Here is a 72,089-nt window from a genome sequence, read left to right on the forward strand (position 1 = left end):
TGAAAATAGCATGGTATGTACCGTACCTCTTCACACTCCACCTTAGCCCGTAGCACTTGACCTAGCCTTGACTACCATGCAGTCTTATGCAAAGGTTTAAAAGTAATCTAGTTTCAATGTACAGACTAGTTATTGTATTATATTATACTGTTAAGACTGATGCTACTGTGGTTTCTTGGTTTAGGCTACCTATGATCCTAGATTACTGAGTTGTTTACCTTGCTTGCTGTAAATCGCTCTGGATTAAGAGTGTGTGCAAAATGCCTAAATTGTCATTTGTAAATTGTATTTAAACTGCAATTTCAAACGGATGTTTTTTCTTTGTTTTAGTTTGTTTCACCAGTGCCAGACTTATTTCTGTCTGTGTTTGCCCAGTGCCGGAGATTTTTCGATTTTTCTTACCTTTTCAATTAGTCACAGAATATTTAACTCCAGTATGATCGATCCCCTGACGGTTGCTAATCACTGAGGGCTTCACTGTGTGGTTTCAAATATGTCAACGAGGTCATCGCGACCTCGTTGACATTAATTGTCTGCCTTTGAAATTAACATGTCTGGGCCAAAAATACATAGTAAAGAAAAAATCACACCCTGTGTGAAGTGGGCGGTGTCTTGCTAGCTAATCACAATACTGAATGGAGTCAACCAATCATGTACAAAAGATAAATACATTTATTGAAACACTCTTTATGATGGACGAAACCATAACTTTAAAAATAGAAAAATGTAAAGTTATGGTTTCTTATATAGGGCTATGCACATGTGTCATGTGACACTGGCCAATCACAGTCCTGAATAGATTGTGATTGGCCAATCACAGCGCAGGATAATTGTACAAATTTCCAAACCTCACTTATAGGGGCGGTTTCACTGCCCAAGATAATTGTACACATTTCCAAACCTCACTTATAGGGGCGGTTTCACCGCCCAAAAAGTACACAGGAGCCGAGATACAGCCTTTTAAAGTAATAAGTTAACCAAGAAGTGAATGGAGCAGCAAATCTTCGGATCATGATATCTTGGGTTCTGAAAGTTTTTCCCCAAACGTAATTTATTTGTTCAAAAACACGTCAAACTCGTCATTGGCACCATATGAGTTAAGCCCTCTATATACTTAGTTAAATGGCGTCCCCCAGGGCACTATAATAGTGGCCCTCTGTTTTGGCTTGACACTAAGTGTGTCTCTAGAAACTCACATTGAGACGCGGCACGTTATGAGCTCGTAGAGCTGCTATTTTTGGTAAAAGTTTCGGCCTCCCGCGGCAGAACAACAGGTCTTTCCCGTTCCGTTTTTTTCACTTGTACTGGATTCTCACATGTACTGTAACATAAACATTGATCCTCAGTCTTGATGGTGTTTCTTCAGGTGAGGCAGTTTTGGGAGCACACGTTTCAGTGCAAATTTGCACCCCTTCCATCAGAGTGGGTGGATGCTGGTGGACGGGTGTGTACTGGACAAGAGGACCTAAGAACAGTAGAAACTTCCATTTTGGACGTGACTGACCTCAGAATCGTGTATAATGTGTACAAGGCTGTGTATGCCCTGGCCCATGCCCTCCATGACATGTTGCAATGTGTGCCAGGAAGAGGGCCTTTCATTGGGCACAGCTGTGCCAGGTTGCAGACAATACAGCCATGGCAGGTGTGATATTAGTTCACAGTTTACCTGTTGATGTTTGTAGTTACATTCAAATTTAGAATAACAATGAATAAGTAAATATGACATTGGTATCAAAAAAAAGTCTGAAAAAGTCATCAAGTCACCGTTGATTAGTCACCTTTACAACGAGGTACAGCTTGTAAGGTTCGGGCATTCGTGGAATGAGCAACACAATTAAACGTGTGGGTAGCACCCCCAAAATATTTGCCAAAACACCCCAATATTCTTCTGTTGGTAATCGCTCTCGATTTGAGCGACCTGCCAGCACACACTAGCTGAGAGGTGTGTGCCAGTCACAGGTGTGTGACTGACACCTGAGTATGGGTCTTGCAACTTTGTTGCGTTTGTGTCTGCTCCAAGCAGCAACACTGCTGCCATGGAAAGATGCCACGTTCGTCCCTTCAGGATAAGGCCTGTGCAAAAGAGCAAGTGAAGCTGGTGTTTCGTTGCGGATTATTTGATGTCAGCCCTGGTATATATATATATATATATATATATATATATATATATATATATATATATATATATATATATATATATATATATATATATATATATATATATATATACACACACACACACACACACACACACACACACACACACACACACACACACACAGGGTAGGTATGCATTATACATTTCCACTTTTTGTTGTCCATTCTTGTATGTGGAAAGATCAGACTGTGTATATTGTATGCAGTAGTATCTTGTTCTTCATAATTTCCTCACCATTTCTAGCTTGTGCATTACCTGGAAAAGGTCAACTTCACCACATCATTTGGTGATCATGTAACATTTGATGAGAATGGTGATGCTTTACCAATCTATGATGTCATGAACTGGGCGTGGCTCCCTGACGGAAGCACAAAGGCTCAGAATGTAGGCGTGTTCAAGAAGTCAGCCTCCGCAGGTGAAGAACTCATCCTTGATGAAGACAGAATCTTCTGGAACTTTGAATCCAAAAAGGTCACTTTCACTTTCTACAGAATCAGAATCAGAATCAGTTTTATTGTCACATCACAGGTTTACAAGGTAAAGAAGTGGGTGAAATTCGTTTTTGTACATCGTTCCCATCGCAACGTTAATTTCCATAGAAAGAAGAGGGGGGGGGGAGAAGAAGAGGGGTGGGGGGCAAGTGGGAAGGAGATCAAAGCAAGAGAGCAACAGAAGGCCAGACAAGTTATCTACATATTTACAAAGTACCTGAGATAATAAAAACTAAGGTGCCTGAGCATAGCAGCAATGTATGTATACTGTGCATGTTATACTTATACTGTGCATGATATACATATGGACGTTAAGGTGCTTAGAGAAAAAAAAGCACAATAAAAAAGACAAAAAAGTCAGTGCGTTATACATGGGATTAAGGTGCAAAAGGTCAGTGCGTGTCCACCTAGGGTGGACTGACCCTAGTATAATCCGCAAGTAGCTCCATGAGGGAGTGCAGCAAAAAAGTCATTTGTACCTGGTGTAGTCCACAGGTGTGTCCGAGGGGGAGCTAAGTCCAAGTCATTGTCCCTGGTATAATCCACAGGTGTGTTCAGGAAGAGCCAGAAAGGTTTTGCACCGCCTGCTGTCAGGCTGCTGAGCAAGGCTTATGCCTCATTCAGCATCCTGACAGCAGCCGGATTAAAACTACACCAGTACCTGGTGGTGGAACTCTTGATACTGCGGTAGAGCCCCTTGCCCGGTCGCGGGCTAATGTTGAGATAATGATGTGAATATCATTTATTATCTCCTCTAGGCCGCCAGATCTGAAGGTGTAGTGTTTTCAATGTTTCCAATTGGCCTCATGGTGGCGCTGTAACATGAGGCTTCATTTTGGCCTATAACGTTTTAACTGTACATTTTACAATCAAATTGTATTTCCCACAGATTCCATGGATCATGCCGCACCTCCCCATATAGGCTATACTAGATATTCCAACATTTAGCATTTTCTTCAATAGGCACACACAAATTGGTACACCTTATACCTGGAGTAATTTAATAAACATTGATCATTCAGATGTTTCATATTACATTACCAAATTGCTATGATTGCCATCAACATCTCTTTAGGATGGGCCTATTTTACTCAAAATCTTGAACGCATCACCCGATCTACCCCAAATTTGAATGAGGGGCCTCCAAATGAACACAGCTAATAGAGATTTGCTACAAATATCACTGATTGATCCGGAAAGATGGGAGAGGCCTATTCCTTACACAAAAAAGAATAAATGCCGTTTTTAATTGGATTAGCATTTCTCTATAGAGCAAACCTCTTTTAACCATAGGCTGCGCCACAATTGCACCGAAGAAAGTGGCACCATATGTTGTAGGGAAATTCTATGCCCCACAGCTTCCTCATGCCCTGATGGTCGCAAACCATGACTTAAACAGCCTTGGATAGGCAACCTTGTCTGGTGGAGATAAGTGTGAGGAGCACACTTTTTTCCTAGGTTTAGACTGAAATGCACTGTTGCTTTCCTCTGTAGCCTCCTCGTTCAGTGTGCAGTGAGAGTTGTTCCCCTGGAACCCGTCTGGCCAGAAGAAAAGGGGAACCTGTCTGCTGCTTTGACTGCATTGCTTGTTCTGAGGGAGAGATCAGCAATGAGACAGGTAGGTTTACATTATGTAGCTATAGTAGGTTATCTTTAGGACGATACTGTCCATTTAACCTCGCCCTCCTTGTTAGACTCTACAGAGTGCACCAGTTGTCCAGAGGACTTCTGGTCCAATCCCCAGCATGACCATTGTATCCATAAGAGCGTGGAGTTCCTCTCCTTCTATGAGGCCCTGGGTATCTCCTTGACAACCATCTCATTGCTAGGCACACTTATGTGTGCCATAGTCCTGGGAATTTTCATCTATCATCGAGACACACCCATGGTACGCGCCAACAACTCAGAACTCAGCTTCCAGCTTTTATTGTCACTCAAACTATGTTTCATGTGTTCACTTCTGTTCATTGGCCGTCCCAGGGCCTGGACCTGTCAGCTGAGGCATGCAATATTTGGGATCAGCTTCGTGCTGTGTCTCTCGTGTATCCTGGTAAAGACTATGGTGGTGTTGGTCGTGTTCAAGGCCTCGAAGCCTGGGTCTGGAGACATCCTGAAGTTTTTTGGTGCTATGCAGCAGAGAGGAACAGTTCTGGTTCTTACTTTCATCCAGGCAATGATCTGCACAGCCTGGCTTGTGTCGGCCTCACCAACTCCTCATAAAAACACACAATACCGCAGTGATAAGATAATCTATGAATGTAGTGTGGGATCAACAGTTGGTTTTGCAGTGTTACTAGGTTATATTGGTTTACTGGCACTCCTCAGTTTCCTCCTAGCATTCATGGCAAGGAATCTTCCAGACAACTTCAATGAAGCCAAGTTAATCACTTTCAGCATGTTGATCTTCTGTGCCGTGTGGATAGCCTTCATCCCAGCATATATCAGCTCTCCAGGCAAATATGCAGATGTGGTGGAGGTATTTGCTATTTTAGCATCTAGTTTTGGTCTATTGTTGGCATTGTTTGGCCCAAAGTGTTATACCATCCTGCTGAGACCTGAGAGAAACACTAAGAAGTCCATCATGGGTCGAGGCTCCACCAAGTAGCAGCAGTATACTAACACCTATTCATTAAAAAAAAGGAATAAAACGTTTAATGAAATAAACACATAATCAAACTTACATGTGTGCGTGCCTGCGTGCGCGCGTGTGTATGTATGTGTATGCCACTGTGCCAGTGTAACATCCTGTCTGTATGATGCAGTGTGTAATAGTGTGTAACATGCAGTTTGTAACAGTGTGTAACACGCAGTGTGTAATAGTGTCTAACATGCAGTGTGTAACAGTGTGTAACAAGAAAGCTTATCCTTATCGGGATTTGGAATGGACACAAATGTCATCCAGACTGCATCTTCATCAGATGATAAGACTTGTCTGCTACTTGTACACAACCATACGGAGGGACCTGAATGATTATATTCAGCTCTAAACGTGTCAATAAAAAAAAAATTATAGAAATAAGTTTGAATTTGCATCATTGTCTAAAAGCCCATATATCATATACATAGAACATTGAACATGCATGTTTTTTTCTTTTCATCACAATCTTTGGTTTTGCGTGGAGTGAGAACTTTTGGAGGACAGGAACATTCTTGTTTGGTCGCGGGCAGATAGATCGCACACTGGTGGCGCTCACAGTCCCTGCCCACCACCACAGAGGTTGTGGGTTCAAATCCACCGTGGTGCCTCCGGCTTTGTCGGGCGTCGATGTGAACACAATTGGCCCGTGTAGGGGGGAGGGAACTCGGGCCGGAAGGGTGATATTAGTCATTGCATGAACTTCTACAGGCTGGGGCCTGTCAGCAGGGAATGTTTGGCGGGAAGAGTAGGAAGCAGGCCCTACGTGACGTCCTCCCGGTGGGGGCTCCTCACTGGCAGGTGAGTCAGTAGGATACAACAGCAGTGACAGGAAAAACAAAAGTGAGCAGCTACTTGAAAAGTGCAGAAATCTACGAAATGTAGTTACTAAATTGATCAGAAATGCCAAAAATAATTTCTTAAATGAGAACATAGAGGCAAACAAAAGCCACCCACAAAAACTGTGGGAGGCACTAAAACAATTAGGCTGCAACGGAAAAATTCAGACTAAATCTACAAACATTCGCATTATTTCAAGTGGCTCGCTCACTACCGACAAGCAATTGGTAGCGGACTGTTTTAACAGTTTCTTCACCACAGTTGCAACCCAGTTGGTAAGCAAACTCCCTCAGCATTCAGGTCTGTATGGCCCCGACCACATTCAAGCTCACTATGAGAAACTAGGGGCTAAAAAAGATTCCTTCTTTTTCAAACCTGTATTGACTGATGATGTGCAAAACAAACTCCTCGCCCTACAGCCAAACAAGGCCACCGGCCTTGACAACATCCCCACCAGATTCCTCAGAGACGCAGCGGTCTCCATTGCTCCCATAGTAGCCCACATTACAAACTTATCCATCAGTCAGTGTCACGTCCCACAAGAATTCAAGTTGGCAAGAGTAATCCCTCTATTTAAAAAAGGAAGCAAACTAGATCCTGGCAACTATAGGCCTGTTTCCAACCTTTGTTCCATCTCAAAGGTTATAGAGCGATCAATCCAAGAACAAATCAACAGCTACCTCAGCGAGCGTAAACTGTTGTTTGAATTCCAATCAGGCTTCAGAACATCCCACTCCACTGACACATGCCTACTATATTTGACCGACTACATCAAACGTGAGGTAGACTCGGGCAAATACTGTGGCATGGTCATGCTGGACCTCCAAAAGGCGTTTGACACTGTAAACCACGCAATTCTACTTGATAAGCTGAGGGCGATTGGTTTTGATTGCACATCACTAAATTGGATGAGATCTTACTTGGAGGGTAGAGAACAAGTGGTTGACATCAACGGAACCATGTCCTCATCCCTCCCGGTGAGCTGCGGGGTGCCTCAAGGCAGCATTCTAGGGCCGTTACTGTTCCTTCTATACATTAACGACATGAATGCTGCCTGTAACTGCAAACTGTTCCTGTTCGCTGATGACTCGGCACTCCTGATCTCGGGTGAGGACAAGTTGCAAGTTGAGGAAGCTCTCAGCTCTGAACTCTCAAAAATCCGTACCTGGCTTACCGATAACAAACTGTCTCTACACCTTGGGAAAACTGAATCCATCCTATTTGGGACCAAACATTCCCTCAGTAAAATGAAGGTAAATGACTTCAAGGTCAAAGTCGATGACACAATCATCACTAGCAAAGAAGAGATTACCTATTTGGGATGTATTCTTGACAAATACCTGACAAGTGAAAGCATGGCAACAAAGGTGGTCAAAGGAGTAAACCAGAGAACCAGATTTATGGGCAGAGTTTCCTCTTTTGTCAACCCTCAGGCCCTCAGGACCCTCTCAGGGGCCCTGATTCAGCCCCTTTTTGACTATGCTAGCTCCTCTTGGTACTCCAACACCTCAGTGTCACTGCAGACTAAGCTTCAAACCTCCCAAAACAAACTGATCCGACTACTTCTCGGACTGGGGCCCATGTTAGTGACAAAAAAAAAAAGTTAGTGACACCCACAGCCACGAAACTAGAGGGAGCGTAAACAACAATCTGGTACCACCCACCCATAAAACAAACATGGGCAAATTCTCCTTCTATAGCACAGCCACCAAGGAATGGAATAGTCTAACCCCATCCCTCAAAAAATGCAGTTCGCTGGGCTCATTCAAAACAGCCCTAAAAACCCATCTTTCTGGAGGCCGAAAGAGGAGCTAGTACCAGTTTCCCTGTAGACAGACGACCCCCCCCCTCCTCTTTTTGTACATATTTTGTATTTCCTCATGCTTTTTTTTGTATATAATTTTTATTTTTCCATGCTTCCCCCCCCCCCTTTTTTTTGTACATATATTTTTTAAATGCTTTTTTTGTACATAGTGGTATTTTTTCTGTATTATCTGTATTTTCATGTTGATTTTTGAACTGTTTGGTTGCTACTATATATGTCTATGAAATTAACTCAAGGACCCCAACGGAAACAAGTCCGCAAGGACTTTTTTGGCCGGACCTTTTAGACAAAAGCATTATAAATGTAACTGTGTTGTTTTACATTCTTTTGCCTAATAAACATTTCAATCAATCAATCAATCAATCAATCAAAAAGACACAACAGTGTGTGGGAAGGAATTAATTGGCATAACGACTAAATTGGGGAGAAAAAGGGGTAAAAACAAATGGCTAATCTAAATTTAGAAGAAAGGAAAAAAAGATAGATCACACATCACTGTCTATCAAGCCACTCTTTCACTATTTTCCAACTCTTACTACAGCCACGCACCACACAGTTGTGTCCTGACCCTGACATCACGCAAATCGGTACACAGTGGCCCTCATTTATCAACGCGGTGCAGCCAAAATAATGGGCGTACGGCGAGATCGCCGCACCTTTCGGCATTTATCAATATATCCTGACGTGGGCTTCATCCTACGGTACGCTGAGATCTCACTTCTGGTCGAGACCAGTTGTTGACGTTGGCTGCGCCCGTTTATTCCATCCTAGACCTGCGGAGCAGCATTGTCTCCCCCTCTGACAGGCATCTCAACATATGTGTTCACTCAAAAATATATAGCTATCAACTGAATAAATAATCTAATGTAAACGAAAACATTTTCGTTATAATTATTATTATTATTCATTTTAGTTGTAGTTCGTTCTGCATTTTTTTCGTTCTAATTCAGTTTGTTTTAATTAGCTTCTATAGCAGAGTTGTATTAGTTATAATGCTAATAATGGGCGGACACCTGACCTGACTTATTTGTTTATTTGCACAAAATAAACAAGTAAGTCAGGTGCAGGATTGAGTAATTATTGTTTAAGAAAAACCCAAGAAAAGATAGCATTTAAAAAATATATTCAGTTAAAGATAAATTAATGCACAAAAACGAAAAGGGCATTTTGTATCTCATTTCAGTTCGTTTTCGTTAGTTTTATAAACACAAAATACTGTTTCATATTATTTTGCAATTATTATAGTTTGTATTTATTTCAGTTATAAATTGTTATTTTTGCAATTAATAGTTTGTATTTCTTTCAGTTAATGAAAATGTTTTTTGCAAGTTCAGTTTTCTTTTATTTCGTTAGTCGGTAGACCATCTCACTTTTTTTTTTTACAACAGGTGCAATAATCAGAAACGACCAATGACAAACATGAATACAGATTCACCCACCTATTTAAACCAGCTTTGACAGTTATCAGATCTCAACAATGGCAGACCTGGCTCTACTCGAGGAGGTATATTTAAATGCTGATGATAATAATGATGATGATGATGGCAACGACCAGTGCCTTAGGGCTGATCGGGTCTTTAAAGACCGCAATGACCTCTTGGCAGAGGATGACATTTGGCTGATGAGTCGGTTCCGCCTCCCAAGGCATGTTTTAATCGAGCTCTGTGCCCGATTAGATCCTCTGCTAAGGAGGGAGACAAGGCGCTCACGCGCCATTTCTGTACCTGTCCAGGTTCTGTTAGGAAAATTAGATTTAAAGTCTATAAGTATGATAAATGTGTCTGTAGAAAACTGCATTAATGTAGGAGTTTACAAGAGTAAAAAAGGGGGAACTAACACATAAATGGTCTATGATGTTTTGACATTTTTATTGTGGCTCATGTTTATATCCTGGTATTTACACATATAACTGCTCTAAGTTCAAATATTCTGATCACTTAAGCCACACATTGATATATAGACCTTTATACTGTGTGTATATTTTAATCACTGGTATGACTAATAGTGTTGAGTTTTAGTTTAACTGTGTCATTATAACCTTATTCAAAGAAAATGTGTTTACCAAGAATGAGAGGAGATCATAGTGAAAGAGGCCCTGTCTCTCCATCTCTCTCATTCACTCCCTTTCTTCAGAGGAATGTCTCACTGGAAATACAGGCACTAGTGGTGCCTAAAAATTAATATTGGGTCATAACAATTGTATACTCTTGTTGTAATACTCTTATAGTAATATACTAAAAGCTTTATATGGATAACAAAATGACATAAAATTACACAGCAGTATTCAGAGTGTTAGTTTCCAGGAAATAGAAATTAAAAATGCCATAAAGTTTGGCCAAATTATTAGACAAAGGTATCATAGAAGCTTATCAGCGCCTAAAAGGTAGGGAGTATAGCCATCCAGATGCCTTCGAGGGGAGGATGAAGAATGCCAAGGCTACGGTCCAGCGTGAGAACAGCAGGAAGAGTGATCAACCAACTTCTGCAACCAACAGCGACATCTATTGATAATGTTTTATGAAAATGTATATTATCGCTGGATTAGGGAAAGGATGCTTCAGTGCAGAAATCGCCCTGTCTCGAGCATCATTACTCTGTGAGAGGGATAGATTTTTGTATCCAGCGCGCTGTTATTGAGTGGTATTGTATCTTTATTGTTTGTTTGATAATTCATTCTAATAGTTCATAGGCTCATAAATAATTGTAAACTTAGTTTAAGGATAATAAATGATTTGATCTTACAATTGTAAATCTCCTGTCACTTTCATTTTTAAGGGTGTTTTAACGTCTCCCCACTTCACAGAACCTCTGAACTTTAGAGTTCTCTCCACACTGGGGTGTTTGGCCACCGGGGCCTTCCAGGGCGAGATCTGGGATAGGTCTGGCATCTCACAGCCCACCATGAGTCGAATGATGCCCTCAGTGCTGGAGGCCATCAAGTCCCTCAATGAGGAGTATGTTCGCTTTCCATTTGAGGACCACCAGCAAAACGTGATTAAGAGAGAATTTTATGAGATTGCTGGGTTTCCTAATGTGGTGGGTGCGATTGATTGTACTCATGTGCGTATTAAGCCACCATCGGTTAATGATTACGCGTACATCAATCGCAAAAAATTATCATTCCATCAATGTGCAGGTAATTTGTGATGCCAACCTATCCCTGCTCAATGTGGTAGCCCTGTGGCCAGGGGGGTCCCATGACTCGTTCATTTTCCAAAATAGTACCATCGGTATGCAGCTTGAGGCTGGCGCATTGCGCGGTCAGGGCCATCTCCTAGGTGAGTAGTAGGCTGTGTTTTAAATATGAAATACATTCATTTGCATTTATTCCAATTACTAACATTTCGGTGGGACTCCTGTTCTAGGGGACAAAGGTTATGCCATGTCTGAATATTTGGTAAGCCCAATGGCAGAACCAGAAACGCCACAGGAGCGCAGGTTTAACCGAGCGCACATCCACACCCGCGGGACTGTGGAGCGGTGCATTGGCCTGTTTAAAGGTGGGATGCCCATATTGTAGTTACATGTGTAGTTCTTTATTTTCTGCCATAATTTTTAATTTTTGATCAAATATTTACGTTTAATCCACCTCTGCTTGTGCCACAAAGGCAGATGGCTTTGTCTCAGCCAAACTGGGGGCACGCTGTTGTACAAACCAACCAAGGCCTGCAATATTGTGTTGGCATGTGCGGTGCTGCACAATATTGCGCAAGCCAACGGCGTGCCCCTGGAGGAGGACCAGCTGATGATGGATGACCCCATGCCCATTGACCCCCCTGAAAATCCCTACCGGAGGGGTGCACAGAGGCGGGAGGACCTCATTAGGCGTTTTTAAAATGTAAGTTATGACCGTTAGGCCGAGATACGCTACTCAATAATAATACATTTGATTTAGAATGCACTTGACATTTTTTGGCAAACCTCAAAGTGCTCCATGCAGGGTTTCAAAACATTGGCATAAAACGGCAAAGGCAACGAAACAACTATAGGCTACATGGGACCCTATAGGCTATGTTCAATGTAAAAACTAGTTAAAATCAAGGCAGACAGAAAAAACAGCTCAAGAATAATTAAGACGCTTTGCACAAGTTTCACTCACAATTCTGATTTTATTCACCGCTGGGATTCATCAGGCTGTGTAGATCGACTCGATCTACACTCGCCTACAGGTTTTGGATGGACCTGTTGATTTCTCTTAATGCCTCGATTATGCCGTCCTGTCGTTCCAGGACCGCAGCTGTCACGACCTGCACCCGTTCGGCAGCAGGGACAGAGGACGGGCCCGCTCTCTCACCGCGTGCCCCCCCTCCACTGCTGGCTGGTGCCACTGCTGCAGCAGTGGGGAGTGAGGACGCGCGCTCTCTCACCGCGCGCCCGTCCTCCCTCTCCACTGCTGCAGCAGTGGGGAGTGAGGACGCGCGCTCTCTCACCGCGCGCCCGTCCTCCCTCTCCACTGCTGACCGGTTCCACTACTACTACTACTACTGCTGCTGCTGCTACTGCTGCTGCTGCTGCTGCTGTGGAGGACAGGCCCGCTCTCTCACCGCGTGCCCCCCCTCCACTGCTGGCTGGTGCCACTGCTGCAGCAGTGGGGAGGGAGGACGCGCGCGCTCTCCCACCGCGTGCACCCCCTCCCGCTCCACTGCTGCCAGCTGGTTCCTCCTCTGGTACCACAACGGCTGCCCCCCGTTGCGCCACCACAGCTTTGGCGAGTTTGGGTTCCTGCTGGAACATGCAGGCTCTGAAATCACAAAATGTACAATGAATAAAAAAACCAAAAATGTAAATGTGTTGAACGGTGTACTCATTTATATATATATGGTCCAATGATAAGCTATACTGGTATCATCATAGGCTATGAACTTACCACCACCGTCGGCGGTGTCACCCCCTGGCACGTCCAGGCCCTCAGTGGTCTCAGGTCCCATGAGGGAGGCTATCCTCTCCTCCACCTCGCTGAGTTTTAAGTCAGGATCAGCCTGGTCAGAGGATCAGAGATGGAAATAAGCTCCCGATCTATATACAGGCTATAGCGTTTAATCAACCTGCTTTGTCTCAAGTAAACAATGTCATATCAACTTACTTGACCACCACCGGTTACCAGCTGTCTCTTCCTCAGCGCTGCCACCCGCTTTTTTGTATTCATTTTTAAATCAGACCATTTCTTCTCGACCTGAACGGTATAGACCAAATTAGCGCTTTTATATTATTATTTTGGATTATATTTTGGATTATATTATTATATTATTATATTATCCTATAGCCTACAATATAAATATTGTAGGCTATAGGATATGGCATGGCATGTATTTATTTATTTAATGTTAACATCTATATTGAAATAGAATATCAAACCTCTGCTGGTGTCCTACGGTCCAATGCCACGCTGTTGACATTTTCGGCAATTTTATTCCAGACCTTAGTTTTCAGAGTAGTTTTCATGACACTTTTAAGGCTTCCAAATAAAACGCTACGGTTCTTCTCAACCTCACTAGTTAACACATCAATCTCCACCTCAGAATAGTTTTATTTTTTTGCCGTACCGCGAGTCGCCATTGTCGCAAAAAGGAGGGCGAGTCCCCAGAAACTAGAATATTTAAAGGCGTGCCAGATTGAATTCAGCCGTGACATTTATCAAGCCTGGGACCAAATGTACGCTCGGATCAGCTGTGTAGGATTCGTTGATAAATGTGACTTCGACGTTGGTGTACGGCCGAATATATGGAAAAATATAAGACGGTTTATACGCTGCGTTGATAAATGAGGGCCAGTATCTCTATAGTCATTAAACAAAACAGGTATTTCAGATTTTTTATAATTCCATCCTGATTGGCTAAGATTGGCTTCCAAAGTTTGCATAAATGCTCCGTTTTGAACAAAATGCCTCAAATCATGAACACAGCGTGTGATTTCTGTGAAATTTTGCACTCACATTCCCACTATAGGCCGAGGAAGAAATGCCAAACATTTTCAAGTGGCAGTTTTTACCTATAACTTTGTATGCACACTCTCTTAAGCCCAAGGAAAAACCTTTGCCCTGCATTTTTCACATCTGCCTTTTATAGCGAAACCAGACCTAAGTAAAATACTTTTTTTTAATATTACTACGTAAGATTTTATTTTATTTACAAACATAATACTGATAACAAAAATACAAATAATGAAGCAGGCATACTGCCAAATAATGCAAACATAAGTGAAACACAAAGGCTCTCTGTTGGTCAAAGCTCGGGTGTTGCCCAGGTGGAAGAAGAGAAAGATGGAAGGGCAGGTATTTTATACTCTGTGGGAGACAGTGGCCAGGTGTCTCCCCTTCCCCTGATTACCCCCGACTCCACCCTCCAATCAGCACTGCAACAGAGAACAGTTAATACAGAATAGACCTGGCAAAGGCCCCAGGGGGCCATCACACATCCTGATTGGCTAAGATTGACATCTAAAGTTTGCAGGAGTGGCCCGTTTTGAACAAAATGCAAATCATGAACGCAGCGTCCGAATGCGATGAAACTCTGCATGCACATTTGCACTATGTTGAGGAACAAATGCCACCCTTTTAACATTGCCTTATTATAGCGCCAAAAGGAGGCGGATTTTTGTAAAACCATTTATTTTTGAGTGGTGCCAACCACTCCTACACCGGACCGTGTGTGTATGTCCGTCCTTCCGTATGTTTGAGCATGGCCTCAACACAAAGATGCAACCAGTTGCACTGATTCAACACAAACGTGCAACAAATGCGCCACTTAAAGACATGCACGCACGCACGCACACACACACACGCACGCACGCACGCACGCACGCACGCACGCACGCACACGTAACATGCGGACCTGCGAGGCACATACACGAGCCAGCACTGCACACGTGCGAGCCAGCAACTAAGAGTATACCTAGCGCTAAGGTAAAAGTGCAATCTTAAACAGATGAGACAAATAGGAAAATCAAATGAGCAAGAGCTAAAACAAAATAAGTGTATCGAATAAACACGATCCAATAAAACAATAAAACAAGAGCTCGTACAACTAGTAGTTAACAACAAGTAGGCAAGGCAAAGAGGAAGGGTAGTGTTTCCTGAAAGCTGTGACCGTGTAGATCGGCCAGAAGGACCACTGAGCGACGAGGCAACTTCGGTCTGCCAGGTGTCGGGCAGGGGTGTAAGCCTCGACCATAGCCTGGAGGTGAGAAGGAGTCCTTTCACTGCCCTATATAGGCTAGCACCAGGGTTTTAAACTGGATGCGAGCCGCTACGGGGAGCCAGTGTAGAGAACGGAGAAGGATAGTTGTATGGGAGAACTTGAGGCGGTTGAACACCAGACGAGCCGCAGCTTTCTGAACAAACTCCAGAGGTCTGATGGCAGACGCCGGGGCACCAGCAAGGAGGGAGTTGCAGTAGTCCAGGCGGGAGATGACAAGAGCCTGGATGAGCACCTGCGCTGCCTTCTCAGTGAGGAAGGGGCGAATCCTCCTGATGTTGTAGAGGAGGAATCTGCAGGACCGCGTTACTGATACGATGTTTGCCGAGAACGGCAGTTGGTCGTCCAGGGTCACACCCCTTATTTACCCAGAGTCCTCGCAGTTGACGTCACCACAGCATTATCAATGGTGATGGCCATGTCTCGGTGCAGACAGCCCTTCCCCGGGAGGAACATCCGCTCGGTCTTGTCCAGGTTGAGCTTCACACTCAACCTGTGAGCTTCACAAACACACACACACACACACACACACACAGGTCTGCAATCACAATAGTCACACCTGGGACCACGTGTGTCATCGCTCCGCCCCCTTTGTGTTCCTATTGGCTGGGCTTTAAACTGCCATAGCTCCAGTTCCCAGCATCGAAAACCTACAAAACCTCCTAGGTGCACTTACACGGACAATAGGGACATGCTGAAATTGCTTAAGCCCCGCTGTGTTTCTATTTGCTGGGCTTTAAACAGCCATAACTTCAGTTCCCAGCATCGAAAACTTACAAAACTTGCTAGTTGCACTTAGCCGGCTAATAGGGACAGGCTGTAATTGTTTAAGCCCTGTCCCCTCTGTGTTCCTATTGGCTGGGCTTTAAACAGCCATAACTCCAGTTCCCAGCATCGAAAATCTACAAAACTTGCTAGGTGCACTAAGATGGCCAATAGGAACAGACTGCTAATGCTTAAGCCCCACCCCCCTCTGTGTTCTTATTGGCTGGGCTTTAAACAGCCATAACTCCAGTTCCCAGCATCGAAAACCTACAAAACCTCCTAAGTGCACTTACACGGCCAATAAGGACATGCTGAAATTGCTTAAGCCCCGCCCCCTATGTGTTTCTATTGGCTGGGCTTTAAACAGCCTTAACTCCAGTTCCCAGCATCGAAAACCTATAAAACTTCCTAGGGGCACTTAGACGGCCAATAGGGTCAGGCTGAAATTGATTAAGCCACGCCCCCTCTGTGTTCCTATTGGCTGGGCTCTAAACAGCCATAACTCCAGTTCCCAGCATTGAAAACCTACGAAACTTGCTAGTTGCACTTAGCCGGCCAATAGGGACAGGCTGTAATTGTTTAAGCCCTGTCCCCTCTGTGTTCCTATTGGCTGGGCTTTAAACAGCCATAACTCCAGTTCCCAGCATCGCAACATAACAGGTGCACTTAGACGACAAGTAGGGACATGCTGAAATTGTTAAGCCCCACCCCCTCTGTTTTCCTATTGGCTGGGCATTAAACAGCCATAACTCCAGTTCCCAGCATGCTAAACTTCCGAAACTTGCTAGGTGCACTTAGACGGCCAATAGAGACAGGCTGAAATTGCTTAAGCCCCACCCACCTCTGTGTTCCTATTGGCTGGGCTTTAAACAGCCATAACTCCAGTTCCCAGCATCGAAAATCTACAAAACTTGCTAGGTGCACTTTGACGACCACTAGGGACAGGCTGTAATTGCTTAAGCCCTGCCCCCTATGTGTTCCTATTGGCTGGGCTTTAAACAGCCATAACTCCAGTTCCCAGCATCGCAACATGCTAGGTGCACTTAGACGACATGTAGGGACAGGCTGTAATTGCTATGTGTTCCTGTTGAGCAGCTTTGAAATGAATAGACAGGGATTTAACATTGTTCCTCTTCTTCATATAATTTAATGAAATTAACTCATCAAAGGCACCACTCTCTTCACATTGGGTGTGCTTTTTATATTACTCCTAAAAATTTTGTCCAAACATCACGCAAATCGGTACACATTATCTCTACAGTCACGTGAACAAGACAGATCCGTACGATTTTACATATTCCATCCTGATTGGCAAATTCCTAGCATTGCTGGCCCGCAATGGCAGATTCGTCTGGAACCAGGCTAGCGGAGACTTATATTCCGAGGAGCACTTTTTCTCGTTATAATAATAATAACAATAATAATAATAATTGTTATTATTATGAATAATAATTATAATAATTACTATTATTATTGTTGATGATGATGATGATGATGATGATGATGATGATGATGATGATGTTGTTGTTGTTAATAATCCATGCATGCATGTGGATAATTTGTTGCTAGAGTCCCCCTGGTGATATAGTGTCATTAACATATTACAAAGGGAAAAAATACATTATTTTCATATGACTGGATTGCTAATGTATGTTAAGCCCTGCCTCTACTTCTGCCTCTGCCACAGAGGGTTGTTGTGAAAGATTACGTAGTGGCATATATTGACACAGGGGATGCCATAGCACTGTGTATAAAACGTAGCAACTGGACAAGGGAGTGGTCAGACAGAGGAGGAGAGTCATGAGGGCTTCTCTAGACATACTCCTGCTTTCATACATGTACTTGACCTTGATAATGTTCTCTGCTGTGTCTTCCTCACCTTCCTCTTCTTGTGAGTCACAGGCACAGTTTAATCTCAGCAAAATGTATAAGGCTGGAGACATTGTTCTGGGTGGCATGTTTCCCATCTACTACCAGCCTGTCTTCCCTGACTTGTCTTTTACCTCCAAGCAACAGCTCCACACTTGCAAAGGGTGAGTATCACAGATACAATGCAAGCATGAGAACAGGGAGCTTGTTTTGATAGATCGTACCATAATATTAGTTGATGTTGTGTATTTCTACAAAGATAAAACATGTTCAATAAAGTAATGATTTGCGTGTTAGCTTTCTCATTCAAGGGTGGTGGTGGTCCCAGACCATGGCTTTTGCCATTACTGAGATCAACAGAAACAACAACCTTCTACCCAATGTGACTCTGGGATATCGACTCTATGATGGCTGTGTCCCGTTTGGAGGCGTCCCTGCAGCGATGGCATTGGTCAGTGGGAGAGAGAAGGTGTTTCAATTAGATGAGAGCTGTGCTGGGTCCCCTCCAGTGCTGGGAATTGTGAGTGCATCTGCCTCAAGTTCTATTCACATCTCTAGATTTTTAGGTTTGTACAGAGTGCCCATGGTAAGTTATACTTGAATCCCCCTTTACCATCACCAATGTTTAATTTAGGCTGTACATAATTATTTATAAATCTAAAATATCATTGTGGTCGGCTAGAAACTTTGTATCTCTATATAGTTCATCTTTATATGTTGCTTTTTTTTTCATAACTGAATGCCATCATATTTTGACCCCGTTAGAGCTTGTAGGTCATCCGTTTACACAATGTGTATGTTTATGTTTGAGAATCTTCACCATGTCCAAAAAAGGGAAGTCTGTCTGTGGGTTTTATACATATTTAACCAATGAGAAGTATTATCAAGAGCTTGTGACTGTATAACTAGGACTAGATGAATTGTTATTGTCACTGTGTGTTTACAGGGTTTTTTTCCCCCTTCTTTTTCCTCCTTGCTCCGCGCTGCTCACATGCTCTGCTTATAGGGAGCTGCAGACTCATTCAATGCAATTTCATGCAATTTTCTGCTGTAATCTGAAGACCAAAAGTATAAAATAATGGTTACAGTTGCAATGATTTGAGTATTTTTTCCCTGCTTTAAACAATGTATTTTCAAAGATGTGCACACATTTTCACGATTTCTCTAAAATAGCAGATCTACAAGCTTTTGCATAGCCAAAGTAAAAAATAATGGTTAAAGTGGTTAAGATCTAAAGTGACAGATGCTCACAAGGTTATAGAACAGATGCTGTGTGTCTTTGACAGGTCAGTATTATGGCCACCTGCACCTGTCTGACTGAGAGGACCCAGTTCCCGTCTTTCTTCAGAACGATGCCAAGTGATTCCTTCCAGGTGAACAGCTCTATAGACAACAATATGTTGACATCAAGTATAGTTCATGTTCCACACACTTAGCAAACACCTTCATCTATAAGTGTAATCAATATTACATATCACCATAGTAACTTTTTGAATAAATTGTACTTGTAAGCTTGTTACATATATATATATATATATATATATATATATATATATAGAGAGAGAGAGAGAGAGAGAGAGAGAGAGAGAGAGAGAGAGAGAGAGAGATACATATATATATATGTGAGCATTAGGCCTGCTGCTGGAGCTGAAGGTCTTTATTGACAGCATCACAGCATCAAAAGAGAATGATTTAGACCTTTGATTTGCTACGATGAATAGTCTAACCCAGGGGTCTTCAAAAGGGGGTCCGGGACACCTTGGGGGTCCTCAGAGTTACTACAGGGGGGCCGACAAATCTTTGTGTGATAGGAACCTTTTTCTTTCTTTTTTTACATTGACCACTTGGACCCTATAGCATCCCTATTCTGAGGGGAACATTCGCCAAAAATAGCAGATCTACAAGCTCACAACGCCTTAGGTTGTAGATCTGCTATTTTTGGCGAAGAGGTTAGGATTACAGGGTAAAATAGACCAATTATTTGTTTACTAACATTGAGACAGGACGCACAGGTGATTGTTTCACGCAATCAATTCTAAACCAGTTGTTTCGGGGTGCTGCTGGTTTCAGCACACCCCAACCCCCTCTTGTGTGTTGGCTAGTGAGGCGCGTCCTAGCGAGACCTGACAGAATGGGTTTCATTGCGCGCATACTGGTTGCACGCATACTGGTTCTTATCAGTGTGACGTCGTCTGTTAAGGGGTTTATAGAGTACAGAGCCAATAGAGAACCGAAGTCCTGACATCATTGCCAGTAGAGGGCGCTCTTCCGCTAGTTTGTGGCTTTACTTTTTGTGTTGCTATCCTCATTGGGGAACATTAACATGAATCCAACAACAAAAAACATGAGCACTGATGACAGTGCTGTCAAAGAATTCTATGAAGCTATCTATGACATCTATGAAAAAGTTTAATCTGCGACACAATGTTATACAATATGTAGTGGGGGTCCCTGCTTCTCTCTTTTGACCCCTGGTCTAACCTAAGCAGTATAAAGCACTTATCAGTCATTTCTGTATTCTTTATCAAATCAGGTGCGAGCTGTGCTCCATGTCATGAGGCGGTTCAAATGGACCTGGGTAGGATTGCTGTTCATTGACGATGACTTTAGCAGCGAACCTGCCCAGTCCTTCCGGTCTGAGCTGGCCCAGTCTGGTATGGGTTGCCTGGCGTATGCCGAGGTTCTGCCATTGGACTTGGCACGCAGTGACCCAGCTGTACTGAAGAGGATCGTCACTGTGATGAAGAGATCCACAGCTCGTGTGGTCATTGCGTTTGTATACGGGGCCCATATGGTTACGCTCATGGAAGAGGTTGGTGTCATGATTCATGTTCATTTAGGGATTCATAATTACATTTTGACTTGAAGAATATATCCAATTTAGTTGAAATGTAATTGCAAGCATTTGTTCTTAATTACTTTCTTATGTTCATCAATGTAAATGGACAGCAATAACGATAAAAAAACATATTATATATATTATATAATATATATAAATGGTAAATGATGCAAACTTAGTTGACTAAATTAACTGCAGTTTTAGTCAACTAAAATCTTCATATGACTAAAATGTGACTAAAACTAAATTGAATTTTATTCAACAGACTAAAACTGAATTCAAAGTTTGCTGTCAAAATTAACAAACACACACACACACACACACACACACACACACACACACACACACACACACACACACACACACACACACACACACACACACACACACACACACACACACACACACATCCATTTTACAGGTGGTGAAGCAGAATGTTACAGGTCTACAATGGATAGCCACTTGGCACTGGGCAACCGTAATTAACGTGCTCCAGTCTCCTCACTTCAGTCACTTCATGCCGTACATGCGAGGCACCCTGGGTTTTGCCATCCGTCGTGGAGAGATACCAGGTCTCCATGACTACATGTTAAAAATACACCCTGACAATGACCCTGACTACAGACATGAAAATAGCATGGTATGTACCGTACCTCTTCACACTCCACCTTAGCCCGTAGCACTTGACCTAGCCTTGACTACCGAGCAAAGGTTTAAAAGTAATTTAGCACGTTATTTAGACAGATGCCAGCTCCATTTGTTGACCTGATATCCTATAGTTTGTATAGTTTCAATGTACAGATTATTTATTTTAATATTATACTGTTTAGACTGATGCTAGGTTCTTAGTTTACCTATGATCCTAGATTACTGAGGCACTACACTGTGCATTTGATGTATTACCTTGTGTTTACCTTGCTTGCTGTAAATCGCTCTGGATTAAGAGTGTCTGCTAAATGCCTAAATTGTAATGTGTAAATTGTATTTAAACTGCAATTTCGAACTGATGTTTTTTATTTGTTTGCGGCAGAAAAACAGGTGATCCCTGTTTCTTTTTTTCTCACTTGTACTGGATTCTCACATGTACTGTAACATAAACATTGATCTTCAGTCTTGATGGTGTTTCTTCAGGTGAGGCAGTTTTGGGAGCACACATTTCAGTGTCAATTTGCACCCCTTCCATCAGAGTGGGTGGATGCTGGTGGACGGGTGTGTACTGGACAAGAGGACCTAAGAACGGTAGAAACTTCCATTTTGGACGTGTCTGACCTCAGAATCGTGTATAATGTGTACAAGGCTGTGTATGCCCTGGCCCATGCCCTCCATGACATGATGCAATGTGTGCCAGGAAGAGGGCCTTTCATTGGGCACAGCTGTGCCAGGTTGCAGACAATACAGCCATGGCAGGTGTGACATTAATTCACAGTTTACCTGTTAATGTTTCTAGTTGGATTCAAATTTAGAATAACAATGAAGAAGTAAATATGACATTGGTATAAAAAAAGAAAAAACAGGTATTATTACATGCAGGCAGACTATTTTGTTCAAGCTTAAAAAAACACAACACATTTTCTAATGGTCAGATTGTATGCCCCCTGTAAATGACCAGAACATTATTTATGTATTAATTTGTTTGTTTTCTTTTTTATTCATTCATTCATTCATTCATTCATTTCTTTCACAAATGTTCAAAAAATCGAAAAGATCAGATTTACAAGCTCACAACACGTTGCATTATAATAAGTTGTGAGCTTGTATTTCAGCTATTTTGCAATGGATTCAAGTGTGCCTTGATATTTTCACTTTCCCATTGGTATACCTTGGGGCACAACACGTTTGAAAACCTCTGGTGCAGTTAATACAACAACAGTCCCTGTCAGGCCCTTGCACACAGAGCTCATTGATGTTTTTTGTATTGGTCAATCTCAATCAAAACTCTTTTTAACACATTGACCGGAATCAAACTGTGTTCACATAAAAGGATCCCTGGTTAATAAGCGTCAAATGCCCTCTCCTACTAAGATATGACGTACAAAACTGAATCAAACATTTTAGTTATTTAAAGAATAGTTCATCTTTTTGCCGTTCGGTACAGGAAGAAAAGGGTGTAAAGCCTGTGGCAAGTTGACGACGCATTTTGCCTTTGTGTGTGGTTGTTATATCGTCACATTGAATAACCACACGGGTGTTGTGCAATAATCCTTTTTACTTCGATACTTCAGCATGGTACAAACAACAACATTGCACTCGTAGCATGCAAACTGAACTGAGCTATACATCCGGGTCCTGGTCTAACGTCATTCCCCAAGGCAAACCCCCAGCTCCCAGACAGTGTGTCAATGCCCCCTGCTGGACTGGCTGCTTCCCCAAGTTAGCAGTAATAAAGTAACCTCACTATATCACATTTCCTCCCCTTTAAGTAAACAGCCAGCAGTATCACCCAGTTAACCCATTTCAACCAGAAAACAATATTTCAAAAATCAGCCACTGTGAAAACACAAACATTTCCCTTTTCTCTCTCTTTTTTTTTTTTTTTTTTTTTTTTTTACAATGCAGAAAAATTGTCCTTGTACTTGTAATAAAGAAAGGCCTAAACTAGGAAGGAACGTCCTTCCAGTGAGATCAGAGCGCATTGTTGCTCTAATTCTGGAACGAATCTCACTCTAAGTAACAAAGTCTTTGAGGTGCTCGGGCGCATGCCTTTCCCGCCCCGACCGTCTCACCTCTGACACTGCAGGGGGGTCTGATGGGACCGGAATCTCCGGCTCCGGCTGAGTGTCCCTTGGTTCACTCAGAGCAGGCTCTCTGGCTTCCATCACTGCAGGCGGGGGGCCCACAGCGCCGCCACTAGTGTCCTCTGACTCCACTGCTCCCGCCTCTGGCATCCCGCTGGGCACAGTGTCCATCAGCCTGGCACGGACCTGATCCACATGCCTCTTTACGATGTGGCCATTTCCAACAATGACCGTATAGGACACGGGGCCTGATGAGCTATGGATGACGGCAGGGATCCACTTGGGACCATAGGAGTAGTTCTTGATGTACACCTTATCTCCAGGCGCAAAACATCTCAGTCTCTTGGTTGTGTCATGACACTCTTTCTGTTTCTGCTGCTTTCGCTGCACTTTCGCCGTTACATCTGGCATGAGCAGGTCGAATTGAGAACGGGGCCTCCTGGCCATCATTAACTCCGCCGGTGACACACCGGTTGTGGCATGCGGTGTGATGCGGTAGTTGAATAGGAACCTTGAAACTCTGGTTTGTATAGTCCCTTCTGTGATCTTCTTCATTCCGTCTTTAAAAGTCTGGACGGCCCTCTCGGCCAGCCCATTAGTGGATGGGTGAAACGGGGCTGACCTCACATGCTGAATGCCATTGTTCCTCATGAATGCCTCGAACTCTTCGCTCGTGAAACAGCTGCCATTATCCGAAAACGCACATTTTTGGTAAGCCGAAAATACTGAAACTCTGGCGCAGCTTCTCTATGGTGGCTTGGGACGTGGATGTTTTCATGGGGTAGACGTCCATCCACTTTGAGTGAGCATCCACTATCACCAGGAACATTGCTCCTAAGAAAGGCCCTGCATAGTCTATGTGGATTCTCGACCACGGTGACTCAGGCCACTCCCATGGATGTAGCGGTGCACTGGGTGGTGACTTCTGGTGTTTTTGACACTCCTCACACGCCCTCACTTCATTCTCCACATCCTGGTCCATGCCCGGCCACCATACATATGATCTCGCCAGGCTTTTCATCCTAGACATGCCCGAGTGGGACTGGTGCAGTAACTTCAGTATCTTAACCTTTCCCTTTGTGGGAATGATCACCCTGGCTCCCCAGAGCACACAGCCGTCTCTCACACTCAGCTCCATCTCTCTCTGGTGAAATGGCTGGAATTGAGCATCTGTTTTTTTAGGCCACCCCTTCAATACATATTCATGGACTTGTGATAAGATCACATCTCTCGCCGTCCAGCGCTTCAGTTGTTGGGTGTCGACCAGTGAGTCATCCAGTAAATCCATCATTAAAACTTGTTCTGTTTCCACTTTGTCACTCCCTGTTTCAGGCAGGGGCAGCCTGCTTAAGGCGTCAGCATTTGCATGTTTTGTCCCTTCTTTGTACACAATGTTGTACTCATAGGCGCTCAGGTGAACCGCCCACCTCTGTACTCTGGGGGAGCCCATTTGTGGGATAGCCTTCCTCACATCGAAAAGAGAGATCAGTGGCTTGTGATCCGTATAGATGGTGAAAGTACGTCCATACAGGTACTTGTGAAACTTTTTTATTCCAAACATCACAGCCAAGCCTTCCTTGTCCAGTTGCGAATATCCCTTTTCAGCAGGGGCTAGTGTGCGCGACATGAAGCCCAGAGGTCGCTCGCCTCCATCCTCCATCCGGTGTGACAGAACAGCGCCCACTCCATATGGAGAAGCGTCACAAGAAAGAATTAATTCCCTGTCAGCTGAATAGTGCACCAGGACTGCTGCAGTGGTCAGCAGGGCCTTGGACCTTTGAAAAACCTCCTCCTGGTTCCTCTTCCATGCCCAACGCACATCCTTTCTTAATAGTTCATGTAGTGGGGCCAGCAAGGTTGACAAATTTGGCAAGAAGCGGCCATAGTAATTCAAGAGCCCTAAATAGGACTTTAACTCTGTGACATTTGTCGGGGCAGGGGCGTCCACTATGGCTTTCACTTTTTTTTGTACAGGGTGAAGCCCCTGGGCATCCACTCTATGGCCCAGATACTCTACTGCCTCCTGCATGAATGTGCACTTACTCCTTCTTAATCTCAGCCCGGCCTCTTTCAACCTGGTCAATGCAGTGTCAAGGTTTGCAAGGTGGTCAGCCTCATTTTTTCCACTGACCAAAATGTCGTCCAAGTACACAGCCACAAATGGGATTCCTCTTAACAGACTTTCCATAGTCCGCTGAAATATGGCTGGTGCTGACGCCACCCCGAACGGCAGCCTGTTGTATGTGAACAGTCCTCTATGTGTGTTGACTGTCAGATATTTCTTGGACTCCTCATCCATGAGGATCTGCTGATAAGCATGACTCATATCTAATTTTGAGAACCGCTGTCCTCCGGACAGGGCTGCCAACAGGTCTTCCACTCGGGGTATGGGATACTGTTCCAGGGATGAGACTGTGTTCACAGTGAGTTTGTAGTCCCCACATAGCCTTATGGCTCCTGTAGGCTTCAGAATCGGGACAACAGGTGCAGCCCACTCAGCATATTTCACCGGTGTGATAATATTTTCTTTCAACAGTCTGTCTATTTCCTCATCTACTTTTGCGCGCATAGCATAGGGAACAGACCTTGGACGGAAGAATCTTGGACTAGCCTCCGCTTTCACATGGATGGTGGCTTTAGTACCTATAAGGGTGCCCAACTCCTCCTTGAACACTTCCTCATGTTGGCTCAACACCTGCTGCAGTGTTGTGTTGTCCTCCACTTTTATGTTTTGCACTGCTGATCGTGCTCCGGGTCTGGCCTTTATTTCTTTCCAGCTTAGATGTATCTCCTCCAGCCAGCCACGTCCCAACAAGCTGGGGCCCTCCCCCTCCACCACAACGAGGGGCAGTTTCTTTATTTGCTGCTTGTATGCAACCTTGACCTGGGCGACCCCTAGTACTCCAACAGGGTCCCCTGTGTAAGTTTCCAACTTGACTCTGATGGGCTTTACACTTGGCCTTTTGTTTTCAATCCACAAACTTTTGAACTGATTTTCGTTCATCACTGTAAGACTGCAGCCTGTATCTATTTCCAAGTTAACCTCTTTCCCATTCAGCTTCATCCCCACCATGTAAGGGTCTACTTTTCTCAGGTGCCCTTCACTCATGCGCCCGAGTCTGAATGTCATGCAGCTCATTGAGAATGTGTCCTCTCCCGAGCTGTTACTCTCGCCCTCATCCTGATTTTCATGCACCTTGTGTGAGCGGTAACTGGCACTCTGTCTCTTTTCGCCCCCCGTCGGTCTTCTGCCCCCTTGGTAATTTTTATTTTTGCTCAGGCACGCCCTGGATATGTGCCCCACTTTACCACATGCATGACATTTCTCCTGTTTAAACTTACAGTCGGCTGCCGTATGTCTGGTTCCCTTGCACCGGTAACACTCCTTGACGTCACCTTTGAACGCAGCCCGAGCCTCGCTTGGGCCAGCGTTAACGTTGAAACACTTCCCTGTGTCACTCACATTTTGAAGATCCCGAGCATTCTTGTTTGCAGTCTCCACCGATATGGCGATCTGTAACGCCTTCTCAAAAGTGAGACCTGCCTCCGCCAGGAGACGTCTCTGTGTCCTGTCGTCATTTATTCCACAGACAATCCTGTCCCTTAATCTGTCCTGTAAAGTGGCACCGTAGTTACAGTCCTGAGCTAGCCGACGCAGCTCAGCCACATAGTCCATTACCGCCTCCTCCGTCTTGCGATTGCGTGAATCAAACTTGAACCTTTGCACAATTTCACTGGGTTTTGGATCATAGTGATTCTTTAGAAGTAGTACTAGTTCCTGGTATGTCTTGTCCTTTGGCTTTTCAGGGCTGAGAAGGCTCTTCATCAGCCTGTAGGGTGCTGGACCTACTACACTTATCAGTATAGCCCGCTGTTTGTCCCCGTCATCAATTCCATTTGCCGCAAAAAACTGCTCCAGGATCTCGCAATACTCTTCCCACGTCTGGGACTTCTCATCAAACGCCCCCACCGTGCCAATGGTAGCCATGTTTTGATCCTCGTCGCCAAAAGATGTTATATCGTCACATTGAATAACCACACGGGTGTTGTGCAATAATCCTTTTTACTTCGATACTTCAGCATGGTACAAACAACAACATTGCACTCGTAGCATGCAAACTGAACTGAGCTATACATCCGGGTCCTGGTCTAACGTCATTCCCCAAGGCAAACCCCCAGCTCCCAGACAGTGTGTCAATGCCCCCTGCTGGACTGGCTGCTTCCCCAAGTTAGCAGTAATAAAGTAACCTCACTATATCACAGTGGTCTAGCCTTGTATATCTCTATGGGATGTACAATATGCTAAGTGCTAAAAGAGTTATTTTAAATATTGTCGTGATGCTCATATTAACTGAATGAAGTTAATGATATATATACATATATCTATATCTATATGTATATATATATATATATACATCAGACCATACAGTATGTATATTGTACATTGTATGCAGTAGTATCTTGTTCTTCATAATTTTACTCATCACCATTTCTAGCTTGTGTATTTCCTGGAAAAGGTCAACTTCACCACATCATTTGGTGATCATGTAACATTTGATGAGAGTGGTGATGCTTTACCAATCTATGATGTCATAAACTGGGCGTGGCTCCCTGATGGAAGCACAAAGGCTCAGAATGTAGGCGTGTTCAAGAAGTCAGCCTCCGCAGGTGAAGAACTCATCCTTGATGAAGACAGAATATTCTGGAACTTTGAATCCAAAAAGGTCACTCTCTCTTTCTACAATAGCTACTGTTGAGCTAATGATGTGAATATCATTTATTATCTCCACTAGGCCGCCAGATCTGGAGGTGGAGACCATGTGTTTTCCATGTTTTCAATTGGCCTCATGGTGGCGCTGTAACAAATAGCATTTGTACATGTTTGGAGTAATACAGGCTTTACTGGTGGCATTCCAGGGCAAACTGCGGGGGGTGGTCGCTAATACTCTCGTAGATATAAAAATGTTAAAATCGATAAAATACATCTACGATAGTCTTGATCTAAGGATAACGGTGAAGATGGATCTGACACATAGTTTCAGTGTTAAAACGGATAAATGAATTGCTGTCTGTGGTTCTATATGGGCTGTGACAATAATTTTGACAAATAATAGCTCGCAGTAACGTACTGAAAAAAAAAAAAGAACTATAAACTTGTTTATTTTTGTAACCATGAACTTTTGTTAAATTTTTTGAATTATGAACTGAAGTTCATTTGTATCATTCAAATGTTTCATATTAAATGCCAATTTGCAATGATTGCATTCAACATTTCTTCAGGCCTATTTGACCAAAAATTGTGAACGCAGCACCCGATCTACCCCAAATTTGAATGAGGGGCCTCCAAATGAACACAGCTAAAGGAGATTTGCTACAAATGTCTGAACACAAATCGGGAATGATTGATCCAAAAAGATGTGAGAAGCCTATTTCTTACACCAAATAATAAAAAAATACCTTTTTAAATTGGATCAGCATTTGGGGCCTCTAAGGAGCACACTAGGCCTGTCCCCGACTAAGGATTTGTTTAGTCGACTCTAATTGGCGACTAATTGCCAATAGTCGACTGGCAGTCGACTAATACAAAAAAAACCATTTTATTTAAAAGGGCCAAGTCTACACAGTTTGTTTTGTCTCCAGCAGAGTTTCTAGTGTCTCTATCTCTCTCTGGAAGAGGTTGCACATGAACTCTGCAGCCGCACTGAGGCGCTCAACACAAACAATACCAATACAAAGACGAGGAATAAGAAGAATAAAGTGGAATTTACGTGTGGTTGCAGGTGTAGACTTGGCCAAAAAAACATTTAAAACATTTTTGGCCCTTAAAAAAAAAAAAAAAAAAATTCGACTAGAGTCGACTAAGAGACACTTAGTCGACTCGGACCCCCCGCGACTAACCAGTCGACTAGTCGACTTAGTCGAGGTCAGGCCTAGAGCACACCTCCAAAAGCATTTTCATTTTTGCCCATAGGGGGCAGCCACAATTGCACCAGAAAAAGTGGCACCATATGTTGTGGAAATACTATTCCCCACAGCTTCCTCATGCCCTGATGGTCGCAAACCATGACTTAAACAGCCTTGGCTAGGCAACCTATCTGGTGGAGATATGTGCTCCGACAAAGCCACACTTTTTTTCCAGGTTTAGTCTGAAATTGATCACTGTTGCTTTCCTCTATAGCCTCCCCATTCAGTGTGCAGTGAGAGTTGTTCCCCTGGAACCCGTCTGGCCAGAAGGAAAGGGGAACCTGTCTGCTGCTTTGACTGCATTGCTTGTTCTGAGGGAGAGATCAGCAATGAGACAGGTAGGTTTACATTATGTAGCTATAGGTCATCTTTAGGACGATACTGTCCATTTAACCTCGCTCTCCTTGTTAGACTCTACAGAGTGCACCAGTTGTCCAGAGGACTTCTGGTCCAATCCCCAGCATGACCATTGTATCCATAAGAGCGTGGAGTTCCTCTCCTTCTATGAGGCCCTGGGTATCTCCTTGACAACCATCGCATTGCTAGGCACACTTATGTGTGCCATTGTCCTGGGAATTTTCATCTATCATCGAGACACACCCATGGTACGCGCCAACAACTCAGAACTCAGCTTCCAACTTTTATTGTCACTCAAACTATGTTTCATGTGTTCACTTCTGTTCATTGGCCGTCCCAGGGCCTGGACCTGTCAGCTGAGGCATGCAATATTTGGGATCAGCTTTGTGCTGTGTGTCTCGTGTATCCTGGTAAAGACTATGGTGGTGTTGGTCGTGTTCAAGGCCTCTAAGCCTGGGGCTGCAGACATGCTGAAGTTTTTTGGTGCTATGCAGCAGAGAGGAACAGTTCTGGTTCTTACTTTCATCCAGGCAATAATCTGCATAGCCTGGCTTGTGTCATTCTCACCAGCTCCTCATAAAAACACACAATACCGCAGTGATAAGATCATCTATGAATGTAGTGTGGGATCAACCGTTGGTTTTGCAGTGTTACTAGGTTATATTGGTTTACTGGCACTCCTCAGTTTCCTCCTAGCATTCATGGCAAGGAATCTCCCAGACAACTTCAATGAAGCCAAGTTAATCACTTTCAGCATGTTGATCTTCTGTGCCGTGTGGATAGCCTTCATCCCAGCATATATCAGCTCTCCAGGCAAATATGCAGATGTGGTGGAGGTATTTGCTATTTTAGCATCTAGTTTTGGTCTATTGTTGGCATTGTTTGGCCCAAAGTGTTATACCATCCTGCTGAGACCTGAGAGAAACACTAAGAAGTCCATCATGGGTCGAGGCTCCACCAAGTAGCAGCAGTGTACTAACACCTATTCATAAAAAAATAAAATAAAACATATTGTAATGTAATAAACAGAATCAAACATCCACGTGTGTGTGTGTGTGTGTGTGTGTGTGTGTGTGCGTGTGCGCGTGTGCGTGCGTGCGTACGTGCGTGCGTGTATGTGTGTAAATATATTGAAGTCAATGGAGTGACATTCCATAAATAGACTATCATGGGGATGTCTGCCTTGTATAACTCACCCCCAGAATGAGTTTCAGCCACAGGTACTGACATCTGGGTCTGGTGCTCTTGAACATAGGGATATGAGAACCAAGACAGTGAGTGGTTCCTGAGCCGAGTTATAGGAGACGGAAGTCCTCCAAAATATGATGCTCCATAGACTTAAAGAGGTGTTTCACTTTAAAACACTTCTGGGGTCATTTTCACGTCTACTCCAACTTTTGTTTGTTGGATTCAATATTTAGATATTTGATATTAATTGATTGTAGGTGCAGGTGTTCATGGTGACACACACACACACACACACACACACACACACACACACACACACACACACACACGCACACACACACACACACACACAGAGCACTTCATTCATTCATTAGAAGGACATTAGAAGCCGGTGCGCTGTAACGGCTGCACTGCGACCCAGTGTGCCTTGTCTTGCTGTAACTGTGTACTTGTACTGTACCTGTGACATTAACTTGTATTTGTATTTGTGTTGCATACATGGCTGCTGTGTCGTAAACGAATTTCAGTGTGAACTGTGTAGGGATCACACACTGGATGATATCGCAGCATATGTATACAGGACGTAATTATCTCATAAACCATATAAATATGATTTATGAATCAATTACAATAGAATAATACATACATATAGATATATATATATATATATTATTATTGAAACTGTCACTGTAATGTAACGTGAGTTCTTGGACAGGTTTGTATAAATGTCAGTTTAATCAGAGAGAGATAATCCTTAACTGGTTCAACAAAAGAGGCCAAAAATCATTGCTTTCCAGTTACAATAAAATTGGGTTTATTCAGACTTCACTGTTACAAGTATTTATAAAGCAACGTTTGGGAAACAGAAACTTATGTTGTGTATGTAGTTAAATGTGGGGAGATAAAAAAACAGGAGAGAGAAAAAGTCACAGAGAGTAAAAGAAGGAATCGCATTGGGAATGCATTATTGTAACACCTTCTGAGTTATGCTCAACTATAACAGATATTCTCTTGTAAACACAGTAACGTCGCCTTAAGATTAATGCACAAATCAAAATGGTTCAAACACACCTTTAGACCCGGATGGGGCCTGAGTCCGGAGACTCTGGGTTCGGGAGAAAGGTACACAGCCGCGCTCTAAAGCCCAACTTGGCACTGGTTCTAGCGAGTGGTCTCAGAGTTCGGGAATCTCAGTGTAAAGGCAATACTGAGTTGGCGTCGACGGTGTCGGAGACCGGGTCGCCAAGTTGACCGCGGTGATGTCCTCTTGGAGAAGGGCGCACTGGTGCTCTTTCAGTGCTCGCTGCCGCTGGGAGACGAGAGTGAGGCCGTGGTAGGCCTCCGTGCTACAGGGACTTGTGTGTCCCTTGGATCGCGTCGTTGGTTGGCTGGAGCCGACAGGAGGTCCGGTCTGGACCTCCTCCTCTGTGGTTCCGTGTTGAAGAGCCCTAGGAAGGTGATTAACCCTCCTCGTCGTTGGTTGGTGATGGGAGAGCCAGGGAGAGGGTCATCCCTTGGCGGCTTTGAGCAAAGAGTGTGGTCTGTGTGGGATCTATATACCCTAAAATCCTTTCATGTGGTCAAATGTCATTACTATGCTAATTCCTTATCTGGCGCGGGTGTCACGACTCCTGGACAGGAGAGCCCAGACATTGTGGCGCTTGACCAATCTCTTGGTCAATTCTCAACCCAAGACACACATTTGGTAATTACAACATAGTTAATACATTTGTTCATTATTGTCCATAGTTCATATGTCGTCTTCATGAGGTCACGTGCAAAATGTCTTTTTGTGGCAAACCGGGGTTTTCAATGCGCTCCAAAGAGAGAGAGAGCGAGAGAGAGAGAGAAGAGGGGGGGGGGGGGGAGTTCACAAAGGGGGCAGTGTGCCTTTTTCACCTCCCGGTGTGGAGGTGACGGCCATCTGCCTGAATGATCTCCAAGGCCTGCTTTCTAGCAAGATTTGCCCTTCCTTCCTGGTTCTCATCTTTGATGTCATCTACGTTATCTTTAGCAGGATGGGAGAGAGATAGTGGGACATTCCAAACAGCTCCTTGGTGAGCAGTCTGGAATTTACGGTTTGTCCGCAACGTCTCTCTCTGTTATCACCGTGTCGATTACAACTGACAATAAAGTACTATTTTTTTTTCTTTTTAGGATGTGTTTTCAATGAGTCTAACGCAGTTAACGTGAAGTTGGAAGGTGAACGGCCTTATATAGGAGGGGGGCGTGTCTGATCAAATTAATATCAAATATCTAAATATTGAATCAAACTACTTAAAAGTCAGAATAGACATGAAAATGTCCCAAGAAGTGTTTTAAAGTCAGACATCCATTTCAATGTATTATGAGTGACCAAGGGCAGGAAGGTGCTATACTGTAGCTCATTGATTGGCATGAGGTGCCATAGTAGTTTGGGTGGTACTACTTTGGTTGGACCCAAATGCATGGCTCAGAGGCACTCGGACAGCCAGCCTGGTTGTTCATAATATCATTATTACTCAAGAGGTCAGAGTGAGTCCAGACGTCATGGTCTCCATATTCGGACATGGTCGATCCGGGACCACACATTTGGACATGGATGACTCCTCATGACCTCATCGCAATGACAGAAGCAAACATGGCTGGACGCTATACAGGAAAGTCAAGTGCATTGTCAGTCAAGACAGCTAGATGGCCCTGCTCCCTCTGTGTACTGGTCTCACCAGCGATAGGTTACCCAGTGAGCTAAACACTCAGTTCAATAACTCAAGTAGAAGCCAGGACTTGTTTTTGAAGCTTTACTGAACCAAAGTGTGAAACTGAAACAAAGCATAAAACAATACAGAATGTTTCAGAATGAATGTAAATACAATACACTTATTAAAGAATATAACAAATAATTAATTAAGTATGTATAGCATACAACCAAGATAGGCACTGTATTCACTAACAGAGAATTAACCCAAGAGGTAAATATTGCACACAGGTGGTGATGGACAGGTGAGTACTGTACTGTATGCAAACAGTGAAGTAGGGAATAATTCTCAACACAGCATAAAATAACATTCTCTTTTCACAGGCTTACAAACAATGAAGGCAAGTATTCAGTAAATGATGAATTGACATTAGCTAGAAACATTAGCATAGTCCCAGTAGGCCATCATTAGCATCCACAATGGCATGGAGAAAATAATATGACTTTCTGCTATAGTTCACAAATAAGGGGTGCTCTTATCAACAATATACGTCTCATAAACAAGTATACTTACAGACCTTGCGTCTTAATAAGCATGTGAAGAGGATGGAGACAGAGGAACAATTCACACTGACACATTAGTTAGAGGCACATTGTAGCCATGGATTCTCTTCCTTATCTGAGAACAACATCCTGTCTAGACAGGAAATTAATTGAGTACTGATTTAAACATGTAACTTTCAGCAGGGGGCTCCAAAACAACAAAACAGTCTATTCAGTCCAAAACACTCCATGTATTAACATCGCAGAGCTGAACTTCGAGACTGTCCAAATTCCTGTTCTTGGAATTAAACTTGATGAGATTGCAATAGTCTCTACTGAAGCTAATTCCAGATCACTCTGGTTACGTCCTGATCGGACACCATCTTTCTAGCCAGACCTGTGGCCTACTGTATGAAGTAACAAGATGTCCTCCACCTGCAGAAATGTAAGTTAGGCAGACCCAACCAAGAGGAGGACAACGTGCCCGTCTCGCTTCAATGTTTACAATCTTTGTGGCCCAGGTAAAGGAACATCATCAGAGGGCAGCACCAAATGTACCTCCACCAAAGAACTACATACACCTGCTCAAGGCATTTCACAAGGCGCAGATTCATCCCCCTCAAGTGGTGAGGTGGTGGGCCAGCTGCATCATGAAACCATTATGGAAGCTGCAACAGCAGGAGGTTGGAGACCTGATAGAAGAGGTTAGCCTCATCAAGTCTGACTGCTCATCAAGATGGTGTAGTTCAAAAGAACCCTCACCAAGAGCCCCGGTGCTCTGGTGGAGACTCTTGCCGTCCATTGAGATGGCATGGTTCGGCGGAAATGATATTCCAGATGAAGATCGACTACGATCAACACAAATAAAAAGTAGAGCTGAGACCTGTGAGTAGAGTTTATGATTTTACTGTTGATCTGTCGTTTGTCCTGCACCTGGACTTATAGATTGGATGGTCATGCACTATCTCTTCTGTTCAAAGGAAACAAAATCCTCATCAGGGCCCGGTGACTGGTTCCAAAGAACTGAAACCTTCATCAGAGTCCCGGGGCTCTGTTGGAGATTCTTGGCGTCCATCAACCGTGTGGTTCCAAAGAACTAGAACCCTCACCTTCTCCGGAACCATGGCGTTCTTTTGCGATTTACAGAGTGAGAAATGGACCTCGAAGAAACGTCAATTCAAATCCTCAGAGTGTCTAAGGGTAGCCGAACATTAAAGAAGTGCTGCTCTCACTCCCTGGTTGGCAGTCACCTATGAACGTACGGTTGTCAGGAGCTATGCTAGCCTATGGCTGTGACTTGTGCTCAGCCTGGTGTTTGTGCTTGTGCTCTGCATCATCCTGTTTCTCCCTCAGCCACAGGACCCCATTGCTGACATGGCTGCCATAGTTCCTCGCCTCTATGCATGCTTGCCACTGCCTACACCCAAACCCCCCTCTCTGAGTCATGCTTTTGGGTCCAACCAACCTAATGTAGTGCCACTCTAACTACTAGGGCACCTCACAGGGGACACCAATCACTTGACCCCTTGAGGCACCCTAACTACTAAGTTACCTCTCGAGGACACTATTCACGGAGCTCTAGCACCCTCCTGGCCCAGACTACCGTTCCCTTGGTCACCAAGAATACATGATTTAAGTCTATGGAGCATCATATTTCAGGGGAATTCCGCCTCAAATAACTTGGCCCAGGAACCACTCACCATCTTGGTTCTAATGTAACTGATTAAATTAATACAAAATGTCTAAGTATTGAATTAAGCAACTTATATTACTGTCTGAGGTGCACACACAAGTCAGAGAAAACCTGCAAATGACCCCAGCAGTGTTTTAAAGTAAAATACCCATTTAACTCCATGTAGCGTCATAGTTTTAGTGGACTTCCGCCTCCTATAACCCGGCCCAGGAACCACTCACTGTCTTGGTTCTCATATCCCTGTGTTCAAGAGAACCAGACCCAGGTGTCAGTGTGTGATCTATCTACCCGCGATCAAACAAGAATGTTCCTGTCGTCCAAAGTTCTCACTCCATGCAAAACCAAAGAAAGATTGTGAAGAAAAGAAAAACAAGTATGTATGTTAAACATAATGCATATGATAATATGGGCTTATATAAAATGATGCAAATTCAAACTTATTTTGTATAAATTTTTTAATTGACACATGTAGAGCTGAATATAATTATTCACGTCCCTCAGCATGTTTGTCTACAAGTAGCAGACAAGTCTTATGATCTGATGAAGATGCAGCCTGGATGAAATGTGTGTCCATTCCAAATCCCGATGAGGATAAGTTTCTTGTTACACACTGTTACACAATGCATGTTACACACTGTTACACACTGCACGTTACACGCAGGATTTACACACACACGCGCGCACACGCAAGTTCGATTATGTGTTTATTACATTAAACTATTATGGTTTATAGGTGTTAGTACACTGCTGCTACTTGGTGGAGCCTCGACCCATGATGGACTTCTTAGTGTTTCTCTCAGGTCTCAGCAGGATGGTATAACACTTTGGGCCAAACAATGCCAACAATAGACCAAAACTAGATGCTAAAATAGCAAATACCTCCACTACATCTGCATATTTGCCTGGAGAGCTGATATATGCTGGGATGAAGGCTATCCACACGGCACAGAAGATCAACATGCTGAAAGTGATTAACTTGGCTTCATTGAAGTTGTCTGGGAGATTCCTTGCCATGAATGCTAGGAGGAAACTGAGGAGTGCCAGTAAACCAATATAACCTAGTAACACTGCAAAACCAACTGTTGATCCCACATTACATTCATAGATGATCTTATCACTGCGGTATTGTGTGTTTTTATAAGGAGTTGGTGAGGCAGACACAAGCCAGGCTGTGCAGATTATTGCCTGGATGAAAGTAAGAACCAGAACTGTTCCTCTCTGCTGCATAGCACCAAAAAACCTCAGCATGTCTCCAGACCCAGGCTTAGAGGCCTTGAACACGACCAACACCACCACAGTCTTTACCAGGATACACGAGACACACAGCACAAAGCTGATCCCAAATATTGCATGCCTCAGCTGACAGGTCCAGAGCCTGGGACGGCCAATGAACAGAAGTGAACACATGAAACATAGTTTGAGTGACAATAAAAGCTGGAAGCTGAGTTCTGAGTTGTTGGCGCGTACCATGGGTGTGTCTCGATGATAGATGAAAATTCCCAGGACAATAGCACACATAAGTGTGCCTAGCAATGAGATGGTTGTCAAGGAGATACCCAGGGCCTCATAGAAGGAGAGGAACTCCATGTTCTTATGGATACAATGGTCATGCTGGGGATTGGACCAGAAGTCCTCTGGACAACTGGTGCACTCTGTAGAGTCTAACAAGGAGGGCGAGGTTAAATGGACAGTATCGTCCTAAAGATGACCTATAGCTACATAATGTAAACCTACCTGTCTCATTGCTGATCTCTCCCTCAGAACAAGCAATGCAGTCAAAGCAGCAGACAGGTTCCCCTTTCCTTCTGGCCAGACGGGTTCCAGGGGAACAACTCTCACTGCACACTGAACGAGGAGGCTATAGAGGAAAGCAACAGTGATCAATTCCAGACTAAACCTAGACAAAATGTGTGCTCCTCGGAGCACAAATCTCCACCAGGCTAGGTTGCCTAGCCAAGGCTGTTTAAGTCATGGTTTGCGACCAACAGGGCATGAGGAAGCTGTGGGGAATAGCATTTCCACAACATGGTGCCACTTTCTCTGGTGCAATTGTGGCTGCCCCCTATGGGCAAAGGGGAAAATGCTTTTGGAGGTGTGGTCTATCGAGGCCCCATAAAATGCATTTTTTTGGTGTAAGTAATAGGCCTCTCACATCTTTCTGGATCAATCAGTGACATTTGTAGCAAATCTCTATTAGCTGTGTTCACTTGGAGGCCAATTGAAAACTGGCCTCGTGGAAATAATAAATGATATTTACATCATCAACTCAACATTAGCTATTGTAGAAAGTGAAAGTGACCTTTTTGGATTCAAAGTTCCAGAAGATTCCGTCTTCATCAAGGATGAGTTCTTCACCTGCGGAGGCTGACTTCTTGAACACGCCTACATTCTGAGCCTTTGCGCTTCCGCCAGGGAGCCACGCCCAGTTCACAACATCATAGATTGGTAAAGCATCACCATTCACATCAAACGTTACATGATCACCAAATGATGTGGTGAAGTTGACCTTTTCCAGGTAATACACAAGCTAGGAATGGTGATGAGCAAAATTATGAAGAACAAGATACCACTGCATACAATATACAAAAAAATTTACAATGTATATTATGTATATGTATTTGTATTGGGGAGCACTGGTTTCAGTTTATTCAACCTCCTCTTTGTGTAGGCTAGTGAGGTGCGCGCCGAGAATAGCTGACATACAAGCTCACAAACTCGTCGCAGATGCGACCATTGTGAGCTTGGAGGTCTGCTATTCTCAGCCGTTCTCTAAGTGCCACACGTTCGCGGGACGGAGCATAAATTAGGCTTGATGGGCTGCAGCTGCTCCAGCAAGAGCAAGCTCTGGTGCGGTAATCATAGCGCGCTCCCTCCGGTCTGATGACCGCCACTGGAGGTGGGCTTCGGAGGACAACTGCTTTGAATTGCTATTATTGTTTACACACAACAGAAACCAAGGATTATATAGCCTATTTTAAGAGCGAGATATCTTGAAATATATATTCCTACGCGTCGCACGCGGCCGCAACTACTGATTTGCAAATTGTACAGACAATTCATATTTCATTATCGAGTAGTAACATATGGTCTTAATAAATGTCCTCCCTTTTGATTTTTGAAACAGAAACCTTGTTGTGTTGTTTTTATCTATCCTTTCTGATACTATTTCATAGTTATTATTAGTTAATATTTCATGATCAGTCGTTTCAAATTTCATCCTGGCACTGTGTTTAAATTGGTCAATATAGCCTTCCCAATTGTCAGGCTCACCCACCGCCTGTGGAGATATACATGGCTAGACCACACACTAAGCAAAATGCATCATCAACCTGCGTCAGGCTTTACACCCTTTTCTCCCTTAACCCCCGAACGGCAAAAAGATGAAGTATTCTTAAGCTCACAACTTCTTACAATGCAACATGTTGTGATTATGTAGATCTGACCTTTTCGATTTTTTTGAACATTTGTGAAATAAATGAATGAATGAATAAAAAAAGAAAAGAAGCAAACAAACAAAATAAATAAATAAATAACATTCTGGTCATTTACAGGGGGCACACAATCTGACCATTAGAAAAAGTGGGCATTAAGTTTTTTTCAGCACGAAAAACCTGGTCTGCCTGCATGTAATAATACCTGTTTTTTTATACCAATGTCATGTTTACTTCTTCATCGTTATTTCAAATTTGAATCCAACTAGAAACATTAACAGGTAAACTGTGAATTAATGTCACACCTGCCATGGCTGTATTGTCTTCAAACTGGCACAGCTGTGCCCAATAAAAGGCCCTCTTCCTGGCACACATTGCATCATGTCATGGAGGGCATGGGCCAGGGCATACACAGCCTTGTACACATTATACACAATTCTGAGATCAGACACGTCCAAAATGGAAGTTTCTACTGTTCTTAGGTCCTCTTGTCCAGTACACACCCGTCCACCAGCATCCACCCACTCTGATGGAAGGGGTGCAAATTGACACTGAAATGTGTGCTCCCAAAACTGCCTCACCTGAAGAAACACCATCATCAAGACTGTAGATCAATGTTTATGTTACAGTACATGTGAAAATCCAGTACAAGTGAGAAAAACGGAACGGGAAGCAGTGGCGTGCACAGACATTTTGAGGGGCAGGTGCTCAAGAAAAAGGGCACCTTGCGTGGCGCGCGGAACCACCGGCTGCCCTAGTAGTGTGAGATTTATAGAATAAAATTGCATTTTGGGGAATTATTAATATATTAGAAGCTTTTGATTTGATTGATCGATGTCACCATGGGCTACATACTGTAAACTGAAAAAAAAAAGCTAAACCTTTTTTTTTCAAAAGGGCACTTCTGGTCAAGAGGGCAAAGGGCAGGTGCTCTAGCACCACCTAGAGTCTATCTGTCTGTCTATCTGAAGCACCAGTTTTTCTGCCACAGGAGGCCGACACCTTTGGCCAAAATAGCAGCTCTACAAGCTCATAACGTGTCGCGTCTCATTATGAGGTTGTAGATCTGCTATTTTCAGCAAACACATTTAGTATAGAGCCAAAACAGAGGGTCCCTATTATAGTGCCCTGGTGGACACCGTTCAACTAAGTATATGGGTTTAAGTGGTAAAAGAAAAACTAATACAAAGAAAAAACATCAGTTTGGAATTCAGCTTAAATACAATTTACAAATTAAAATTTTGGCATTTAGCAGACACTTACAGCAAGCAAGCTAAACACAAGGTGATACATCAAAGAACAGTGTATTGCCATAGGTAAACCTAGCATCCAGTGTTGTGGTCTAGGTTTTTTTTCGGAGGTATACTATAATCATTCCCTGCACGAGATGCGCATGGTCGTGGGTATACGCTAGCGCGTTTTCAATGGATGAAATGGTTAGTAGACTGTATACGCTTTTTCCCCAAAAAATCTACACTGTACACGGCGTATACAGCGGGACACGGTAGAACACACCACTGCTAGCATCAGTCTAAACAGTATACAGTATTATAATTAAATAAAAAATCTGTGCATTGGAACTATACAAACTATAGGATATCAGGTCAACAAATGGACCTGGCATCTGTCTAAATAACGTGCTAAATTACTTTTAAACCTTTGCTCGGTAGTCAAGGCTAGGTCAAGTGCTACGGGCTAAGGTGGAGTCTGAAGAGGTACAGTACATACCATGCTATTTTCATGTCTGTAGTCAGGGTCATTGTCAGGGTGTATTTTTAACATGTAGTCATGGAGACCTGGTATCTCTCCACGACGGATGGCAAAACCCAGGGTGCCTCGCATGTACGGCATGAAGTGACTGAAGTGAGGAGACTGGAGCACGTTAATTACGGTTGCCCAGTGCCAAGTGGCTATCCATTGTAGACCTGTCACATTCTGCTTCACCACCTGTAAAATGTGTTCATTTTGACAGCAAACTTTGATTCAGTTTTAGTCTTTCGTTTTAATTGTAGTCTTTTGTATATATATATATATATATATATATATATATATATATATATATATATATATATATATTATTATTATTATCAATGCTGTCCATTTTCATTGATGAACATAAGACAGTCATTCAATTACTTTACAATCAAAAACAAATGCTTGCGATTACATTTCAACCAAATTTGTATACATTCTTTAATTATGAATCCCTAAATGAACATGAATCACGACACCAACCTCTTGCATGAGCGTAACCATATGTTTCCCGTATAAAAACGCAATGATCACACGAGCTGTGGATCTCTTCATCACAGTGACGATCCTCCTCAGTACAGCTGGGTCACTGTGTCCCAGGTCGTATGGCAGAACCTCGGCATACGCCAGGCAACCCAGACCAGACTGGGCCAGCTCAGACTGGAAGGACTGGGCAGGTTCTCTGCTAAAGTCATCGTCAATGAACAGCAATCCTACCCAGGTCCATTTGAACCGCTTTATGATCTGGAGCACAGCTCGCACCTGATTTGATAAAGAATGCAGAACTGACTGATAAGCACAAATTCAATATCAGTATATCCTATATTGAATATAGAATATAGCATTTAAAATAAAACAATACACTCATATCTGCAGGGTGGGAGAATTAATTGAACAGAATGTTTATTAAATAATAAAACAATTAATTATGTTAATTATTCTTAAAATAATTGAAGGTACTGTATTTGCGGAACAAGTGTGTGGAACATGAACTATACTTGATGTCAACATATTGTTGTCTGTAGAGCTGTTCACCTGGAAGGAATCACTTGGCATTGTTCTGAAGAAAGACGGGAACTGGGTCCTCTCAGTCAGACAGGTGCAGGTGGCCATAATACTGACCTGTCAAAGACACACAGCATCTGTTCTATAACCCATTAAGACTGGGAAAGCATCTGTGTCACTTTAGATTTTAACCACTTTAAACATTATTTTATACTTTGGTTATTCAAAACTAGCAGATAAAGCTCACAGCATGTCACTTTGTGCCGCGCTGCCAGCTTGTAGATTTCAATTATTGAAGAAGTGTGCAAATCTTTGAATATATTTTTTAAAGCGGACATTTTTAACTCAAATCTTTGCTTCTGGGGGTCCATGGAACACGGCCAAATACATATAATTTTGGGGGTCCTTGACAAGAAAAGGTTTGAGAACCACTGACATAGAAACATACGTTTTTCAGAACACTGTTAGGATTTAGAAGACATTTGTAGCGTCGCCTTATCAGGCTCTTGATAATACTTCTCATTGGTTAAATATGTATAAAACCAACAGTCAGACTAAACCACTTTTAACCTGGCTTCCCTTTTTTGGACATGGTGAAGATTCTCAAACATAAACATACAAATTGTGAAAATAGATGATCTACAAGCTCAAAAGTGGCGAATCACGATGGACAAAATATGATAGGGCATTCATTCATGAACCTAAAGCAACATATAAAGATGAACTATGGAGATACAAGGTTTCTGTCCGACCACAATGATGTTTTACATTTATAAATAATTATGTATAGCCTAAATTAAACATTGTTGATGGTAAAGGGGGATTCAAGTATAACTTACCATGGGCACTCTGTACAAACCTAATAATCTAGAGATGTGAATAGAACTTGAGGTAGCTGCACTCACAATTCCCAGCACTGGAGGGGACCCAGCACAGCTCTCGTCTAATTGAAACACCTTCTCTCTCCCACTGACCAATGCCATCGCTGCAGGGACACCTCCAAACGGGTCACAGCTATCATAGAGACGATATCCCAGAGTCACATTGGGTAGAAGGTTGGTGTTTCTGTTGATCTCAGTAATGGCAAAAGCCATGGTCTGGGACCACCACCACCCTTGAATGAGAAAGCTAACACGCAAATCATTACTGTATTGAACATGATTTGAACTAATGGTACGATCTATCAAAACAAGCTTCTCTTCTCATGCTTGCTATTGTATCTGTGATACTCACCTTTTGCAAGTGTGGAGCTGTGGCTTCGAGGTGAAAGACAAGTCAGGGAAGACAGGCTCGACGGTGATGGGAAACGTGCCACCCAGAACAATGTCTCCGGCCTTATACATTCTGCTGAGATGAAACCGTGCCTGTAACTCACAAGAAGAGGAAGGTGAGGAAGACACAGCAGAGAATGAAGAGAACATTATCAAGGTCAAATACATGTATGAAAGCAGGAGTGTGTCTAGAGAAGCCCTCATGACTCCCCACCTCTGTCTGACCACTCCCTTGTCCAGTTGCTACGTTTTATACACAGTGCTATGGCATCCCCTGTGTCACTACGTAATCTTTCACAACAACCCTCTGTGGCAGAGGCAGAAGTAGAGGCAGGGCTTAACATACATTAGCAATCCAGTCATATGAAAATAATGTTGTATTTGTCCTGTAATATGTTAATGATTCTATCTCACCAGGGTGGATCACATGCATGCATGGATTATTAACAACAATAACAACAATAATAATAATACATATAGCTGCTAGCAGCGATAACACGGGCCAGGGATTGCAGAGAGAAGAAACTATAAGTAATATGCACAATAAGCCATAGAAACATAGAAGACTGAGCTTAACAAGGTCATGTTTTTTTGTAATGACACCTCTCACCCACCCTCACTAACCCCAGTAAAACTATGCCTACCCCTAACCTCAAGAAACACTATGCGTAAACCTAATGCCAAATCACAAACACCTCAACTCGTCATCAGGGACAGGGATCGAACCAGCGACCTCCAGACTCACAGGCTGCCTCTCTTCTCATTGAGCTAGAGATATGGCTGCCCTGGCACTGTCTGTTGATATATATATATACGTTTTTCCGTTCGTGATGAACCAAGCCTCTGTTTCGCTAACTACTCTAGATCACTGGTTCACAAAGCATTTACCAATAAAGACATTTTTTGTCTCCTCGGAACAGAAATTAGTGAAAGTAGACGATCTACAAGCTCACAAAGCGTTGCTATCTGAAAAGTTGTGAGGTTGTAGATCGGCTATTTTCACAATGAAGTATACATTGCAAAAACATACTCACTCAAAGAAGCATTTCATGTTACCTTTAACAATTGCACATGTATTCATTGATACAGTCATGTTGTTTGCAATGCACTTTAAATGAAGTCTGCATGAAGTGAGTCTTGAACTGGCCACCTTGCGGTTGTAAGGCACACGCTTAAGCGTTTGCCTTATGCATAATTTCAAGGTGACCCATCGGCCCGTTCGAAATTGTGCTAGACAGGACAGGAAGGACTGGACTCTCTCTGGTGAAAGACTGGCTGTGAGCGGGTCTAGCGTTATGCCTATGAAAGCCGCTTTTCTGCGATGCCATCTTTTTTTCTCGTAGTTGATTTTGAAACCCAATCCCAGAAGGTGGGACACCACTCTCTGCATGTGCTGCTGCGCTTAGACCCTCGAGTCGGCCTGCAGCAACCAGTCATCTATGTACACCGCTATATGAATGCCCTCTCTCCTCAGAGGGGCGATCGCAACCTGCGAGCATTTGACGAATACTCTGGGGCTGAGTGACATTCCAAATGGCAGCACCGTGTATTGGTAGGTCTGTCCCCGAAAACCGAATCTCATAAACATTCTGTGTGGCGGGTAAATGGGTATATGGATATAGGCATCCTTCAGGTCTATCGATGTAAACGTATCATGCGGAGCAGAGACGAATTCGTCAACATCCTGAATTTGCACGCTTTTGAGTGACCTTAGGTCCAGTATCGGACGCAGCCCCCCCCCCCTTTCTTTTTCACCAGAAAGTAGCGGAAATAGAACCCGCTGTTCGCCTGGTCCCTGGGCAGTGGGCACTATTTGTATCGCTTGCTTGTCTAGCAGGGAGAGTATTTCTGCCTGTAAAACATCGCCCGCCTGACCCCGTGCCTGTGAGAAAAGTATTTCTCTGACTGCTGGGGGCCTCGAAGCGAACTGTAGCATATATTGTGCGCTGCACCCACTGTGGTGCTCCGCACTGTATCCATACTGACAGTTTTGCTGATAGGGAGGTGTGTAAGATTCTGTCCCTGGCGTGGCGCAATGGCTGGACAGGGACAGAAAGAGGATGTTTCAGTCCTCTTTCGTTGGAAAATACCTGTCCCATTGTCTCGGGGGGTCTGTGGGACCCCCTAGACTCTGGCCTCATGTCCCTCATGTTCTGGGTTTGTTTCTTTTTCATTTCTATTAGCCCTGCCCCTGAATGAAACAGGCGGTCTTGGCATTGAAACTTTTTTTTGAAACACAGACAGGAAAGTATACATTTACAACATTTTTTAAATGTGAAATGTGCAAAGTCCTTTGTCTTTTCAACGGGCGGTGGAGCACGTGTCCCGAGTCCACACTGCTCCCCCCAGCCCCCAGAACCGGAGGAAGTGAGGGGGGAGAGACATTGTCCGCCATCTCCCCCGGAGATAGAGCTATATGTTCCCCTCTTCTTCTTGTAGTCACCCCTGTAGTCAGTTTTGGGGCCTCCGTGTAGCTGCTCGTTGCAGCAGTAGCTTGGCCGGTGGAGCACGTGTCCCAGGACACGTGCCCCCAGGACCAGGACACGTGCCCCCTCTACATTGGTAGAGGGGGGAGGGGGTGTCCAAACGTATCAGTAGGCAGATATCTCTGATCGTCTGGCAACACCAGACTATACCCAGGTGGGTACAAATTAAACATGAGCTGGGCAAGCAAAGGCAGGTGTGTGTTTACCACTGATGACATCTGGCCCAGGGGTGATGAAATAGTGCCAGGGGTGATGAAATAGTGGCTCGACAGGTGCAATGTTGGAAATTAATTAATTTCCAAGGCCCCAGAGATTGTTTAAAAACATGCTGACATTAATTAATTAACAAGGACACATGGATGTTACTGTAGGTCTATTTGTACACTGTCTGTAATACAGAGAGGGATGGGCAACAATGCATCAAAACAATGCATTCTTGATACAAAATAACCCAAATGTAGGTATGTCAAAATAAACTACAGTATTTTAATGGCCAATGGGTTTCATTTCTGAAGGACACATCATGATGACTCTAAGGACACTCTTTTATTTGCGGTGCAGTAAAATAACACCAAACCTACTCACTTGTGCGTGGGGACCAAATGTCATGTGTTAGGATTAGGCATTTAGAAGTAAGGTTTAGGGATTAGAGATAGAGTCATTCCTGATTTATACTTAGTTGTTCGCTTGTGTCGTGCACCGAAAAATAGCCGATTTACAAGCTCACAACGTGTCGCAGCACAATGCGTTGTGAGCTTGTAGATCTGCAATTTTTGTGCTTACGGTTAAAATGGCCCAAAAATATCAAAATGGAATTCATAAAATCGGCGTCCTAAAATGTTGATGTCCTCACAAGTATAGTAATACAAACCTGTGTGTGTGCACGTGCGTGCGTGCGTGCGTGCGTGTGTGTGTGTGTGTGTGTGTGTGTGTGTGTGTGTGTGTGTGTGTGTGTGTGTGTGTGTGTGTGTGTGCGTGCGTGCGCAATCATAGACTTATTCTATGACAAGTAAGACGCGCGAACGCTGGAAGCGAACGCAGCTCGAAAATATTGTGTATTTACGGACTTGTAATCCGTGTTATTTCACCGTGATGGGGAGAGAACATTGACATTGTGTGTGTGTGTGTGTGTGTGTGTGTGTGTGTGTGTGTGTGTGTGTTTTGCAGGCTGTTGTGCATTTTAATCAGAGCATTGTCTAAATTCCTGAACTCTGGCGCACTCTGGCGGCTGCACACAGGCAGTGCATGCACACAGAATGCACACAGACACACACACACACAACCCGAGCACGGTTACATAGTAAGCTCCACTTGGTCGGAGGCACGGCTTCGCCGCGCCTCCTTCCGCGTTCGCATTTACAGTATACTAATTATCAGCAGTGGCGGTTTTCACACTCCAGTGATGGTAGATCTCACCAGCCTTGGAAAACGACTAAGTAGATCTTGTTCCCAAAAAGTTTGCCCAGCCTTGCTCCATTCTCTGTAATTGGACAGTCTTTAAATGATGATGCGATGCGAGAGTGCGGACTAGCCAACATCAACTCGAGAGTCGGGACTCCTGAATCGTTGCCCTTCACACCTTCCTGTCTAGCATCAGGGTCTTGAGCATTGCGTTGTTAGCTCCGCTGTCGCGCCGCAGTGTCTCTACGTAGGTGGTGCACCTCTTTCCCCTCCGAGCTGTGCCTTGGATTGGCTCCCACAGAGTCCGTTTTCTCGCCACCAGTTCCGGGTACCTGACACAGTGCCCAGCCAGCCTCATCTTTCTCTCTCTGACCTTATATGTGACCTATGGGAGGCCTGTGTAGAGGCCCACTTTTCAATGTGGTTTGCCCACGTGACACCAAGTACCATTCGCAAAGCCTTCTTGTGCAAATTCCGTCAAGGGCCTTTTCCTGTTGTGCTGTGAGCATCCATGTCTTGGCCCCATACAGCAGTACTGACGTGACCGTATAGAGGCGACTGTTAGGAGCCGTCACGGCAACAGACCGTGACAGCGCATTTCGTAGACGAAAAAATGGCAGATGCAGGCGTGCAACCTGGAGACAGTCCATGTTACTGTCCATCACATGGGTGACAATAATGCTATTATACTCAACCAAGTAGCTGAAGACTGGGGCATTAGCGATAGAATCCATGCAGTTGTTACCGACAATGGTTCTAACATGGTAAAAGCTGTAAAGCAAAACATGTGGAAACACATTCCATGTTATGCCCATTCCCCTCAACTTAGTAGTGAAGGAGGATCAAGGCTGACCAGAGTTTGGTGTCCACAATCGAAAGGTGTAGCGCTATTGTTGGGTACTTCCACCATAGCACCAAAGCTATGGAGAAGTTGAAAGCACAACAAATTGCATTTGGGTTGCAAGTCGAAAATATTAATTCAGTCAGTCGAGACAAGATGGAATAGTGTATCGTACATGATGGAGAGATTGGCTGGCCAGCAGCAAGCTGTTACAACAGCACTATGCATTCTGGGTAAAACCAACCTCTGTATGAGTGAAGAAGAATATGGGCTCAGATATGCCAAGCCATTCAAGCCTGCAAGACTTTTGAAGAGGCCACTAAAGAGGTTTCTGCTGAGAAATATGTCACCATTTTGGAAATTATGCCTCTGATGTCTCTCCTCCAAAGAGCAAGTGTGTCTGCTGGGCCGAATGGTAACGCTCTGGCTTCACAGCTTGCAGAAAACTGCAGGCAGCGGTTTCCAAGCAGGGAGCAGAACTCGACCCTTGCAGCCAGCACGTTTTTAGATATTGGATTTAAAAATGTTGTGTTTTCTGATAATGCAAATGTGGAAGCCATTAAGTCAAAGCTCATTGGTGACATGCAGAAACTCCACACAGAACACCTTGCCGGTTAATGCCCCAGTCTCCAGTGAACCCTCTGTTAGTGTATCAACCTCATCAGTGTTGCAAGGGTCACCTGCTACTTCAGGGTTATGGCAAGAGTTTGACATGCGTGTATTGGCTTTTGAAGGAAATCGCACAGTTAACACGGACGCATACATTCAAATGCGCCGATACATGGAAGACCCTTTGGCGCCATTGGTGAAGACCCTTTGGTTTGGTGGGAGAAAAATTAGGACTCACTCCCACTGCTCAGCAAACTGGCAAAGAAAGTGCTCACTAAGAGCACTGAAAAAGCTAAAAAAGAAAATAAATGACAAGGAGCCTTTATAGTTTTATTTTGTATTTGTAAAAGGGGTAAAACATTTAAAAAAAACTTGCTACATGGTTCGTCATGAAAAAAATAAACGGGTAATGAGGTGACTTGGTTTTGTTTTTGTCCCAGCACAGTGAAACTGCTGTTGTTGCTGCTGAAACGAAAAACAATGTGGATAAAAGTGCCACATTTTTTATGAGGCTTCTTTAGGACCTACTGATGGATTCTAGCCTTGGGTACCAAACTTTATTTTGACAATTATCCATACAATTATCCATATCAATATCCATAAAAACAAATAGGCCGATTCACTTCTTGCTCAATAACTCTTGAACCGTAGGTCATAGCATCAACAATCTTTTTTCCCTGGACTCCTTGGATCATTCATGATGCAACTTCCCATATAGGTCCCGCCCCTTTTCAGATTTCAAGATTGTTTTCAACACTTTGCGTTATCTTCAAAACGCTTTTATCCGCTTCGTTTCGATAATGTAAAAAAAAATTGGGTTAAGCTACTGGACTATTAGTTGCAACCATAGACTGTAAAATAGGTTGCAACTTAAAAAAGGTGTAATGGTGTGTTTTTGTCCAAGCACAGTTTAAAAAAAACGATTGCTGGTGTTGCTGCTGTGTGGCACTTTGGTATTGTATATGACCAATTGGAATATTATTATTATATAGTCTTTTTTTATGTTGTATTTATTTAAAGTTTGTAATATTTTGGTATCAGATTTTTTTATTGATATATATATGTTATACTTATTTATGATTTATAACTTTTATACTATACTTTTTATACTTTTTGTAATACATGTATTAACGGCCACGCGTGTCTTGTGATTTTCCTTCAACTGTAGTTTTTTTTTTTGTTGTTGAAAATAACACACATTTCTTTTTTACTTCCGGTATCGGTATCGAAAAATCTACCCCAAAAGTATCGGTATCGTATCAAATTGAAAGAATGTGGTATCGGCACATCACTACCTACCAAACATCAATGTACTGTAAGGTTTATGTATCATTACCATTCAGGTGCATTCCACACTTTCTGATGGTGGACAGTTAGGCCTGAATGAAATCTCCTTCCCTCCCTCACTCACTGTGTCACATTGCAATTTTGCAATCAAATATCAAACAAATATATAAAATATAAAGCTGAAAATACAGATAAAAAAGCTCACAACCAGTGGTGGACAAAGTATTCAACCTCAAAATGTGGTCCGGCGGGGACATACAATGGTCATTCAGGGGGCTTCCACACGGTCCCCAGCCACATAAGTTAAAACTTTTAAAATAATGTAAACAAGTTAAACCTTATCGGTAACACTTGCTATGCATACCATGTATAATGCCTTATAAACATACTTATAGTACATTATAATCTGCTTATAACACTGTATAATTATAGTTATAAGAGCTCATAAATATTCATAATTCTTTATAACAATAATCATAACACATTATAAAGCATTCTACAATGACTGATAAGGTCAAGTATAAATGCATTGTGATATGCATATAGCACTGTATAATTACAGTTATAAGCACTCATAAGTACTCATAATGCAGTCATAATACATTACAAACAGGTTTATAATGACACTTACATGTTAATACTCATAGTTGTAAGACATTATAAGGCACTCTGCCTTAGCATCTGTGGCATCGTCAAACAGTACTAGAATGATTGCTCCTCGTGCATATTTTCAGACTTCGGAACAGGACAAAGCTTCTGCTACATAATGTACAACCATGAGGCTTTCCCTCTATCTGAACCCTCATGCTGCTCTAATTTGATTTTGTATTTATTTTAATTTTTCTAAAACTGAAAAAAATTACACAGCTAAAGGGCTTTTCTCCTATATGATTCCTCATGTGCTGCTTCAGTTTTTTTTAAAGACTATAGCTGATGCCAAAAACTGTACAGCTAGGGCTTTCCCTTGGAATGCATCCTCATGTGCATCTTCAAATTGCATGTCTGTTTAAAGCTTTTGCCACACACTATACAGATAAATGGCTTTTCCCCTGTATGGATTCTCATGTGCCTCTTCAAATGTTCCTTTTGACTAAAGCTGTTGCCACAAAATGTACAGCTAAAGGGCTTTTCCCCCATATGAATCCTCATATGCTGCTTCAGACTACCCTTGTGACTGAAGCTGTTGCCACAAATTGTACAGCTATAGGGTTTTCCCCTCGTATGTATCATCATGTGCTGCTTCAGATGACTACTTTGACAAAAGCTTTTGCCACAAACTGTACAGATAAAGTGTTTTTCCCCTGTATGTATCTTCATATGCTGCTTCAGAATACGTGTTTGACTAAAGCTGCTGCCACAAACTGTACAGCTATAGGGTTTATCCCCTGTGTGAATCATCATGTGCTGCTTCAGACCACTTCTCTGACTGAAGCTGTTGGCGCAAACTGTACAGCTATAGGGTTTTTCACCTGTATGAACCCTCATGTGCCGCTTCAGATCCCTTGCGTTATTAAAGCTGTTGCCACAATCTGTACAGCTAAAGGGCTTTTTCCCTGCATGAATCCTCATGTGCTGCTTCAGAAGGTATTTTTTACTAAAGCTGTTGCCACAAAGTGTACACATGAAGGGCATTTCCCCAATATGAGTTGTCATGGATGGAATTTGTTTTGATGATTTCACACTGTGGAACAGTTTGTTGCTCATAGACGGTCTTTGTCCTTCCACAGTTTGTGTCTTGTGTGATTGCAGTGTGTTTAAAATGGATGGGGCTTCCCTGGTCTCCTCCCACTCATCACTGTCTTCAGTATCAGATTCAGAACAGTGTGAAGAGAGGAGCTGAGCATCACTAGTTGATTGTGATATATCACTGTCCTCCGCACAAGCTTGCATTGTTTTGTGGGCAGATGAGGTGTTGGCTGGAGGGATTGTTTCTCTGTTTTCAACATCTTCACTCTTCACTGTTAGTAATGTCAACATTGTCCCATCAGCCTCTAATTGGAAATCCTCTTGTGTTTGGAATAGCTCCTCCTGTTCCTCTTTAATCTGTGTATATTCTGGTTCCTTCTTGATCAGTCTGTGGCCCCTCTCCTTCTGTTCAGGTGAAGACTTGTCTTTACATACAGGGACACAGTCTAGGAGGAGGAAAATAACATGATAGTTAAGTCACGATTCTCATATGATACATTTAGAACCAATTTATTCCAATAATGTTAACCATTTGTATTTGCCAATGTGGCACTGAACCTGTGATGTGTCATAACAAAGGAAGGATATATTGAATGCATACAGATTCAATATACAAAATATATTGAATGCATACAGGCATTAATGCCCATCATATTTGGGTGCTTGTCCTCAGTATGCATGCTGAACACATCCAAATGTGAATGAATACATAGAATGGTAGAGCTTAGTACCAATTAAACTGTATTTCAATGATGTCACGTGTCCACATGACTGAAATCAACCGGTTGCACTTTTTTCTGAACACCAATCATCATCGCTCTCACCTTTGGTGTATCCTGTGCACGGCATACAAAGACTCTCTTCCTTTATAACCAGTTTCAAGTCCCTGGCAGGTGATGGCTTTGAGGACACCTACAGAAAAAAAAGGAAACAACAGTTGAATTATCTACGTAAACAAAACAAAGTTTTTTTTCCATTGTTTCACAATTCATACATTCAATATTTTATCAAAGCCAGTCTCCTCTTGGAGGCAGCGGATTTCTCTTCTACATTTGGTTTCTGATTGAAGAAAAACAGCATTATAGTTATGGGCCACAAAAACTAAACCACTTAAACACACCTTAATATTTAATTGGCTGGTGTTCCCAAGCTACTTGAAGGTCAAGGGGACCCATCGTTTATGACCAATACATAAAATCTCTTCACCACAAATAACATGTTGACAACGCGTTGAATATACGTTGAAAATGCATCTCTTGACTGAACATACGTAACTGACATACAAGCTCTCACACACTGACATGCAACTAGTTGTGAGCTTTTTCCGGTGCTACGGTTCAATGTGATGTAAGAAGGCCTCAACCAACAGATAGAATTTGCATGCAAATTACCGTTTTCCTTTTTGGAACAGCAGTGTGTTCCACAGGGTTAGAACAATCCAATGGAACTTTTTCATCCTTCACATCCAACAGTCCACTGTTAAACCGTACACGTGATAGAGGGATGGAACACGCCTTCAACACTACCGCTGTTGCATTCACCTGTAAAAAACAAACATAAATGCAACTTATCTAATTAAAAAACAACTTACACACAAGATAATAGATAGATAAGACATTGTAATAGTCATGCCATAACACACACATTACAAACCTGGTGCTCAACCTTCCTCCTTTTGGGTTCTCTACAGGACTGCTCAACTTCCAGCGGTCGGCTCATCTGTAATGATAAATGGCTTGGTATTAAACACATTTTAAAATGATAGAGGTTGCACAGCTCTGATCCACGGTGCAAATGTGTACTATTTGATTTGATATTAGATACAAATGTTTCAACAGATGGCATCTTCAAGGTTAGTAGTTTGTATAAACCAATACAAAGGCTCACTCTTTGACTAAGGTAAAGTGCAATGTCTCAACCACACAATTACAGTGTGCAACCTATTACCTTCTTGTAAACTTCTTCCTCAAAGTCAAACCCTTGGAAATGGGATGAAAGGTCTGGTTCTCTGTCTTGTCTCTGAATTTGCTGAAAGCACAAACAACATAGACTACAACAACGTTATGGTACTTATACCTGAGGAGTGTCTTTCACACCTTTAATTCAACCAATCAGAGCAGAGTAATGGAAGTGGGGGGAGCTAAGATGCTTCAATGGCCCTGGGCTAACATGAACATTAACATAGCACATCAAATCTGGAAACATTGTTCTTTCATCACTAGCCTGTAACATTTTAGCTGAATGTTGTGCTGTTGTCTGGTGTATTTTTTAGAAATACACTCATGATGTGTTTGTCCATTATTTGTTGCTACAAAATCATCCAGGTAGCCTACAATATCACACCCCTAAGTACACACACTGAATGAGTGAATGTCACTGAATCAGTAACGTGAACAGAAAACGGTCAAAGTGCATGTCCTCTTGCTATCCAGTAGGCTACACACAGTCTGGTGATTTAATAACATGCATTTTATGCTTGATTGAAACTATTTTATTAAATGATGATTCATGTCTAAAAACTATCACCCAAAACCTACCCAGTGTAAGAATTAAATTGTAATTTATTAAAACCAATAATTACTGACTTCCAACTGTTATTGTTGTAGAAACAAAACATGTTCTGTTAAAGCCCTATATTCTGATAGTAATCATTGATATAATGCTTGTTCGGGGTCTCCTCAGCTCAATTTAATAAACATAAAATATTTAGTTTCAGGTGGGAAAGCAATAAGGAGAAAGAACCCATTTATCAGCGTCTGTTTTATATTGTTCCAGGCAGTTACTAATGTGTTTTGTTAATCTTCCTGTTTCATCACTTTTACTTGTTTATCCTGTATCCTGCATGAGTTGTCTGCTGATTGAACAAAATTGGTATCCTGACCTGACATTTTATTTTCTGTGCTGGAGAAACACAGAGATCCCAGTTAATGAACAAACACTCTATGTCAGTGATTACTATTGGAATACAAAGCTATGTAACACTTAGTTTAGCTAAACATATCCCTTACACCACCTTTAAATTCATCCGTGCCAGTTTACACACATGAATACATTATTTCTGGTTGTAGGGTCTTAAACTCTATGTATCTAATCATTAGAAAACACAGGTAGTGAATGTTGTAGACTGTTTTGGACACTTGTCCCATTGTTAATGGACAGGTGAGAATGGATGGGCCAAATCATTTGCATGTATTCCTTTCATTATGATAAGTAGTGACTAGTGAGCATATAGCCCCCGCCAGACATTTGCATTACAATTATTTAGGCTGGGAAGGATTGAGCCTCCAGCAACAACACCTTAAAGGTGACAAATAACTTAAGCCGTGTTTCATCCCCATATTTTACCTTACATAGTTAAACCTGCATATGAGAACTTTATAGCATTACATTACATTACATTACAGTCATTTAGCAGACGCTTTTATCCAAAGCGACTTACAATAAGTGTATTCAACATAGGTAGGGAACGAAAACTACTAATCACCAGAAGTCTTTAGTGCATTTTCTGCAAAAACAAGCAACCAAGAGTATACCTAGCGCTAAGGTAAAAGTGCAATATATCAGCTACCTATTTCCTTAAACAGATGAGACAAAATAGCTAAATCAAATGAGCATGAGCTAAAACAAATAAGTGTATCGACTAAACAATATCCAATAAACAATCCAATAATCCAATAAACAATACAGCAATAGAAAACAAGCGTTCGTACAACTAGTTAACAACAGCAATAGCAATTTCACACATTGGCATTGTCCTAATTAATGGCCTACTGGCCTATGTTTTGGAAAAATGCCTTTCAAACAAATAAACCTAAATCATCTCTTCATGATGCTGATCCTCCAATAAATGCATATTCTCATTTTTAAAAGCTTGCCGTTCCCACCCTAGTAGTTTAGTGGCATATGTTAAGAGTTTGACATTGGCCATTTAGGTCACAAGATAATGTTACCAAGACCATTTTATTGTTACACAACAATGTGAATTAAGCAATTGTACAACCTTTGTTGGCTATTATTGTAACAATCTAAACAATACACATGGCAACACACAGTGAACAGTTACACAAACCCAGTAGTTTGTCAGCATTTTACTGCACTATTATTTACTGCATATCAATGAACATAATGATTGCATGAATATGAATGAATATGACTTGTTAAATCCTGACAAATGTGGACAGACACAGTGATGCTCATATTGTACTACCAGTAACTGAATAAGTAAATGAGCTGGAGGGAATAATGCTATAAAGATAAATAAATGTAAAAAAAAACATTTATTTATTTAAGATAAATAAATGTAAAAAAAATACAATAAAAAATGAAATTCCATCATGTTGAATAGAAAATAAGATCCATACACAAGATTAAATAAAAATCCATCATGATAATGTTTATTTTCTGTCATGTCGATTGTCAGATTATCTCTACGCTTTATCATTCTCATCCTGGATAAGACTGAATGATCATATGTGTGTCTGTGTGACTAACTTAAACTAAAGGCTAGAAGCCCCTGTATGAGTCCTCATGTGTCTTTTTAGATGACCCTTTTGAACGCAGCCTTTACCACACACTTTACAGGAAAAGGGCTTTTCACCTGTGCTTTTTCATCATGTGCTTTTTTAGATCACTTGTGCTAACACAGCCTTTACCACATACTGAACAAGAAGAGGGCTTTTCACCTGTATGAGTCATCATGTGTTTTTTTAGATTACCCTTGTGAGCCCAGCCTTTACCACAAACTGTACAGGCAAAGGTCATTTCACCTGTATGAGTCATCATGTGTTTTTTTAGATTACCCTTTTGAGTACAGCCTTTACCACACACTGTACAAGAAAATGGCTTTTCACCTGTATGAGTCCTCATGTGTGTTTTTAGATCACTCTTTTGAGTACAGCCTTTACCACAAACTTTACATGAAAAGGGCTTTTCGCCTGTATGTATCTTCATATGCTGCTTCAGACCACTTCTCTGACTAAAGCTGTTGCCACAAACTGTACAGCTATAGGGTTTATCGCCTGTATGAATCATCACGTGCTGCTTCAGGCCACTTCTCTGACTAAAGCTGTTGCCACAAACTGTACAGCTATAGGGTTTTTCACCTGTATGAACCCTCATGTGCTGCTTCAGATCCCCTGTGTCACTAAAGCTGTTGCCACAATCTGTACAGCTATAGGGCCTTTCCCCTGTATGAATCCTCATGTGCCGCTTAAGATCACTCATGTGACCAAAGTGGTTGCCACAAACAAGACAGCTAAAGGGCTTTTCCCCTGTATGAATTTGCATGTGCCTCTTCAAATTTGCATTTAGACTAAAGCTGCTGCCACAAAGTTTACAGCTAAATGGCCTTTCCCCTGTATGAATCCTCATGTGCTTCTTCAGAAGATATTTTTTACTAAAGCTGTTGCCACAAAGTGTACACATGAAGGGCTGTTCCCCTCTATGAGTTGTCATGATGGAATTTGTTTTGATGATTTCACACTGTGGAACGGTTTGTTGCTCATAGACGGTATTTGTCCTGCCACAGTGTGTGTCTTGTGTGATTGCAGTGTGTTTAAAATGGACGGGGCTTCCCTGGTCTCCTCCCACTCATCACTGTCTTCAGTATCAGATTCAGAACAGTGCGAAGAGAGGAGCTGAGCATCACTAGTTGATTGTGATGCACCACTGTCCTCCGCACAAGCTTGCATTGTTTTGTGTGCAGATGAGGTGTTGGCTGGAGGGATTGTTTCTCTTTTTTCAACATCTTCACTCTTCACTGTTAGTAATGTCAACATTGTCCCATCAGCCTCTAATTGGAAATCCTCTTGTGTTTGGAATAGCTCCTCCTGTTCCTCTTTAATCTGTGTATATTCTGGTTCCTTCTTGATCAGTCTGTGGCCCCTCTCCTTCTGTTCAGGTGAAGACTTGTCTTTACATACAGGGACACAGTCTAGGAGGAGGAAAATAACATGATAGTTAAGTCACGATTCTCATATGATACATTTAGAACCAATTTATTCCAATAATGTTAACCATTTGTATTTGCCAATGTGGCACTGAACCTGTGATGTGTCATAACAAAGGAAGGATATATTGAATGCATACAGATTCAATATACAAAATATATTGAATGCATACAGGCATTAATGCCCATCATATTTGGGTGCTTGTCCTCAGTATGCATGCTGAACACATCCAAATGTGAATGAATACATAGAATGGTAGAGCTTAGTACCAATTAAACTGTATTTCAATGATGTCACGTGTCCACATGACTGAAATCAACCGGTTGCACTTTTTTCTGAACACCAATCATCATCGCTCTCACCTTTGGTGTATCCTGTGCACGGCATACAAAGACTCTCTTCCTTTATAACCAGTTTCAAGTCCCTGGCAGGTGATGGCTTTGAGGACACCTACAGAAAAAAAAGGAAACAACAGTTGAATTATCTACGTAAACAAAACAAAGTTTTTTTTCCATTGTTTCACAATTCATACATTCAATATTTTATCAAAGCCAGTCTCCTCTTGGAGGCAGCGGATTTCTCTTCTACATTTGGTTTCTGATTGAAGAAAAACAGCATTATAGTTATGGGCCACAAAAACTAAACCACTTAAACACACCTTAATATTTAATTGGCTGGTGTTCCCAAGCTACTTGAAGGTCAAGGGGACCCATCGTTTATGACCAATACATAAAATCTCTTCACCACAAATAACATGTTGACAACGCGTTGAATATACGTTGAAAATGCATCTCTTGACTGAACATACGTAACTGACATACAAGCTCTCACACACTGACATGCAACTAGTTGTGAGCTTTTTCCGGTGCTACGGTTCAATGTGATATAAGAAGGCCTCAACCAACAGATAGAATTTGCATGCAAATTACCGTTTTCCTTTTTGGAACAGCAGTGTGTTCCACAGGGTTAGAACAATCCAATGGAACTTTTTCATCCTTCACATCCAACAGTCCACTGTTAAACCGTACACGTGATAGAGGGATGGAACACGCCTTCAACACTACCGCTGTTGCATTCACCTGTAAAAAACAAACATAAATGCAACTTATCTAATTAAAAAACAACTTACACACAAGATAATAGATAGATAAGACATTGTAATAGTCATGCCATAACACACACATTACAAACCTGGTGCTCAACCTTCCTCCTTTTGGGTTCTCTACAGGACTGCTCAACTTCCAGCGGTCGGCTCATCTGTAATGATAAATGGCTTGGTATTAAACACATTTTAAAATGATAGAGGTTGCACAGCTCTGATCCACGGTGCAAATGTGTACTATTTGATTTGATATTAGATACAAATGTTTCAACAGATGGCATCTTCAAGGTTAGTAGTTTGTATAAACCAATACAAAGGCTCACTCTTTGACTAAGGTAAAGTGCAATGTCTCAACCACACAATTACAGTGTGCAACCTATTACCTTCTTGTAAACTTCTTCCTCAAAGTCAAACCCTTGGAAATGGGATGAAAGGTCTGGTTCTCTGTCTTGTCTCTGAATTTGCTGAAAGCACAAACAACATAGACTACAACAACGTTATGGTACTTATACCTGAGGAGTGTCTTTCACACCTTTAATTCAACCAATCAGAGCAGAGTAATGGAAGTGGGGGGAGCTAAGATGCTTCAATGGCCCTGGGCTAACATGAACATTAACATAGCACATCAAATCTGGAAACATTGTTCTTTCATCACTAGCCTGTAACATTTTAGCTGAATGTTGTGCTGTTGTCTGGTGTATTTTTTAGAAATACACTCATGATGTGTTTGTCCATTATTTGTTGCTACAAAATCATCCAGGTAGCCTACAATATCACACCCCTAAGTACACACACTGAATGAGTGAATGTCACTGAATCAGTAACGTGAACAGAAAACGGTCAAAGTGCATGTCCTCTTGCTATCCAGTAGGCTACACACAGTCTGGTGATTTAATAACATGCATTTTATGCTTGATTGAAACTATTTTATTAAATGATGATTCATGTCTAAAAACTATCACCCAAAACCTACCCAGTGTAAGAATTAAATTGTAATTTATTAAAACCAATAATTACTGACTTCCAACTGTTATTGTTGTAGAAACAAAACATGTTCTGTTAAAGCCCTATATTCTGATAGTAATCATTGATATAATGCTTGTTCGGGGTCTCCTCAGCTCAATTTAATAAACATAAAATATTTAGTTTCAGGTGGGAAAGCAATAAGGAGAAAGAACCCATTTATCAGCGTCTGTTTTATATTGTTCCAGGCAGTTACTAATGTGTTTTGTTAATCTTCCTGTTTCATCACTTTTACTTGTTTATCCTGTATCCTGCATGAGTTGTCTGCTGATTGAACAAAATTGGTATCCTGACCTGACATTTTATTTTCTGTGCTGGAGAAACACAGAGATCCCAGTTAATGAACAAACACTCTATGTCAGTGATTACTATTGGAATACAAAGCTATGTAACACTTAGTTTAGCTAAACATATCCCTTACACCACCTTTAAATTCATCCGTGCCAGTTTACACACATGAATACATTATTTCTGGTTGTAGGGTCTTAAACTCTATGTATCTAATCATTAGAAAACACAGGTAGTGAATGTTGTAGACTGTTTTGGACACTTGTCCCATTGTTAATGGACAGGTGAGAATGGATGGGCCAAATCATTTGCATGTATTCCTTTCATTATGATAAGTAGTGACTAGTGAGCATATAGCCCCCGCCAGACATTTGCATTACAATTATTTAGGCTGGGAAGGATTGAGCCTCCAGCAACAACACCTTAAAGGTGACAAATAACTTAAGCCGTGTTTCATCCCCATATTTTACCTTACATAGTTAAACCTGCATATGAGAACTTTATAGCATTACATTACATTACATTACAGTCATTTAGCAGACGCTTTTATCCAAAGCGACTTACAATAAGTGTATTCAACATAGGTAGGGAACGAAAACTACTAATCACCAGAAGTCTTTAGTGCATTTTCTGCAAAAACAAGCAACCAAGAGTATACCTAGCGCTAAGGTAAAAGTGCAATATATCAGCTACCTATTTCCTTAAACAGATGAGACAAAATAGCTAAATCAAATGAGCATGAGCTAAAACAAATAAGTGTATCGACTAAACAATATCCAATAAACAATCCAATAATCCAATAAACAATACAGCAATAGAAAACAAGCGTTCGTACAACTAGTTAACAACAGCAATAGCAATTTCACACATTGGCATTGTCCTAATTAATGGCCTACTGGCCTATGTTTTGGAAAAATGCCTTTCAAACAAATAAACCTAAATCATCTCTTCATGATGCTGATCCTCCAATAAATGCATATTCTCATTTTTAAAAGCTTGCCGTTCCCACCCTAGTAGTTTAGTGGCATATGTTAAGAGTTTGACATTGGCCATTTAGGTCACAAGATAATGTTACCAAGACCATTTTATTGTTACACAACAATGTGAATTAAGCAATTGTACAACCTTTGTTGGCTATTATTGTAACAATCTAAACAATACACATGGCAACACACAGTGAACAGTTACACAAACCCAGTAGTTTGTCAGCATTTTACTGCACTATTATTTACTGCATATCAATGAACATAATGATTGCATGAATATGAATGAATATGACTTGTTAAATCCTGACAAATGTGGACAGACACAGTGATGCTCATATTGTACTACCAGTAACTGAATAAGTAAATGAGCTGGAGGGAATAATGCTATAAAGATAAATAAATGTAAAAAAAACTACAATACAAAAAGAAATTCCATCATGTTGAATAGAAAATAAGATCCATACACAAGATAAAATAAAAATCCATCACGAGAAACTATTAATGTTTATTTTCTTCAGTCATGTCGATTGTCAGATTATCTCTATGCTTTATCATTCTCATCCTGGATAAGACTGAATGATCATATATGTGTCTGTGTGACTAACTTAAACTAAAGGCTAGAAGCCCCTGTATGAGTCCTCATGTGTCTTTTTAGATCGCCCTTGTGAGCCCAGCCTTTACCACAAACTTTACAGGAAAAGGGCTTTTCACCTGTATGCATCATCATGTGCTTTTTTAGATCACTTGTGCTAACACAGCCTTTACCACATACTGAACAAGAAAAGGGCTTTTCACCTGTATGAGTCATCATGTGTTTTTTTTAGATTACCCTTGTGAGTACAGCCTTTACCACACACTGTACAAGAAAATGGCTTTTCACCTGTATGAGTCATCATGTGACTGTTTAGTTCACCCTTTTGAGTACAGCCTTTACCACACACTGTACAAGAAAATGGCTTTTCACCTGTATGAGTCCTCATGTGTGTTTTTAGATCACCCTTTTGAGCACAGCCTTTACCACAAACTTTACAAGTAAAGGGCTTTTCGCCTGTATGAGTCCTCATGTGTCTTTTTAGATCACCCTTTTGAGTACAGCCTTTACCACACACTGTACAAGAAAATGGCTTTTCACCTGTATGAGTCCTCATGTGTGTTTTTAGATCACCCTTTTGAGTACAGCCTTTACCACAAACTTTACATGAAAAGGGCTTTTCGCCTGTATGTATCTTCATATGCCGCTTCAGACCACTTCTCTGACTAAAGCTGTTGCCACAAACTGTACAGCTATAGGGTTTTTCACATGTATGAACCCTCATGTGCTGCTTCAGATCCCTTGTGTCACTAAAGCTGTTGCCACAATCTGTACAGCTAAATGGCCTTTCCCCTGTATGAATCATCATGTGCTGCTTCAGAAGACATTTTTTACTAAAGCTGTTGCCACAAAGTGTACACATGAAGGGCTGTTCCCCTCTATGAGTTGTCATGGATGGAATTTGTTTTGATGATTTCACACTGTGGAACAGTTTGTTGCTCATAGAGGGTCTTTGTCCTTCCACAGTTTGTGTCTTGTGTGATTGCAGTGTGTTTAAAATGGACGGGGCTTCCCTGGTCTCCTCCCACTCATCACTGTCTTCAGTATCAGATTCAGAACAGTGTGAAGAGAGGAGCTGAGCATCACTAGTTGATTGTGATGCATCACTGTCCTCCGCACAAGCTTGCATTGTTTTGTGGGCAGATGAGGTGTTGGCTGGAGGGATTGTTTCTCTGTTTTCAACATCTTCACTCTTCACTGTTAGTAATTTCAACATTGTCCCATCAGCCTCTAATTGGAAATCCTCTTGTGTTTGGAATAGCTCCTCCTGTTCCTCTTTAATCTGTGGATATTCTGGTTCCTTCTTGATCAGTCTGTGGCCCCTCTCCTTCTGTTCAGGTGAAGACTTGTCTTTACATACAGGGACACAGTCTAGGAGGAGGAAAATAACATTATAGTCATGATTCCCATCTGATACATTTAGAACCAATTTATTCCAACAATGTTAACCATCTGTATTTGCCAATGTGGCACTGAACCTGTGATGTGTCATAACAAAGGAAGGATATATTGAATATACAGATTCAATATACAAAATATATTGAATGCATACAGGCATTAATGCCCATCATATTTGGGTGCTTGTCCTCAGTATGCATGCTGAACACATCCAAATGTGAATGAATACATAGAATGGTAGAGCTTAGTACCCAATTAAACTGTATTTCAATTATGTCGCGTGCCCACATGACTGAAATCAACCGGTTGCACTTTTTTCTGAACACCAATCATCATCGCTCCCACCTTTTTTACGACGGGAGAAAAAAAAGACGACAGGACAAACCCAGAGGAGTTTGGAGGAGATAGAGACCGATATAGCGTTGCGTCTGTACTACTACTTTACATTTCACCATGGCCACTGCTGAAGCCAGCGATGGTAATGATGATACACATACGGAGGAATTGGAAAACCCTCCCGCTTCCTTTAAGTCATCAGGTCTTTGCTTTCAGCAGATACCATACAGTTTTGTCCTTCCACCCGAAAGAGAAAAAGGTCAGCACCTGTTTGAGAAAATATCCATATATATCCAAGTTTTTGTATTTATTGGTGAACATATTGAAAAGTCTGTTGCCCTAGGTCATTAAAAAGCTACCAAATCACTTTAAAATGTGCTATAAATGGATTATGTGTACGGTAATTAATACAAATACATGTGCTACAAGCTCATGTGGATTAACCATCAGCAGATGCACATTTCTGCAATATATCGGCAGCCATATTGGAAAACATGCCACCATATTGGAACCTAATGTTATTTTTTTTATCTTACTTGGTAGAAATACCTCCAGAACATATTCTCTTAATCAAAGATTTACAGCCCCAGCAAAGTTATATAGTCCAAAATGTTGGCCCAGTTGCAGCCATTTTGAAAACTGGTGGTGGCCATCTTGAAATCTTAGGAATTCTGCGTGGCCAGAGGTTGATTATCAATTAGGGTCATATGAAGGTCATCTGTGCCAAATTTCTGGCTTGTATCACCAAGTGCACTATTGTGTATTGAAAACGGCAATGTTCCGCCCTACTAAAAAGGTTAAAGCCCTATATTATGATAGTAGTTAAGGGTGTCACGATACTCGATACACATCGAAATCGAACCGAAAATGACGTTCGATACAGTCGAAATCAAAAGCCGTATCGCGATTCAAGTTCAGTTAATAAAAAAAAAATACTCCTGCGCATGCGCACATCCGATTGCACGTCCGGGTGAAGCCATGCTCGAGCCGCTGTTGTGTTTTTCCGTGCATCGCGCATGCGTGCTTACGACGGGAGAAAAAAAAGACGACAGGACAAACCCAGAGGAGTTTGGAGGAGATAGAGACCGATATAGCGTTGCGTCTGTACTACTACTTTACATTTCACCATGGCCACTGCTGAAGCCAGCGATGGTAATGATGATACACATACGGAGGAATTGGAAAACCCTCCCGCTTCCTTTAAGTCAAAAGTCTGGCACCCGACGCGTTGTTGACAAAACGGCTAACGTTTGTCGATTATGCTCCACAAATGCTCCAAATAGACTATCTACATGGGATGGGGTTAAGGTAAAAAATAAAAACCCTGTTGAAGACCCCTGGCTTAGCTCATTATTCACATTTCTTGTTTGTTAAAGCTCTTACCTGTTCAGACAATGTGAATGTAGCCGGTCTGGGCCTACTTCTCAGCAGACCATTGCTACGACTCTGCGTTGTGTTGTGCGTGTTTGATGGACAAGGAGATTCGGTTGTTGTCTTTAGCCGAAACTGTGGCGTATTTATTTCTCTGCATGAAATAAAGACAATAATGCAGCAGCATTAACACACATGGACGTCTGCAACCCACCAGTCTGTGGTGGGGAAAAGACGCCATTAAACATGCTGCAGGTGCTGTGTGTGTTGCTGTGTGTGAGTCCTCACAAGGGCTGCTAAACAGTACACTTAACTAAAAGTTCTCTAAAACACTCAAACCTTTGCAAAACAACTACACAGCAACACATTAGCACCATGGAATGAGGCGCAGTTTACGGAGCTAGTTCAGGCCAGGCAACTCAAGGGATTGGGGCAACCGATCAGGTGACTAGTCACATACACTTTCCTCCTGATCGGGTGGTTATAGGTACTGCGTTGTTACCTGCTCACTCTAGCTGCCCTGTCTTGCTGAGCGGACGTGTCGCTACTACTGCTGCTGCTGCTGTTTGCTGAGATCCTGCTACCGCGTTCGCTGCTTACCTGCTGCCGCCCATGAAAGTTTATATACTCATCATCTCCTGGTCGTTCGTACTCCTCGCCATGTCCTCCTCCTCCACGGACACGGGGAGCGAACGGGGTGCGGAGGAAATTCCGGACACCGGGATCGCGACCCTTCCCCCTGGGGGCATCCCGGGTCCCCCGGCCAAAGAGATCGACTCTGCGTCTGATCAGCGGCGCCGTAGTTCCCGGCTGGTAGTCCAAAGACAGCTGGGTGACTGGCCAACGGTGCGGATCCTGGAGGCATTATACGTAAATAATATACCCGTTCCACACGGGTTTAGCCATGAGGAGCTGTTTCAGTTTCTGCTAGAGAAAGATCAAAGTCTGGCGGAAGATCAAGAAACTGAAACCGGCAGTAGCAAGAGGGGGAAAGCCCCGGCGAAGAAGCGCGGTCCAAGCGGGGGAAAAGGTGCCAAAGCTCCGCCAAAACAGCGGAAAATTGCTGCTACTGTTCACGCTACGCCTTCAGCCTCCTCTGCTCCTCCGACTGCCCCTCCTCCGGCCTCTCCAGCTCCGACCACCGCTTCTTCGGCCCCTGCGCAGAATGCAGAGGTGCTATACGCTATTACCGATATTAAATCATCTTTATCCAGCATGACCCAGAGGCTGATCATGCTGGAAAATAGAACCAGCACCCAGGTCGATGGCAGCGCAGGTACTTCCGCAGCGACTCCCCTCGTCACGATGACGTCAGCAGCAGTCGATCCCGCAGTCAAACCCAGGAGGAACCTGGGAACTGCAGTCCAGGCGCCAGCGGTAGGAGCAGCGTTTCTTTCCCCAGCAGGGGCTATTCCTGATGTTCTCAGGACCCAGATACTTGAAGGTACGCAGGCTGCACCGATATCTGTGTTATATCATGTTGGGATAATTATGAGATTATTAAGTTATACATTACTTGCTTTAACAGGGTTGGGTCAATTATGAGATTAATAAGTTATACATTACTTGCTTTAACAGGGCAGGACGTTAACCTCATCAAAATTCTGATTAACGCAGCAGATTCGTCTGAGAAAAGGATGGTGGATTGCGGTGATTTCTCTGTTCTGTTAAAGGAGAGCGATCCCAGATTATCAAAATCTCTTACATTAGCTGAATTTTTCGTAGCTTTCGGCGTGTACAGAGACACAATCTGTGAGGTGTATCCTGATAGGAGAGTAGAGCTGGATACTTACCTGTCCATTATCGCAGATTTGGCTCTGTCTTATGGAGGGATGCTGTTTTTCGTATATCACAAAAGCTTCTCCTCCAAGGCAGCTATGTATATTCAGAGATTTAATCAGAGAATTGATTGGGCAGTTGTAGATTTAGGCCTGATAAGCAGGCACTTCACGGGCCATCAAGCCATCTCCTGCACCATATGTTCATCGTTCAGCCACCGTTCCAATCTGTGCCCAAAATCTGCGTTCCTGGCGCTGGGTGAGAGCCGGCCTCCTCACCAGCAACCTGCGGCATTCGGCCCTCAAGCTGCAGCGTTCGGCCCCAGCAAAAGACAGGTGCCTTATGCTCCAGGCACCAAAACACCAATATGCATTAATTTCAATGAAAATGTATGCACATATCATAATTGTAAATATATGCATATTTGCAGCTGGTGCGCAGACAGCCACCCACGGTCTGTGTGCCCAAGGAGGGTCCGTCCGGCTGCAAAATCAGCCAAATAAATGATTTGCATCCATCTACGCCTGTGATCGTCCCTGCTCTTTCTACGGCTCTAAAAAATCATCCGAACCAGTGCTGGGTCAACTATCTCATCACCGGACTAGTGCAGGGGTTTTTAGCTGGTCTTTGCTGGCTCCCAAAAACCACACATGTGTGTCCAAATTTACAATCCGCCATTAAGGATCCGCTAGTGGTAGACGGGCTCCTGGAGAAGGAAATTAAAAAGGGGTACATGATAGGTCCATTTTCTAAATCACCATCTAACCCATTTAGGGTTAGCCCCATTGGAATTGCCACGAGAAAATATTCAGGGAAAAAGCGTTTAATCGTGGACCTGTCAGCCCCTCATAAAGGGCCAGTCCCGAGCATTAACAGCTTAATTCCTCTGGCCCCGTTTTCCTTATTTTTTATGCCACAGTAGATAATGCCATTCAAATGTTAAAAATTGCAGGACAGGGCGCTTGGCTTGGGAAGGCGGACATTACGGACGCTTTTAAAGTCATGCCATTACATCCTTCCCAATGGCATATTTTCGGGGTTAGATGGCGGTCCAAATTGTATTTTGCCGTTAAACTAACGTTTGGCTGTCGGAGCAGCCCGCGGATTTTTGACACGCTATCAGAAGCCTTATGCTGGATTTTGTCCAACACCTACAAATTACCGTTCGTATTGCATCTGTTGGATGATTTTCTAGTGGTGGATTTCGCCGGGTCACCTCCGGCGCGTTGTATCTCAACAGTACGAGATGTTTTCAAACAATTCGGAGTTCCTCTGTCTGAGGAGAAAACAGTAGGGCCCTGCACACGGCTAGAATTTTTGGGCATCATGCTGGACAGTGTCCTCATGCAAGCCTCTCTTCCTGAAGAGAGGCTTGCATGATGTCGCATTTATCAAGTCTTCATTTCGGCAGCCTCGGTATTAAAAAGGGAAATGCTTTCTCTGCTTGGGCATTTAAACTATGCCATGCGAATTATTCCACAAGGGCGCTCGTTAATTTCCCGACTTTTAGATTTGTCCAAAACAACTAAAGATTTGCAGGGGTCTATCATGTTAGACGAAGGAAGCCAGTCAGATTTAAGATTCTGGTCTCTGTTTCTAGATCAGTGGAACGGCATTTCCTTCTTTTATAATGAGTTAGCAGAAACATCCGCGTCAATTAATTTCTTCACAGATGCCGCGCCTTCCGTGGGCTTCGGGGGGTTTTTCAATGGAGAATGGTTCGCGGAAAGCTGGCCTAAAGAAATGACTGATATGCCAGAGGATAGTAAATCAATAGCGTTATTCGAATTGTACCCAATTGTCGTAGCCTCATTACTGTGGGGTAGCCAGTGGTCCCGGAAAAAGATCACAGTTTTGTGTGACAACGAGGCCGCCGTGCATATAATTAACAAAGGGCGCTCTTCAATTCCCGTATTAATCAGTTTATGAGGCGTCTTACCTGGACGTGCATTAAGGGAAATTTCATTATGCACGCCGTTTCATTCCAGGGTACGAGAACAAAATAGCTGACGCTCTGTCTCGATTCAAATTCCAGGAATTCCAAAAATTGTGTCCAGACGCAAAGCCAAGCGGCCTGCCTTGCCCTGGGTTCCACCAGGCGATCCTAGATTAGGCATCGAAAGTCCTCTCCTGTCCTTGCTGAATTCCGCTGCCAAATACATGAGAAATGGTTTAGCAAAAAGCACATTAAAATCTTATGATTCTGCATGGTGGTTCTTTTGTTCGTTCCGTGCCCGGTTTGCTTGCCCACCATTACCTGTGAATATCCCTATGGTATGCGCATTCATAGTCCACTCTTTTGAGTCCCGCAAGTTGCAGCCTCAGTCCATCAAAGCTTTAATAGCCGGCATTCAGTTCCATCTTCGTTGCCAAGACCCATCAGTAGATAGCATTCTAGGAAATCCTTCAATTCGTCTGCTTCTCAACGGTCTCAAAAAAGAGCGACTCCAAGGCAATGACAAACGCTTACCTCTTACAATCACTTTGGTGCAACAGCTGGTTTCCAAATTAAGATCACGGGTGTACACGCCCTATGTGGATATAATGGTGGAGGCAGTCTTGTTAATGGCTTTCTATGGGTTCATGAGATGTGGAGAATTTACTACTAGATCACTGGCATTCAATCCTCTGCATGATCTATGTTTTTCAGATTTAACCATAGAGCATGCGTATTTCACCGTGTATTTGAAACATTCAAAAACTGATAAGTGGTGTAAAGGAACTCCTGTGATCATCGCAAGGAATAATTCTGATTTTTGTCCTTTCAATTCTATGTTGAGCTACCTGGCATCCAGGCCGGTTTCTGCCCCAAATGATCCTCTTTTCCTCACCGATGGCGGCAAACCGATGACCAGAGCCTGGTTTACTGCTAAGCTGAGAGAGATCTGCTCAAGCTGCGGGCTTTCTCCAAGCGTCTACACAGCGCACTCCCTTCGCATTGGAGCAGCGACAACTGCAGCGCTGCTTGTGCCTTCAGCTTCACTCAAATCCCTGGGGCGTTGGTCCTCAGGAGCCTACACTAGATACATTCGATTTAACAAAAATGAAATTCTGCATGCCCAAAAGCTTATGAGTGCGCACGCTGTGTAAAATCTGCTATTAATTAAAAAAGCTGCTTGCCGCAATCTGATTGCTTAATTTAAAGATTCGGGTGGATGGCTGGGGATTAGTTATTGATGACGTCATGGTGCTAAATGTTGGGTTATTTATGACCTACAGTCAGGCTTATTATATTAGTAGTAAGCAAGTCTATTAGTAAGTGCTGCTCAGGTATAGTTGGGTACTGATTCAGATGTTAAGTAAAGATAGCACGTCTTTACACACATAGTCAGTACACTTTATTTATTATGGATGATAAACAATAGTTATCATTCATCATAGGATGACCTCATTTATATATATATACGATATATATATATATATATATATATATATATATATATATATATAGCAGATTTCTTCGAAAAAGAAATAAATATAGAATGTCCTTTTCGAATCCTACTAGTGGTGCGGCACAGCAGTGGACACCGTAGTGTTAGGATACCGTCTAGGACTCCTGGGTTCAGGATCAACAAGACCTGGATTCATCAGGCTTGTTGAACACATGGTTGCATGCTGCATTTGTTAGTTAAATTAAAAAATTAAAATGTTGAGGAACACTATCATGTTAGTAAGAAACAAGTCATGGAGCTGCACCATTCTCACAGATGGTTGGTCTGGCGTCAGGCCCTGTGCTCCCAAGCCGTTTTGGGGGTTCTTGCTGTTTTGGGGGTTTAATTCATTCCCTGTAAATGCTAATTGGCATGTAACATTCATTAAAATGTTATCCTTACAGGGAATGAATGGATTCAGAGGCCTGACGCCAAACTATGCTTCCTCTTGTTTTCTATACCATGCTCAAGCTTGCAAATATATATTGCTAATAAATATATATTCTAATCCAATCTAAGAGTTGTCTGACTGAAATGAGGCGCAGTTTACGGAGCTAGTTCAGGCCAGGCAACTCAAGGGATTGGGGCAACCGATCAGGTGACTAGTCACATGCACTTTCCTCCTGATCGGGTGGTTATAGGTACTGCGTTGTTACCTGCTCACTCTAGCTGCCCTGTCTTGCTGAGCGGACGTGTCGCTACTACTGCTGCTGCTGCTGTTTGCTGAGATCCTGCTACCGCGTTCGCTGCTTACCTGCTGCCGCCCATGAAGTCATCCCACCCGCCTCCCCGGCATCCACCTGTAGGCTCTGTTTCTAGATCCCTTTGGGGGTTTAATTAATTCCCTGTAAATGCTAATTGGCATGTAACATTCATTAAAATGTTATCCTTACAGGGAATGAATGGATTCAGAGGCCTGACGCCAAACTATGCTTCCTCTTGTTTTCTATACCATGCTCAAGCTTGCAAATATATATTGCTAATAAATATATATTCTAATCCAATCTAAGAGTTGTCTGACTGAAATGATATTATAACCTTGTTTCACAGTTTAAGATTATATAAACACTGTAAACAGCTTCTAGAACTGTAATCTATCTAAGAGCACATGACAAACTCTCCTCACCTCAGTGTCTGCCATGAAACAAACAACAACTGAGTGAGAGAGGGTGCAACGCAGGTAGATGACGTCACTACAGGAAGTGAAGACTTCAAAATAAAAGCATTAGCTCCCAAAACGTCTTTTGTAGTAAACATACCAAAATAAAAGTGACAATAAATAATATTGGAACAATAAAATAAAACGTGAGGGATTATTGGTGGAATGCATTCCTGTACATTTATATATCTGCTACATGAACATACTTTAAGATGTTTAAGAACATGTAGCCTGGATCCTTTGTTCTTACATGTTCAACTTTGTATTTAGATTTTATTTAGTTATAGAGCTTCACAAGAATGTTGTTGTTAACTCATCTTAAAGAAGAATCTGAAAATGACAGTTGTTGTAAGGGCATAAAACCCTTTTTGTTATTCTCATTCTCAACGCTTTTGTGGGTCTTTGCGAGATCCCGAAGTGGGGTTTTGGTTATTGGAACGGTGATGCACGTCACCCGGCCGTTTGTGAAGTGGGTATTTTCAAACCAGTGGATTTACGGGAGCATCAGAGTGTTTATGTTGGAGTGCCTCAGTGCGGCTGCAGAGTTCATGTGCAACCTAGTTGCGATGTTTCGCGGGGGTCCAAAAGGGTCCGCGATGTTTCGCGGGGGTCCCAACACTGGGTCCCCCATGTATTCTTTTTTTTTTTGAAAAAAATAGATAATAATAAAACATGTTTTTTTAAACTTTATTTTGGGATTTTTTTATCCCACGACGCTTTTGTGGGTCTTTGCGAAATCCCGAAGTGGAGTTTGGAACGGTGATGCACGTCACACCTTTGTGAAGTGGGTATTTTCAAACCCTGGAGTAGATTTAGGGGAGCGTCAGAGTGTTTGTGTTGGAGTGCCTCAGCCCAGCCAACATGTCCACCTGGGCCCCATGTGGGGCACATGTGGGCTACTTGGGTACCAAGCGGGCATGGGCTTGAACTGGGCAATTGTAGTGGGTTCCATATAGGTTCTATATGGGCTAAGTGGGCGCGGGCTTGAACTGGGCAAGTTTGGTGGGTTCTATGTGGGTTATGTGTGGGCTAAGTGGGCATGGGTTAGAACTGGTCACCCACGTCTGGGTCCCATAAGGGTTATGTGTGGGCTAAGTGGGCATGGGTTAGAACTGGTCAAATATGTCTGGGTCTC

At 42.6% G+C, this 72,089-nt stretch overlaps 3 protein-coding genes across 3 annotated transcripts; 2 read left to right on the plus strand and 1 right to left on the minus strand.

Annotated features, from left to right (window-relative positions):
• Positions 1-11,144: 11,144 nt before the first annotated feature.
• Positions 11,145-12,286, plus strand: LOC308089952 (putative nuclease HARBI1). The gene is made up of 4 exons (XM_080434929.1): positions 11,145-11,227; positions 11,315-11,449; positions 11,558-11,787; positions 12,179-12,286. Exons 1-3 carry the CDS (start codon positions 11,182-11,184, stop codon positions 11,782-11,784), a joined length of 408 nt encoding a protein of 135 aa, XP_080291055.1. The 5' UTR covers positions 11,145-11,181; the 3' UTR covers positions 11,785-11,787; positions 12,179-12,286.
• Positions 12,287-27,462: 15,176 nt separating this feature from the next.
• On the plus strand, positions 27,463-30,636 carry LOC308090908 (extracellular calcium-sensing receptor-like; the record flags this gene model as incomplete). Its single annotated transcript, XM_080436181.1, has 4 exons — positions 27,463-27,585; positions 27,847-28,074; positions 29,529-29,652; positions 29,726-30,636. The coding sequence occupies 4 exons, from the start codon at positions 27,463-27,465 to the stop codon at positions 30,634-30,636; spliced, it is 1,386 nt and encodes a 461-aa protein (XP_080292307.1).
• A 5,886-nt stretch (positions 30,637-36,522) lies between these two features.
• LOC308090909 (extracellular calcium-sensing receptor-like) lies at positions 36,523-47,716 on the minus strand (the record flags this gene model as incomplete). Its single annotated transcript, XM_080436182.1, has 9 exons — positions 36,523-37,433; positions 37,507-37,617; positions 38,128-38,299; positions 41,439-41,717; positions 42,866-42,974; positions 43,194-43,324; positions 45,188-45,270; positions 45,675-45,785; positions 47,704-47,716. 9 exons carry the CDS (start codon positions 47,714-47,716, stop codon positions 36,523-36,525), a joined length of 1,920 nt encoding a protein of 639 aa, XP_080292308.1.
• Between the last annotated feature and the right edge of the window lie 24,373 nt (positions 47,717-72,089).

Source organism: Gymnoscopelus braueri (assembly GCF_963280865.1).
Source record: "Gymnoscopelus braueri genome assembly, chromosome: 8".
Lineage (NCBI taxonomy): Eukaryota > Metazoa > Chordata > Actinopteri > Myctophiformes > Myctophidae > Gymnoscopelus > Gymnoscopelus braueri.

Bases quoted from the DNA above. Each gene is read 5' to 3' on its own strand.
- LOC308089952 (XM_080434929.1), top strand. From the start codon at position 11,182: ATGCAGCTTGAGGCTGGCGCATTGCGCGGTCAGGGCCATCTCCTAG. The intron at 11,228-11,314 runs GTGAGTAGTAGG...CTCCTGTTCTAG, and splicing joins CGGTCAGGGCCATCTCCTAG to GGGACAAAGGTTATGCCATG. The intron at 11,450-11,557 runs GTGGGATGCCCA...TGTGCCACAAAG, and splicing joins GTGCATTGGCCTGTTTAAAG to GCAGATGGCTTTGTCTCAGC.